This window comes from Bombus pascuorum, chromosome 4, assembly GCF_905332965.1.
Source record: "Bombus pascuorum chromosome 4, iyBomPasc1.1, whole genome shotgun sequence".
Lineage (NCBI taxonomy): Eukaryota > Metazoa > Arthropoda > Insecta > Hymenoptera > Apidae > Bombus > Bombus pascuorum.
This window is the reverse complement of record NC_083491.1, coordinates 1,515,516-1,582,099: the sequence shown is the minus strand read 5'-3', so window position 1 is coordinate 1,582,099 and position 66,584 is coordinate 1,515,516. Positions and strand designations below refer to the sequence as shown.

General features: G+C 36.0%; 4 protein-coding genes across 9 annotated transcripts; all 4 read right to left on the bottom strand.

The window, feature by feature from the left end:
• Positions 1–13,353: 13,353 nt before the first annotated feature.
• LOC132906209 (homeobox protein Nkx-2.2a-like) lies at positions 13,354–37,917 on the bottom strand. Of its 2 annotated transcripts, none has more exons than XM_060958180.1 (4): positions 37,385–37,917; positions 23,019–23,116; positions 22,387–22,590; positions 13,354–17,241 (listed from the first exon to the last, which is right to left on the bottom strand). In XM_060958180.1, exons 1-4 carry the CDS (start codon positions 37,459–37,461, stop codon positions 16,736–16,738), a joined length of 885 nt encoding a protein of 294 aa, XP_060814163.1. In that variant the 5' UTR covers positions 37,462–37,917; the 3' UTR covers positions 13,354–16,735. The 2 variants fall into 2 exon arrangements, with proteins under 2 accessions (XP_060814163.1, XP_060814164.1); XM_060958181.1 differs by lacking the exon at positions 37,385–37,917 and adding an exon at positions 25,190–26,181.
• A 4,421-nt stretch (positions 37,918–42,338) lies between these two features.
• Positions 42,339–55,656, bottom strand: LOC132906208 (paternally-expressed gene 3 protein-like). Of its 2 annotated transcripts, none has more exons than XM_060958178.1 (11): positions 55,331–55,656; positions 49,201–49,240; positions 48,940–49,114; positions 48,617–48,771; positions 48,193–48,279; positions 47,774–47,923; positions 47,226–47,411; positions 46,652–46,810; positions 45,745–45,808; positions 44,971–45,054; positions 42,339–44,761 (listed from the first exon to the last, which is right to left on the bottom strand). In XM_060958178.1, the coding sequence occupies exons 2-11, from the start codon at positions 49,225–49,227 to the stop codon at positions 43,845–43,847; spliced, it is 2,004 nt and encodes a 667-aa protein (XP_060814161.1). In that variant the 5' UTR covers positions 49,228–49,240; positions 55,331–55,656; the 3' UTR covers positions 42,339–43,844. The 2 variants fall into 2 exon arrangements, with proteins under 2 accessions (XP_060814161.1, XP_060814162.1); XM_060958179.1 differs by lacking the exon at positions 55,331–55,656 and adding an exon at positions 54,223–54,848.
• A 1,266-nt stretch (positions 55,657–56,922) lies between these two features.
• LOC132906210 (microtubule-associated protein RP/EB family member 1) lies at positions 56,923–63,111 on the bottom strand. Of its 4 annotated transcripts, none has more exons than XM_060958183.1 (7): positions 62,700–63,111; positions 61,966–62,257; positions 60,239–60,470; positions 59,868–59,912; positions 59,231–59,319; positions 58,963–59,118; positions 56,923–58,866 (listed from the first exon to the last, which is right to left on the bottom strand). In XM_060958183.1, exons 2-7 carry the CDS (start codon positions 62,230–62,232, stop codon positions 58,798–58,800), a joined length of 858 nt encoding a protein of 285 aa, XP_060814166.1. In that variant the 5' UTR covers positions 62,233–62,257; positions 62,700–63,111; the 3' UTR covers positions 56,923–58,797. The 4 variants fall into 4 exon arrangements, with proteins under 4 accessions (XP_060814166.1, XP_060814167.1, XP_060814168.1 ...); XM_060958184.1 differs by lacking the exon at positions 62,700–63,111 and adding an exon at positions 62,532–62,665; XM_060958185.1 differs by lacking the exons at positions 59,868–59,912; positions 60,239–60,470 and adding an exon at positions 61,305–61,569 and having other exon boundaries at positions 62,700–63,106.
• A 312-nt stretch (positions 63,112–63,423) lies between these two features.
• On the bottom strand, positions 63,424–65,864 carry LOC132906211 (spermatogenesis-defective protein 39 homolog). Its single transcript, XM_060958187.1, has 9 exons — positions 65,615–65,864; positions 65,384–65,540; positions 65,071–65,252; positions 64,858–64,994; positions 64,762–64,789; positions 64,554–64,698; positions 64,237–64,478; positions 63,969–64,145; positions 63,424–63,895 (listed from the first exon to the last, which is right to left on the bottom strand). Exons 1-9 carry the CDS (start codon positions 65,687–65,689, stop codon positions 63,770–63,772), a joined length of 1,269 nt encoding a protein of 422 aa, XP_060814170.1. The 5' UTR covers positions 65,690–65,864; the 3' UTR covers positions 63,424–63,769.
• Between the last annotated feature and the right edge of the window lie 720 nt (positions 65,865–66,584).

The following is a 66,584-nucleotide window of genomic DNA, read 5'->3' as shown; positions in this document are numbered from 1 at the left end:
CAGGAACAATGGTATTAAAGAAGGAAGTACCATAAAGGAAGGAGTTAGGTACCATCTTTCCTTCTTTCTTTATTCTTTTTTACGCAATTTATATTATCGAAATAAGTTCAAACACTTCAAATTGATCGAAGTAAATCTTTAAACATGTTCAGGTTATTAGATGCGTGAACAAAGGAACACCTGGGTAAATATATTTTAATACACAAGCGTAATTACAAATAGCAATATAATTAGCACGCTAGCAGTGTTACCCTATGACCGAAAGCTTTGAAGCCTTCGTCGACTGTCTATTGTTTACGGTCTGCCTTTGTCCCAGTCTTTTGTCTATAAGCTGTCGATGGCTTCAATGCTTGGGAAACTAAAAATGTAAAGTTTTCTTAGAGGTGCTGACCACTTCGACGAAACAGATGGAAATAAATTTTAATCGGCTCGAACAATTACTTTCTTTTTTCGGTGATAATCGAGGCGAGGTGGTGGGTTGTTGAGTAAGTTTGTAATTTAAACAAACTACGAAACATCCAACTTAAAGATCTATTTCGAAATATAGAGATTCTTCGACGATATAAATAGTCGATGATTCAGCGAATCGAGTTCCACAGCGGAGAATATTTCAAATTTATCCGATTAATCTATACCGGGTGGTGGAAAAAGTTCGAAATTGCTTGAAGAGAGGAAATGATAGTTTGCACCACCTCCGTTGGTTTCGAGACAATGGATGGATATAGGACGAACTTCCATGTTGGCTATTACGTAGCATCCGGTAACACAAACTAGCACTTTGCCTGGCATAACGCTGACACAGTGTGTTTACGTCGGATCTCCGTGAAAGAACCCGCCCAACCCTCTGTAAGGGCACGCAAGGTATAATTAGCTGGATAATATTTTTGCTGAATATTATCTTTCATATTTTGCAATATAGATATTATGCAAAGAATCGAAGGTTAAATTTGAAATTTTTAAAAAGCTTGACTGGAATCCTTCGAGACGCGGTTGATAAATTTTGCAGTTTCTAATTATGCTACGAATCAATTTACATAAATGAAACGTTTAATTCGCGATAAAGCTAAAACGATTCGAGTGAAATTTCAAAGAACAGGCAACTAATAATTCTAGCCATTTAGAAGATTCGCGTTTAAATAAACACAACTAAAAATTGCAGAGGAGATTGAAAAATCTCACGACTAAGTAACGTTATTTCGACTCGCCTAACTTCGTCAAAGATATCTTTGCTTTTCCTCGATATGGATTTTCTTTGAAACGATGGTTCAACCGTCGCCTATTTTACGTTCGTCGGAAGCTTTCACCGTCGCGTCGGCTCCTCAGCAACATCTTAAATGCTCGAAGAAAGCACCTCCTTAGCGTCTAATTACTTTACAACAGCAGGTTGCATTCATTCTCTGAAATACGCCTGTTGCACTTTAAACGCCTTCGCCACTCTCCACTCACGATTTCACGGAATTTAACATCATCGATACGATGAAACCTCTCGAATAATTCCGTCACTTGGAATCAATCTCTCGATATTTTTTCTCTTTACCCACGAATATCTTCAGCCACGAAAATAGTTTTGAAAACAGGGTGGAAACTGGAACGGAGAGACACGTATCGTTAGGAGAAAATCGAGCCGCGACAGTGAGGTTGTTAACGATATCGCGGTTGGATCGAAGCCAACCGATGGTCACCATCGTAAAAATATATCACGACCGAGGTTTAGTGGATTTCCTATCGTTTCTCCTCTTTATCGTGGCCACAATTCTTCGCATTTTTGCTCGTTCAAATTCTCCACTCTCCCTTCCTAACACATCGTCTCCTTTTGTTTTCAGTTTTCGTGAATCGCCGATTATAAACTCCAACGCGAAGTCGTGTGGAGTGGCCTTTCGCATATATTTCACATTTTGCTTATTTAGAATCTTTCGTATCTCTTCGCTAGATGTAGCATCTTTCTTGCCTCTCGCGTAAGATAATATGTTACTTGCATTTTACTAGCAACGATAACGTATTGCTCGAAATAAGCAAGTAAGAGACGAAGTTAAAGCATTATGTTACAATACAAGGAAATGATTTTAAGGATAGAACGTGCCTCCAGCGATTCTTGTAATTTTCATCAACTTACGGTTGCATAAAAGATATAACTTAGAAAAAACGAAGCTGACACCCCGCTGGGGGTAGCCACCCACGTGCTATATTTATTTTTTTTTATTTTTTTATCGCCAATAAGATATAACACTTTACCAAATGTCCATAAGGACAAATTGTAAAAAAACCAAAATAAAATAAAAAAAAGAAAAGATTTACGGTTGCATAAAAGATATAACTTAGAAAAAACGAAGCTGGCACCCCGCTGGGGGTAGCCACCCACATGCTATATTTATTTTTATTTTATTTTTTTATCGCCAATAAGATATAACACTTTACCAAATGTCCATAAGGACAAATTGTAAAAAAACCAAAATAAAATAAAAAAAGAAAAGACTTACGGTTGCATAAAAGATATAACTTAGAAAAAACGAAGCTGGCACCCCGCTGGGGGTAGCCACCCACATGCTATATTTATTTTTATTTTATTTTTTTATCACCAATAAGATATAACACTTTACCAAATGTCCATAAGGACAAATTGTAAAAAAACCAAAATAAAAAAAAAAAGAAAAGACTTATGGTTGCTTGTTGGAATACAACGATATTACACGCATAGGCACAGATACCCACACAGGCGTTTGAACAGGACCTTACACAGGTCATACTCATTACTTATAGTGGGGTTCAAAATATTTAAGGGATTATGGGTCACTACCTACGTCTAGTCTTCAGTATTCTTGCATACTTTGTTAATTATATCACTCGCTTATATACATTTGGTTCTGCAGTTCTGTTTAATAAATATCACTGAATATTATTTTAACATAAACATCGTGTCTTCCACAGATTATCAATCTTAACTTTAAGATTAAATTCTAACATTACAAATTTTCTAGTCTTCGAGTTTATCGATACATCGTCGTTCTATTCGTTCCTACTCGTGCGTCAAAAAGGTAATAACGTGTAATCATCGTGTTGAAAAGCAGCTGATCAAGCGACGTTTCACGAAAGAATCGTGGCGGAGGCTCTTATCACGGCCTCGATTACCGAGTCCTCGGGTTTCCACCACCTTCTCTCCCTCTCTGAGCCAGCGATTTTCTTTTTTCCTCTAGAAAGTTGGGGAGGGGTGTGCGTCGTAGCAGCACTATCGACCACTGTCGCGAAAGCCACGCCTTTGCCCAGGTGAGCATTCAGGGCTCGTTTCCACCCCTTCGTTGCACGAACCCCCTGTGCACACGCGTACCATAGACGTGCGTGTGCAGTGTGCACATCAGCTTGGAAACACAAGCACACACCATGTTGAAGCGCGCTGAGATTCGCGTAACAAAAGATACAGAGTCTCGTCTCGAGAGCAAATAGATACAGATGATCGTCTTGTAAGATTTACGCGTCGTTCGAAGATAAATTTGAAGATTCAGATGTTTTGTTAGGAAATGTTGTCTTTAATTAATTGAATTTGCGAGATGAGCTCGTGCTTGCAGCGATATCTCGCAGATTTCTACGAAAAATCGTATGGTGCAGCATTAAACGAGCTTAAAGGAACTCTACCAGGGGGTAAAGATTATCCTACGGGATTTCTGTCCATTCGAAGTCCATGAAAACACGGCATTGAAGCGAGGCGTCAGCGCGTGCATTGATTTGCCGCTCGATATCGTTCGAATATTTCTTCACCGAAATCTGGCTACACAGTGAACGCTATTCTCGTTGTAAGCCGACGTTTACTCGAATTAAGATACAATACGCGGTTCGATGTTCCATGAATAAGCCTGTTAAACGTGGACACAAGGTTTCCAAATACGAGCAGACTCGGAGGAACGAAAACTGCCTGTTAGAATAGCACTCGCTTTGCAAATCGATGAAATCGTCTATTTAAATGGGCCGATTTTGTTGCAACAATTAAAAATTATACATAGTAACCTTGGTGATTCTTCGAATCTCGCTGAATTTCAAAGTAACCTCCAGACTTTGGAAATTTATTGTATTTTCTAACGATCCACCAGTCTCGTTACCTCAAATTTTTAAGAATTATCGATCCTAGATTTAAAAGTTCCCGAACATAAAATGCCAATGATCTGGAACACTCGAAAAAAGATACAACTTTGAAAGAAGTCACGAATCATAGCGATGTTGCGAATCAACCAACTTTGTACTGCCATAATTTCTCTCGTCCATAAAATTACTAAAATACTAAGCGAAATACCCTGAACAGAAATTTCTTCGTCTCGAACACCCAAGAAAAGATACAACTTTGAAAGAAGTCACGAATCATAGCAACGTTGCGAATCAACCAACTTTGTACTGCCATAATTTCTCTCGTCCATAAAATTACTAAAATACTCAGCGAAACACCCTGAACAGAAATTTCTTCGTCTCGAACACTCAAGAAAAGATACAACTTTGAAAGAAGTCACGAATCATAGCGACGTTGCGAATCAACCAACTTTGTACTGCCATAATTTCTCTCGTCCATAAAATTACTAAAATACTAAGCGAAAAACCCTGTACAGAAATTTCTTCGTCTCGAACACTCAAGAAAAGATACAACTTTGAAAGAAGTCACGAATCATAGCGACGTTGCGAATCAACCAACTTTGTACTGCCATAATTTCTCTCGTCCATAAAATTACTAAAATACTAAGCGAAAAACCCTGTACAGAAATTTCTTCGTCTCGAACACTCAAGAAAAGATACAACTTTGAAAGAAGTCACGAATCATAGCGACGTTGCGAATCAACCAACTTTGTACTGCCATAATTTCTCTCGTCCATAAAATTACTAAAATACTAAGCGAAAAACCCTGTACAGAAATTTCTTCGTCTCCGATGTAAAACCGACGATGGGCTATAGAAGAAAACGCGATAAGCGATATTGGACCATTACATTTCAAACTTTGAAGAAACGACGTTTCATACACGTACATCGCACAGTCGGCGAAATTTTGAACCATCGTTTGTATTAAAGAAGATGGGAAAGAGGAAAGCGATAAGATCGCGGGAAATATGGTGACAGAGTGACACTCTGTCGTCATAGCCGGTGATTCCCGTGTCCGTGTATCGGCGTAACCATCGGTTAATGGCTGGAACGCGTGTGCGTCCCATTGTCACGGCGCCAAACGACCCTAATGGGGCGTGGGAGGGTCAGTGGACGCACCGCCGCGAAATTAGGGTGTTCCGGCTGGTGGTGGTCGAGCTCGCGTATTCCCCGATACGGCCCTTTAATCGCGATTACAGGCCGACCTTAAATCACACGCGATCCTGATACGCCTATTAACGACGATTTACCGAGGTGTTGACGTTACGTGGACATAGCCGTGAGAAGAGACATCTTCGTTTCGTGAGATTAGAAAATCGCACGAACTTGTTGTACTACTTGTTGTAATACTACTGTATTGTACTACGAACAACGTATATTAGCAGCTAGAACTAAGATATCACTTTTAATTTAAGGAGTTTAAAAATAGGAGTTTAAGGCAAACACGCTTCGGGAATATCTTTCGTTTTAATTGGAAATGATTTCTCTGGAAATGTAGGAATTTTAATCAGCGACGATAATTTGTGAGAAGGGAATTACTCAGATATTTCAGTTTGAAGAAATAGAAAGAGATCGTCGTTATATCAAACGCTACATAAAAGGTCCTAAATAAATGTTGTAACTCAAAGATCTGCAACAGAAAGAAAATAAATAGATCGTTACAATAGAAAAATATATCGATTCCCCTCTTCCAAAATCCCAATACCAAGCTGTACAATAGAGTTCCGTTCAGTAAGGATGGAGAGAAAAATTTGTATCGGCTTTACCGAAGGAGATGTTTTTTTCTTTTTTTGTCCTTTAAACTCGACTACTTTGCACCGAGCTCCCTCGCAAGGGTGTTCACCCTCTTAAACGTTTCCTGGTTTCGCGGCTAAATCTGCTTAAACGGGTGAGAAAGAAGCTGCTACAACTTTTTCCGCTTCTTTTTCCCTTCTCCACCTTGTTTTTCTCTTCTTGTCCACGTTGATTTACGCGAGTTTGCATGTTACAGGGGTGTTGATCGTCCTCCGGAGCCATTCAACAGCCCTATCGCGTTAGCAAATGTTTCCACGGTTAGAAAAATAACAGATCTGCTCTGTCGCAGATTTCTTGCATTTTAACGCGCAATCGTGGCATAAGATCGAAGATAAATTTGATAAAGTAATTTCCACCTTCTAGCTTAATGAAACACAAAGTCCAACGTATAATAATTTACAATTACGGCCTGGAATCTATCAAGGTTCACCTACGCGTCTTCTTAGAACGTTTCCCCGTTTCTGTCTCCATGTTTGCCATGGGACGAACGCGCCTTCCTTTGGGAACGAAAAGTCGAGGTACGTGTTTGTACAAGACGCGTGCACGAAATGGTTAAACACGTGTTAAACAAACAGAAGCTCGCTTAAACGCCGGTTAGCAGGCCGTTAGTCACAGTTAAGTGACCAAACATCGACACTCGATATCTGCGATCACCCTCTCGATTATTAGCGACGGGGTTGAACCCTGTTCACCGATATATAGTTTTCGAAAAGAGACGTCACAGAAATTTTTCAGAAGAAACAAAGAAAGAAAAGGCGTCGCGGAAAATATCGCGGGAAGACATAGGAGTTTACAAAAATTTGTCTACGATACATCAAGTTATTCTTCAAGATGGAAGAGAGAGACAGCTATATAAATGCAACTTCTTTGAAATTTAATTATAAATTTTAATCGAATTTACTTACCACGAAGAGTCTTCGAATACGATGTTCTTCGTAAATTACAATATGAAAGTCGCGTAACTGGACTCTATTTCGCCGTCGCTACGATCACTTTTCGAGACAAAAGGAGAAGGTAAAAAATTGTCCGGCATTTCCGATGGTTGGTAACCATAGAGGAAGAAAGGATAATCGCGTTTGAACGGGCGGTGAAAAACGAATTAGTTTTCCGTGCCTGGTTTTATTGATTAAGTAATCTTAATACATCGCTGAGCCGCAATGTACCATAAAGAGAGCGGAACCGGAAACGATCCATTCTTAGGAGGGAATATGCTTTGTCGGTGGTCGCTCGACGCTCGGAATTTCTGCTTTGATTAATCTACCAAGCCGTAGCAGCGCGACTTTTTCCATCCGCAAAAGACTTATCATCTCGAGCGATGCACACTCTCTGGCAACATTCCAGTACACTCTGCACTCGGCTTCGCTTTTTCAGACTCGTTCGACGATGCCATCTTCTTGCAGAACGAGCGGTAATCATTGTTCCTCATCTTCGTCCAATTCTTTTCCTATTTTCTTCGGTCAATGCTTTCCTCGTTGAAAAATCGAATTTCCTTTTTATCAACAGCTTTTACAAATAGCCAAAGCGTCTTGTCCTATCGGGTGTTTCCTTTAACTGGACGCGAAGAAATGTCTCGACAGTTTATAATATCGTTCGTTATCTGTTATTTAAAATTAACGAATCTCTATCTATCGCGCGAGTAAAAACTACCACAAATTCATCGTAAGGGAAGATACAGTTTCTTCAAGGTTTCTTCGCATCAAGGTTAAAGCCGCGACGATGATCGAAAAGCTGGAAGATCGGCGTATTTGCACGTGCATCCTCGAATTGTTGTTCGACCGTTCATCGTCCGTAGATTTCTTTCAAACTGCTAACAATACAATGAACCGGCGTTCCACGCGCGCCAACCCGAAAACTTCTGGGATTGAAAAACTTTCGGTGGAATTTCTTTTCCCCTACTGGCCAAACACGAACGGACATTCAGATTTCCGTCGGACGCGTACATCAAACTCTGAACGAACGCTAAACGTCCTTCTGAAGCAATCGTTCATGAGCAAAAAATTCTCCTTTTTCTCGATGAGGATATTATACCCGATGATAACGAATATTTATTAATATTAACGATAGTTAACGAATTTTAGGACATTGATAATATTACGAGGAAACGAACGAAAAAGTAAGGAGTTAAAAAAAAAAAAGATTCAAAGAATAGAAGCGCTATATCTTGAAACGGTATTAAAATGTTATTATTTGATATTCTGGATTCGAAGCATTGGCCGATGTAAGGGCCGACTGAGAAGGGCACATCGTCGAATCAATATCAATTAGGATGCTTCTTCCGGTCACGTGTCTTTGCACCCCGATATATTATCGACACGTGTCCTGCTGGAACTTCTAAAAAATTTTGATAAGGAGGGAACGTCGTTTCCGGTTCCGATCCACGAACAATGAAAGCTACTCTGCGTTTCAACTGGATCACACGACCCGAAGGGTTATCAGAAACGGAACGTTGGTCGATCACGAGTCCGTCGAAGAAACTGTCTACTTGCCTTTTCGAATTTTTTACAAATTTGCCTCCCTTTGATTCTCTTACAATTTACCATTTACAGAAAGCTTACAATGAAATGTCCAAGTGCAGGGTACGGAAGATGAGAATATAGAAAAATGCATCTTCTTCTACAAAGATATAGGAAAAGAGTTGTTCTATTTCCCCCGAAAGAAATACCACCAATTTCAACTATAAAATTCTAAAAAGTAGTTTCAAGATTTCCGACCAAGAATATCATCGATTGCAACGATGTTTTTTAATCTTTGCACGAACGTTTATCCGTCGACGTCTGGTCGCAATTCATCTAATACGCTGTTTCAAAGGGATGGTTTAAGCGAAAACGCGCATAGAAGATAGTTAACGTATGCAAGGGTAGAGGGTTAAAAAGAGTCCACGCAAACATCTCATACATTACACGGAATTTCCACCCCACGGAAACCAGCCAATAAAATACCCCCGGAACACGGGTGTCGTCCACTCGCCCTCTCCATCCTGAATCGTAACTGCATTGTCCAACTTTTTTCGTTTTTCTTTTTTCGCCCCCCTTTTCTCTCCTGCCTTGTTCATCCACTCCTCACCCTTTTCACCGATACTTTCTAGTTTTCCTTTTTTTCCTTGCTTCTCGAAGTACGTGTACACCCCCTCGATTACATTCGGAAATATTAGGGGACGTCCCGCCGTTCGACAAACTATCAATTTATTCTCTTCTTTCCATTGATCGAAGACCACGTGACATCGCTAGCCCCTATATTCCTTTTTCTTTTATTCCCAACTTTTTCTAGTTTCGGAGATGCCTAATCTGTTAAGGAGATACGGTTGTTTTGCTTCTTTCTCATCGTCCAAACGTCCAGCTCGAGGTCGTAATGGAAGAAAATTTTACACTGAATTATCCTTTCGCCTTATTTATTGCAGGTATTTTTCGAAATGTTGGGTTAGCAACTAAGTGATTTTGTCATAGGTGGTATTGACCTGTAGCGGCATATGCGTCATAGGACGTTTCGACGTAGTTGTTTTGTCACAGAGGATTAACACTGTACGACGCGCATAAGGGTAATAAACAAACTTTGGACAAAGCAATTTCGCTGCTACGTCAACCTACAACCGGCGACAAGTTTAAACCTTCAGGTATCCCCCTCGACCGGTATAAACAGACGACCATGTTCTCCAACAGTCAGTCAGTTAATCAGTCAGTCAATCAGTCGAGCGAATCACCATAACGATTATTATCAGTACCGCGGTATCGCTCGATCTTATGAGAAATATCATCAAGCGAATAACGCTTGCGATTAACTTTGTATTCTACGTCTGAAAATATCTGTAAATATAGTTAATTGAATTAACTCGTCTCGTTATTAATTTAATCAACAACACGTCTCACCGTCCACCACAACTTAATTGCCAACCGGATAATTTTCCTCCGCTGTGCAATCAATTTATTCTATGCTTTTCGAGAAGAGAATTCGATGAACGAGCACTCTACCGCACCAGGAGATCGAGTAGAGTTTCTAGCTAAAAGTCTGGATGGTGGACTACGTCAGTCAGTCGAGTGAATCACCATAATACCGCAGTATCGCTCGATTTTATGAGAAATATCATCAAGCGAGCAGCGCTTGCGATTAACTTTGTATTCTACGTTTGAAAACATCTGTAAATATAGTTAATTGAATTAACTCGTCTCGTTATTAATTTAACCAACAACGCGTCTCATCGTCCATCACAACTTAGTTGCCAACCGGATAATTTTCCTCCGCTGTGCAATCAATTTATTCTATGCTCTTCGAGAAGAGAATTCGATGAACGAGCACTCTACCGCACCAGGAGATCGAGTAGAGTTTCTAGCTAAAAGTCTGGATGGTGGACTACGTCAGTCAGTCGAGTGAATCACCATAATACCGCAGTATCGCTCGATTTTATGAGAAATATCATCAAGCGAGCAGCGCTTGCGATTAACTTTGTATTCTACGTTTGAAAATATCTGTAAATTTAGTTAATGGAATTAATTTGTCTCTTATTAACTTAACCAACAACGCGTCTCATCGTCCACCACAACTTAGTTGCCAACCGGATAATTTTCCTCCGCTGTGCAATCAATTTATTCTATGCTTTTCGAGAAGAGAATTCGATGAACGAGCACTCTACCGCACCAGGAGATCGAGTAGAGTTTCTAGCTAAAAGTCTGGACGGTGGACTACGTCGAAATCTCTATAGATTACGGCCGGTCGTATAAATCATGGCCGGCGGCTGGTGAATGTTATCTCGCGCTTCCGGTTCAACGCACCGACATTTCGCGCACACCACCGCGAAATATTCCTCCGTGGGGTGGTTTCGTTTTGTAGAAGGACCAGGCACAAAGCATATGCTGCCCGCTGTCCACTCCATTTACTTCGCTACGTCATCTCTCGCGTTGCTCGACCGAGCAAGATAACCAGGGACCAAGAGAAAGGGATCCATGGAACAGGGATACGTTGAATTGCTCGAAAAGTGCAACATATTTTCGATGGTCACTGGTTACTTACTCGGCGGAGGGCACAGACGTTACGTTGAAAATTTGATTTTCATTTTCTTCGAGACGATATCGACGTTGTTCGACGGTGAAGAGGAATTTTAAACGATTCGTTTCGTTTACGTTTCCAGCGTAGTTTATCTCCAATCTTTTGATCCTCCGATTTTTATATTTCCATCTCGCTGTTACTTTTAACGAACAAAAAGAATCGTTCACGATTTAAGACAATTTTTGGCGAAAAATTGGAACGAGTCGTGGATATTAACAACGATTCTTTCAAATGTCCTGTAACTTTACGTATCATAGATACTGATGTTTCATTTTTAGAAATGAAGAGGATCTTTCGAAATCTTTCAAAGTCTTTGTAATTAAAGTCTTCGTGTTTAAAATAAAATGAAATTCCGAAAATAGTAAGAAGCCTTAGTTGAAAAGATTACGTTCCTTATTTGCTCGTGTTTACCCAAAAATTTTGACGATTCGTTTTAGGATATCTATTTTTAAGATATCTTTCGTTTTACAGAATATCAGATTTGGTTATTACAATTCTCAAGTCCAACTTAATTATCCCATATTTAGATTCCGAGAATCGTATGTTTTGCGAATGTACGATACACAGGGGCAAAATACATAGTTCGATTTATAAGAGCGTCTTTATCGGCGAGTTTCCTTTTCCTCGCGATTGAAATTATCGATTATCAATCAGAGAACAACCAATCGGATCGCGTAGCGTTTCTGCACTTCGCTAAAGCCAGTAATCGATCAACCAACACCTGAATTATTTATCGACTTATCTGCGATCGCTAATTCGTTGTAAAGTATAATGGCACGATGTTTTCCTGTTCAAACAAAGTTCATGTTCGTTTCATTTCGATGTATCAAGGGCTAAAACGTGGAACTTGTGAAACAAGTTGTTCCATATTTCTAATTTTCAATTATTTCTAATTCTTCTCAAATATAAATCTCAAATATAATCTAAATATTTATTTAAAAAATTTACTCGTATTAAATATTACTCGACGCTCAACGAATTCGCCATTTCAACGTCCTGCTATCCGAATATTTCACTACGCGTATACTTTCTATGGTACCAAATCATATTTTGCATAAGAGGCAGGAAGATCGTGTACAGACTCGGTCGTGGTGACTTAGTTCAGTTTTACTCAAAAACACTCAGTCGTCGGTTTCTACGCGAACGGTACATGACACAAATTGGAGTGGATCGCGATATCGTTGGCATTGTGATGGAAAAATGGAAAGTTTTGGACAGAGGTCGAAACGTAGTCCCTGTCGAAGTTCGACAGGACGCCCTCAGGAAATCTAAACCGGTAACAAGATGGCTGCTCGGAAACGGAAACCGGAAGCTTGTCACTCAAGCTACACCGGCTTCCGGCGTGTCCCGAGAAAGGGAAATGTTATAGAACGGTCGAGAAGAGAAATAAAAAGGAACGAGGGATGGAATAGGGGAGAGATCTGTCTCGAGTGTATTGTTTTATCGCGTTTCTCTTGTAAATGCTTACTTAAATCATCATACCCGTATATAGGTATCATATAAACATTTATTTTCAGAAAAGGATGAAACAAAATTTCAAGTTGCGGTATTTCGATACTCTAATTATACCCTCGTTGTGTTCAGAAAGCCAATAACTCGATCTAAAATTTGATTAGACGAATCTTTTATCCTTCGATGATTAGAAATGTCGAGACGTATCAATTAAACGATTAAAAATGACGATCATTGTCTGAAAATATACATCGCGGCAATCAGAGCGATTTTCCACGATAAGAAGAATCATTTTTCAATTTACCATTCTTCCTACTTAAAGCATTGCCGATAACTTTCGTTATCGCTTTATTCAGGGCATATAATCATTTTCAATTCGAGGAGACAAATTTCGCAACATCGTATAGTACCAATATCGATAATCGTATGTTCTCGATCAATACGTAGGTAACATATAAAGTCACTTGAATAATTATAAACTACTTATCATCAGATATTATGTCTACACCGTTTCATGCAAAAGATCATACGACTTGACTGATAATTATAATCGTTACATCTGTTTGATGCCAGTAGCAATTACGAAGTTGCTAATCTAGTTTCATTCGATATTCTTGACAACAAAATACGTCAGAGCGATATTAAAAATCCTCTATCGTATTACGAAACGATGAATTTTCACATTTTCTGGATATATTTTATAACTTTATTTTATTTTAATTTTATTTTAATTTTAAAAAGTCAAACGACGATATTAAAATTATTTCTCTCTTTCTTCAGAATACTTCAAACATTCGAAATTTCTGATATTCTATATTTTATAACATCTAAGAAACTCTAATTTATTATTTCAAGAAGAGCGTATATATCGTCATTGTTTTGGTATCGTTGTTTCGCTTCGAAGTATTTTAATATTGCGATATGTTTTTCAACGGGAGAGAAGGAATAAAACACAACCGATTTGCTTAAGATTCGATTTTATTAAATATGTGTCTGATATATCAGACTACTATGTATTATATACAATGTACATATATACAACCTATTCGACGTAATTACTCGCTACTTAATTAAAGGTAATAATCTGGGATCTCTGTATCGACTGGTATCTGTCAAGTCACTTCTCTATAATTACACTATAATACCTGCTTCCCCCCTCGTTCTACGAAACGTTTCTCCGAGAAACGAAACGATCGAGAATCTTCGAAAACTGGCCTGTGTTTATTTTACAACGGACGTTCAAATCGTATAATTAACGACTTACCGTGTAATACTTTCCTCGACGATCACAAGATTCGAATTTCTGCTACGAATCTATATATGGTGATTTTTCTTTTTATTTCTAAAAAAATGGAAAGAAATTATCCCTTAAAGGCTATCGCGCGTGGGATTTCATCCCATACGAATTTTCTTCTACCATCGCGATATTATTATTTCTAATCACTGCAAATAAAACAATTTTCTAACGTCCGTTTAACATCGAACGATAATAAATGGACGTTCGTAAGATGAGCTGCGATTTTACCAGCGACAACCTTTAAGGATTAAATCTCTCGTGTTGCAAGCTTAATTCTTCCGACTAATTACATTTTGTAAGAATGTACACGTAACGACCTTTTCACTCTCTAACTCTTCATGAGAGATTGTTTTTCGCTTTATTTTATCTCGTTATCGCGATTAGATTGATAGAATGTGGTGTGTTCGTATTACATAAGAGCAATCAGGAATCTTTGCAATTTTACTGCACGATATTTTCTTTTACAAGTGTCTTATGAAAAACGACCATATTAACTTTGATACTTCATTTCTTTATCCGTTATTCGTAAGAGGGAATGACGGATCTCTGTTAGCATCTTTAACTATGAACGTGAGAAATACTTTTCTCAAAGTACACTCATATATACACATACATACACGCTACATGGACTAACCACAGCTTTGTACAAAACGAATAATCTGAAAACTGCGAATCTATCTAACGATCGATCCTACGATACTGGCCAAAAATTTGAAATCACGCTCTTAGCTATGCTTAATCGATCTTCTCGACTAACGATAGTTGCTTATAGGAGTATTCGAGGATATTTGGTATTAAAGCTATTTCGGATATCGGTAAAGGTGTGATTGGGGTGATGGATGGTCGTTAAATTATAATAATTACAATAATTTAAATTAAGCTAGTTAATCTTTTAGGATACCCAGCCTTATTGCATATTATTCTTGATTTTACGCGATAAAACCTATTAATACTCTAAAATTAAGTAATCTAATCGAAGTCGTTCTTTATGGTCAAAGTTCTTTCGTTTCTCTAGTTTAGTTCATTTAAATTTATTTGACTAGAAAGTATTACGAATTAGCAAAATTATACATCGACTGGTACTGTGATTCCAAAGTTTTGACTCGACAATGGTATATACATACGTATCTTATCCAATTTTCTATTTATAGTGTCGTAGATCACTCTGTCGTTACGAAGTGTAGGATTTTTCATTTTTGGTTTTAACAGTCCACCGCGAACATCTGATACGATGGAGGAAACACGACGTAGTCGGTATCGGTAGTCGCATAGTATCACTCGAATGACACTTTTATCGATTAAAAGTTTCATCGAATTTGTGTAATTCGCGGCGTGTCTCCATCGCGTAGCGTTCGATCATTTTTTTAACGAATTAAAACGCCTCTGTCTATCGTCAACTTCGACCGGGAGTAATTCATTTATTCTAACAACGAGAACACGAATATCCTCGAAGTTCCGTAGACAACACACTCTTCGTTACTGTTAACGACACCTACGCTAATAACACGTTTCGTTCTTGATAATCTTAGTACGAAGGGTAACGGTAACGTTTGTTTCCCATTGGAATTCACTTTAGAGTTTCAGCATGGTTTTTCTCAAAGTTATCTTTCAGATGCCAACTTGTGTTTTCTTTTTCTTCGATCCAGAACATCTCACTGAATTTTTCTTGGGCAACTTGTATTCTCCGTATCCTGAAATTATTAATAACGTAACAATTTTTAACATCGATGTTTACCGGTATATATTACTTTAAGATTCTTCGATTATCACTTGTCTTTTTCAACAACTGAACTTTTTGAGTTAAGATATTGTTTACGAAGCACTTAATCCGTTGTTGACTGTGGTTTTAAGATACTTTTCCGGTTTTGGATGGGCCTATTTGTTAATGATCGATAAATTATTCGTTACCTCGTGTCCTATTCCACTCAGATTATTCTTCCTTTCAAAAATATCTAACCTTTGTCGTTGGTAATAATCATCGACGAGATTAATCACAAGTTATCTTTCGATCCTCGTTCATCGAAATCTAATAATTATCAATATTAATATTAATATTCGATAGAGAAACTCCGTTTCCTATTCCTCTCAGAAAGATCCACTCTTCTTCGTTGTCCATAAATAATAACCATCGATCGAATTGTTCACAAATCTTCACAGAATCTGGTCGCGAAAACCACCAACAGTTTTATTCACAAGAGAAGACATCATCCATCCGTTTTCTCTTCTTCGTTTCAAAAGAGTGTCCATTATTCGTAGAAGGTAACTGTATCAGTCCAATTGGACGATAACCAAATCTGTCCAATTCGAAACACAGGCAACCGCGTGCTGTTCGTAAAAACCTGTACAGGTAGAAGGTACTCGAAGGAACGACAAATTGATCCTGTTAATGCTTTCCCGAGAGCCGGAAACGTATAATAGACCGGCAGGTTGTATCAGATCGCCTCTACTCAAATCGATCAAATCGATACCACTTAGATTATTCTTCCTTTCCAAAATATCTAACCTTTGTCGTTGGTAATAATCATCGACGAGATTATTCACAAGTTATCTTTCGATCCTCGTTCATCGAAATCTAATAATTATCAATATTAATATTAATATTCGATAGGGAAACTCCGTTTCCTATTCCTCTCAGAAAGATCCACTCTTCTTCGTTGTCCATAAATAATAACCATCGATCGAATTGTTCACAAATCTTCACAGAATCTGGTCATGAAAACCATCAACAGTTTTATTCACAAGAGAAGACATCACCCATCCATTTTCTTTTCTTCGTTTCAGGAAGAGCGTCCATTATTCGTAGACGGTAACCATATTTCATCTTGTGTCACCGGAATCTAATCACTTAACAATAACAATCTTCGACCGTTTTGTCCACAAACCTGCGGATAAACCTACCCTTATAACGATTATCCGATTCCCATTTCCCAACAATCCCTCAGATATCCCAGTACCAACAACGTCCAATATTCTAGCAATAGTCCACGACGAAATTGTTTCGCAATTCATTTGACGATTGCGTTTAACAGTTCACCGTTGCTTCTTTTACCACCAGTATGGCTTTTGCATGTACGGAGGCATAGGAACTTGGCCAGTGCTTGGATACGTGGTAGGTTCCATTAATTTCGACTGACAAGGTTTTCCATCCTTAATCAACAGTGGAACAGCAACTCTTCTGGGTGAACATCCACTTCCACTGGCTTCTACCCTTTCGGTAGCTGCTCGTTTTGTCTTGTACCTGTGATTCTGGAACCAAATTTTCACCTGCGTGGGCGTCAGTCGAATGATCGAGGCCAGATGTTCTCTTTCCGGCGCGCTCAAGTATCTCTGTTGTCGAAAACGCCTCTCGAGCTCGAACGTTTGCGCTTTCGAGAACAACACTCGTCTTTTTCGTTTCTTGTGCTCCGTCTCGTGTGGTTGCGCCTCGTTTGCCTGCTGCTCGTCTTCGAAATCAGCGGACTCCTCCTCCTTACACTCGTGGTTTGTCTCCTGTTTCGGCGGGAACGAAAGATCAGAGATCGTCGGGCTCGTTGAGTCTGGCTGCTGCAACACTGCAATTTTGAACATCGCGATATTACTTTCCAAGTTGAACGTATGTTTCTCGTGGGATTTTTTGTTCGGTCGAATTAGCTGGTAAAGCGAATTTTGATCGATCAATGAACGTTAAGAAATTCTATATTTTAATTGTAAGAAAATTCGACGATCCGCCGAATCTTGTGAGAAGTGTTTGGGAGATCGAGCGATGAGAATGAGTTGAACTTGGACGGAATTTTTAAAACAACCAATTGGAATTTGTGCATTGATCTTGTAGAATTGATCGGATACCAAGTCAAATAAGTATCTATATACCAGGATGAATTATAATTTCTCGTCTCTCGATTGAAAAGCTAGTAGATTAAAGAGCTGTAAATGCTTTGCTACTGGTCTAGTATTTTTCTAACTTCTCTACAGTCATAGTCGTTTAAAAGATGTTTTGACGAAATCGTATAATTTCTATGTCTCTGACAGTTACTCGTATATGTTACTTTTCCGATATTTAATCATTACTACGTCTCTACCCGGAGTTAGAAGTCAATTTCGTTTTAGTTGCTCAAAAATGAATAAATATCGCTTGGAAAGAATCATCGTTAAAATGACTGAAATATTACTACAGCTGCATTTTTACTATCCTTAACTCCTAACGCTGATTGCAGGCAGATGCAAGCCTGTATCGATCTTCTCGAGTCTTGTTAACGAGTGTTTGCTCATCGTTCAGACGATGTACATACGTAGTTTATTTAAATGCATCAGGATAAATTAAGCGAACGAACCGACGATGTCTTGCCGACGGTGACTACTGCGATATTTTATTTGCAAGAAAACAATATAAATCGATCGATCGCTCGTGCAGTGAAATTGCTCCGCCAACTATTAAACATTGCAAACAGCAGGAAATGTTCGAGATACAATAAAAGTACTCTCGGTTGCTATACAAGCGGAAGATTTGACTAATTATTAAGCTGCTGTTAATTGTAAAATTTTAAAAAATAAATATATAATAAGAAACGACGAAACTTGGATTAGGAATAGCAGGAAATGTTCGAGATACAATAAAAGTACTCTCCATTGAAATACAAGCGGAAGATTTGACTAATTATTAAGCTTCTGTTAATTGTAAAATTCTAAAAAACGAATATGTAATAAAAAACGACGAACACTTGTATTAAAAATAGCAGGGAATGTTCGAGATACAATAAAAGTACTCTCGGTTGCTACACAAGCGGAAAATTTGACTAATTATTAGACTGCTATTAATTGTAAAATTCTAAAAAATGAATATGTAATAAAAAAGGACGAAACTTGGATTAGAAATAGCAGGAAATGTTCGAGATACAATAAAAGTACTTTTGATTGATACACAAGCGGAAGATTTGACTAATTATTAAGCTGCTGTTAATTGTAAAATTTTAAAAAATAAATATATAATAAAACACGACGAACACTTGTATTAAAAATAGCAGGGAATGTTCGAGATACAATAAAAGTACTTTTGATTAATACACAAGCGGAAGATTTGACTAATTATTAAGCTGCTGTTAATTGTAAAATTCTAAAAAATAAATATGTAATAAGAAACGACGAAACTTGGATTAGGAATAGCAGGAAATGTTCGAGATACAATAAAAGTACTCTCCATTGAAATACAAGCGGAAAATTTGACTAATTATTAAGCTTCTGTTAATTGTAAAATTCTAAAAAATAAATATGTAATAAGAAACGACGAAACTTGGATTAGAAACAGCAGGAAATGTTCAAGATACAATAAAAGTACTCTCGGTTGATACACAAGCGGAAAATTTGACTAATTATTAGACTGCTGTTAATTGTAAAATTCTAAAAGATGAATATATAATAAAAAACGACGAAACTAAGATTAGAAATAGCAGGAAATGTTCGAGATACAATAAAAGTACTCTCGATTGATACACAAACGGAAGATTTAACTAATTATTCAGCTGCTGTTAATTGTAAAATTCTAAAAAATGAACATATAATAAAAAACGACGAAAATTGAATTAGAAATTAGAAATAAAGGAACCATATAGACCAGAATTTAGTATACTCGGTCTGTTCGCCATTTAATTCAACAATATTTTGATTAATCTTCGGCTAAAGTAGCAAATACCACGGTGGCCTAGAGACACGCTAATTTAATGTACAACTACGAGGTCCCTGGATTCGTGAACATACAATACGCTTTTGTGAAAGACCCGTAAGCCTGGTTGGGGTGAGTGTGAAGCAATATAAAGCCTGTTTGATACCCTATTGCACCCCATGGGACCGACTGTATCATTTTCATGGGAGATTAGGCTGTAGTCGCAGTCGAGTCGTGATTTCAATTAGACATTCCTCGCTACGGAGACGTTAACGTCTTCGAAAAGAACGATTCTGCGATTAATTAAGCCCTAATTTCGAGATACTACCAGCATCAAATTTCCCTTTCACGTTAGAAATTTTCAATCGTTACATACGATCGTCAATTGTGACGAAACTTGCGATTCTTGTCAAATTATTTTACCAAGAGTCAGAACTTTGAGCGTTTTATCGTAATCCTAGCAAGGATAAGGTGCAAGTAAGCGATATTTCTGAAGGAAATTTTTCAATTTATAAAAATCAATCTAAACGATCGTTTTTCGCAAGAGAAATATACACCGCGTAAAAACATCGAGAATTCCAGCAAATTCGCTACCTGATCGAAACCACGTTTCTCGCATTTAAAGGGGTGAAATGCACGATTTCTCGGTTCCACGAATGTTCAACGAAAAAAAAAAGGGATGAGGATATAAAAGGAATAAAACGAAGGGAAGATAAGGAGAAAAGGTGAAAAGAGCCGATAGGCTACCGGTGGATTTTTTGGGCGTGACAATTTCGATTCATCGAGGGCCTACAGGACTACACGCATCTGTCCTCGAAGGGACATCTGTCTTCTTGTATTGGCCAATCGGTGCACAGGACCCACAAAGATCTTTTATAGGACCATTAGATCCTGCTTAGCCGACGCGGGCCAATTGTAGGGTGTTAAATAAATAAGGGTTTCGATACAGCCCCTTCTTCCTAAGTTATACACTGCCTCTTAAAAGTATTCTTTGGTCGATTTGGACAGCAAAAGCACAAGAATATCGGTAAAATGTGTGAGACGTGCGAATCAGTGAGAGCTTCGGACACAAAAATCGACGTAATTTATCAAACTCGCGGATAAAGTTAATTTTTTATTATTCGTAAATAGGGACATTCTCACTGTAAATGAGGCATATACAGGGTGCGCCGTTAGAATCCGGACAAAAGAAGTTTTGTGCAGAAAGTTGTTTATTTAAGTCAATACACAAAAACACATGAAAATGTTGTTATATCTCATTTAAAGGGTCCTTGCTGAGAACTTTTATTCTATGTAACCACCCTCTGCCTCTATGACCTGCTCTATTCTTGCTCTAAAGCGCGAGCACGCTGACTTCAACTGGTCGCGTTTAATTGTCGCGAATTCTGACTCGATAGCAGCTCGTAGGGAGTTGACGTTGGGGTGCCTGCATTTATTAGTTTGTCTCTCGATAACGCCCCACACGTAATAGTCCAATGGGTTTAGGTCGGGACTGTTAGGAGGCCAGAAATCTTTCGACCAAAACATGTCCACATTGTCAGAGAGCCAATTTTGAACAAGATGACTTGTGTGAGCAGGTGCGCCATCTTGTTGAAATAAATACGGCCTTCCAGAAGCCGTAATTTCCATCCACGGCTTTATTACTGTCTTCAGGACCTCCAAATAAACCTCCTTTGTGATTCTTTCGCCTTTTTGGAAGAAGTGCGGAGGCATGACGTCGCCCTCACTTGAGACAACGCTCAAAACGTGAACACTTGCTGGAAATTTGGTTTTGCCCACAACAGGAACATCTTCGAGATTGTGGGCCAGCCAACGGTCGTTCCTCCGATTCACTTTGGCATCCACCCGGCGCGAAGACTTTCTATAATCGCCGCTCTTCTATCGTATTCCGGGTTTTGCTTAACGAGTTCTGTCATTTTGAGGTTATAGAAGACTTATTGACATATTTAACTAACTTCAGAGTCAATCAGCACAAACATCTGAATTCTAATATGGTGGGAACTACAAATTGAATTCTGTCCGAATTCTAACGGCGCACCCTGTAGAAGAATTTGAGAACAAAGTCAGGAAAAATATAGAGGATATCCTAAGGAATGGCGTTATAATCGTGGACGATGAACTACGGATATTTATGCAAATTTCCTGTGAATATAAAAAGAAATATATATAGATCCTAAGTAGAGATTAATTCTCTGAATAATACGACAAATACCTTGAATATTTCGTATTATACGCATCCCGGTACGCAATGTTGGTAAAATGTGTGAGACGTGCGAATCAGTGAGAGCTTCGGACACAAAAATCGACGTAATTTATCAAACTCGCGGATAAAGTTAATTTTTTATTATTCGGAAATAGGGACATTCTCACTGTAAATGAGGCATATAGAAGAATTTGAGAACAAAATCATGAGAAATATAGAGAATATTCTAAGGAATGGCGTTATAATCGTGGACGATGAACTGCGGATATTTATGCAAATTTCCTGTGAATACAAAAAGAAATACATATAGATCCTAAGTAGAGTTCATTCTCTGAATAATACGACAGATACCTTGAACATTTCGTATTATACGCATCCTGGTACGCAATGTTGGTAAAATGTGTGAGACGTGCGAATCAGTGAGAGCTTCAGACACAAAAATCGACGTAATTTATCAAACTCGCGGATAAAGTTAATTTTTTATTGTTCGTAAATAGGGACATTCTCACTGTAAATGAGGCATATAGAAGAATTTGAGAACAAAGTCAGGAAAAATATAGAGGATATCCTAAGGAATGGCGTTATAATCGTGGACGATGAACTGCGGATATTTATGCAAATTTCTTGTGAATACAAAAGGAAATACATATAGATCCTAAGTAGAGATTCATTCTCTGAATACTACGACAGATACCTTGAATATTTCGTATTATACGCATTCTATGCATTTTCGTACGTATTGGTATTTGAATTTTCCATAAATGCATAAACAGCCGCAGTCCACTCATCGCCGATCGCTTTTAATCTCTGTATCGGTGATTTGCAACGATTTATGATACCCTCTTTCTTCTCACTCACCATTAACTTCCTCCAGAGGCTGTGGTAACGTTGTTGGTAACGTTGGACCAGTCGGCCATCCCAATAAACCAGGTGGCGGGGGTGGTAGGGTGCCTCTGTTCAAGTTGGCGTATATCGCGGGCTGTAACATGGCCGTCGTGTGTTCGAAAAACTGTTGATACGCCGACGGAACATCGTTCGTGGTCGGTAGCACCGTGGTACTACCTGTAACGAGAATTTTCAGGATCCAAGTCCTTAACATCGATTGTATCTAACTTTACATTTGCAATTCTATTTTGTTGGAAATTTCAGCCAAGTTAATTTATCAGAGAAATTAATTGACAAAACGATAGACCGATATAATTGAAATTTCCAACATTTTAAAACTAAGAATGAAATTATGCGACATTTGGAAATAAAACAAATCTAATTCATATTTAACGGGTGAAATTTTTAAATTTCCAAACGAGCGTAGAAATTTTTAAGGAAAGAACTAGATCGTATAGCAATCAATGGATCCTATCGCAAAGTCGACTGATCTTAATGGAAACCGATAGCGTAAAATACGAGTATTAATCGATTCTTCCACGATGGAGATTTAACAGAGAAACAACTTGGCTATAGAAGATTAGAAAAATTATACTTGTTCTTACCTTGCACCTCCGTTTCGTCCTGGGATGGTTTAGAATCAAGCTGCAGGATGTCATGAATGTGGAAACTTGTTCTGGGCATTTTGATGCTCTCTAATATTCTGCAACAGCAAAACAACAAAGAAAAATCGTTAGAAAACAGGGAAAATATTCGTCTCAGCCGACAGGATTACACTGATCGAGCATCTACCTATTTGCATATATTTCTCATCTAAACTCTACACGTGCACAACTACAGTTAGTACGTGAATCCTACTGCAAAATAGATGGAAACAATTACCTCGAAAAAATGAAACGAAAGAAAATGTAAGTAGAATTTATAAAATCATAGAAAACTAAATCTATCGGTCGAAATAATAGGATCGAGCCTTAGGGTCGTGGATTTAGTTTAAACGAAAGGCTGTTGCGAGTCGAGAAGTCGGGCACGAAGGTCGGTTTTCAACGGAATCAATCCAATTTTCCAAGTTTTCCTGCGGCGCGAAAAGCATCGAGAAGCCAGCAGGACGCTTAAGACCCGATTAGACGCGTCCTGCGCCGTCAAAAGACTGGATACCTGCAGCTTTGCTGCCAAACAACCTGTCTTCCGGTATAGAAGCGAATTTTTGGCCTTCTAGTTTAAGCCGAACCTACCTATTATCGCAACACGTTCGGCCACGTTCCTGGTTCAAAAAGCCATCAGAAAATTTGTTTAATCGACGCCTGTCCACCACGCTGTTTCTCGATATCGGAGATTTGCCGGTGTTTTAAGAAAAAGGAGATTTAAAAAATCTGATAAGGATAAAGATATCAGAGCGTTTTGATATCGCGCTGTATAGAAATTTCCAGGATTATCGATGTTCGGTGTTGGTAAGTTTCAGGATTAGATCGTTAACTTTCATTCTTACAACTACAAACTTGTACAGTGGCGCAATGCGATCGTTAAAGCGCTCATTAGACAAAGATACGCGGAAAGATACGATTTCTGAAAGGTGAAAACATTTTTGGAAATGGATACAAATTTTCGCTTAAACTAAAGATCGCGCTTTGTAATCAAATTTCATCTTCGCGATAGAAAAACCAGAGTCTCGGATTTACGGTAATATACCGTTTCTTTATGCCTTTCGCTCGAACTCACACCAGAATTCCCAACTGACATAGAAGTTTCCACTTTGGTCGAAGGAAACGAGAAAGTTAAATCCCAAGCGGAAAAATTTCCGTTTCCTCTAAGTAACTAAACTTCCTTCTACTTGCCAGAACGAATACCGAAATCACGAAACTAATGAAAAAAGTTCGTGGAAACTTCGATGGAACTCGCGTTCGAGAATAAAACAGTCGCTGGAAATTTTCAACCAGGAACTTGGTCGAAGAAGAAACTAATTGGCGTTACTTTTCGCTCCTAAAACTGTTCGTTCGCTGGCAATTAAAATGGAAGTTGCAGCATCGAAGTCACCAGCGATTCCGATTAAGCGTCGCAATATTTTTAAAGTTTCTTCCAAAGAATTCTCGAGTTTCTCTTTATTGCTCGTTGTCAACTGTTTTGCAACGAAAAGTCGATCGATGAAACCATTCGCGTTATAGAAGTTAATCAGGGATGTCGATAATCGAACGAGCGCTCGATAAGCTCCGATACATGTCACCGGAGCCACGTGGAAGAATTCGAGGGCCATCAAGATCTCCTTTCGATTACGAGACAATAAATAATTACCGATAATATTATCGAGCGACTTTTTCCTCTATCTCGGGCCATTTTCGAACTCTCTTACGTTTTTCAAAAAATTGTAAACCAACCGTAGATAACGTTTGCTTATTTTTTCATTACATAATATATACTAAATTCCTTCAATCTCCCAAGAAACCCAACATTTACCGCGTTCACGTACTAAAATAAAATTCTACCACAAATCGAACTAAAATTCTACGCGATACTTTGCAAAAAGAAGTCTGTTCAGCCAACTAAAGCAACACTGCTACCTTTTCTTCTCCAAATTATTTCATCGAAATCTCGTCTCACGAGAATCCTCGTTGAAGCATGCGAAATTCTGCAAGGATACTGCGTAAGGGTCTGATCGGACGATCGAATTCTACTCTACTCGGAGCAGGCAGGGTGGGCAGTGTCGGCAAAATAAGCTTCGTATACGTGATATATTCGCTATGTATCTTTTTTTTGTTTCTTCTTTTTCATCCAGTTCGTTTACCTATTATTGAAAGCGATCTGGCTGTACCAGACGTGATTCAAGAGACTGGTCGGATAGGATAGCAGCGGCCAGGGTAGAATCTTATTCTTGTCCGCCATTTTGAAAGGTCGAGGAGATGTTAGTAGTGGCGTCAGTACATGTTAATGTCCTCGTGGTTCTCGCACACTCGTTCACTCTTTTTCTATTACTCCCTTTTTCCCGTTTCTTTTATCTTTTAAAACCCCTCTTCCCGTTCGGTTTTCTTTTCTAAAATTCTCTCCTACCTTCTGCCTACTCTCGTCCCCTTTCTCTACTCCAACTCGTTTAAATATCACTTCCCCAAATCACTCCGAATCGCTCATCGTTCAAACGATCAGTTCACTCGCACACCCGATCATTGTCTTCCTATCGAACGGTTCTTCGCGGTTCATCGTTCGTTTCACCAACACTCGCGAGCTCGATCTTAGTTTAGATTCCAGACGACACACCGCTATGCTTTCAAGCAACGACGTTTGAAAGCTTTAAACGTTCCGCGGCACTGTCACGAGAACCAGGAACCCGTGGAAACATCGCGGCAACTCACGTCACGTTCATTTTGTATCGACGTAGAGATCGAAGGAGATGAAGAAGATCGGAGGAAACGGGTAGACTCGATTCGACTTGGTCTAGGCTGAAGGACTCTCCTTGTACTTTTTGAGTGTCCTCGACGAGCACTTGACGGCTAGTGTTCCCTACCTCCGTACAGTTTCGCTCGTCAAGCACACTCGAAGCCGAGGGCGGATCTTCGCCAGGGGCGGGGATTGGCGAGCTCACCCTCCGGCCCGAGTCGCGCGACAGTCCACCCCTCTCTGTCAGCCAAGAGAATTAGCTGGCTGAATTTTCCAGCCAACGTAGTAGACCGTTCTTTCGAGCGGACAGCATAGAAATCAATCTAGGACAGAGAAACGTTCTAACTGTTCCATTACGGCCATGGGCATTTCAGGTGGAAAGGGGTGGCTCGAAAGGACAAGCTTCTTTGGAGATTGTATCTGCAGCTTCGAGAAATACTTTTCAGAGGAAACTAGTTTTCAATAGTTTCCCAGTTGTTTGAATATCCTTCTTACGTGGTTGCTGACAAACATGCGATTATGAAAATTGTCGTAGAAAATTCGATCTGCCAAACTAATTAAACGAAATTCGATGCAACGTTCCTGAAAATTCTGAAAACCTACGAAATCGCCTTCTATGGTCATCGACCGAGACGTTTACTCGTTTCAAAAACAAATATACTCAGGTCAAAAGCAAATAGGTCAACCTGTCTAAAAATCCACCGCCTAATCGGTGGAAGCGGCATGCAGCCGGCAGTCTACTTTTGAGATCGAAGAGTGCAACGTAACAGAAGCTGGAATGAAAATTTATTGAAATTGCGAAACGCTCGAGCAAACGCTCGTAAACGAGAATAGACTGTCCAGAGGCGCTAGGGGTAAATTTTCATCGAAGGGGTGGAGCCTCGTGTGGACCAATCGGACGCTAGTTTCTAGAGGATCGGCCCTGAGAAGTGTCTAGGGGGTTGATTTTAACCCTCGTTGCGGCTCCACCAATCGGATCGCTCCATCGATCAGGACCTTTTACACCGAGAGCATACTTTGCGTCGAGTGTTAATGTGAAAAGGCATTAGCGGTGCTTTTACCGTGTCATTTCGATTTTTTCTTCCTCTTCGTCTCTCTTTTGTCAATTTTAGGCCTCTTCCTTCACGGTTCGTTTTCTTTCTGTATTTGTACCGCAACGATACTGTGTGTGTCGATAGTCGAAAGTGGGTTAGAAGCGTCCTCGGGCGTAGTCACGATCGTTACGTAGTTTATGCCGTTGAAGGTCTGACACGGCTTCCTGGTGGCTGGTATTACGAAACGTGGAAAAATCGACGCGTCCGAATAACAAATGCAAATACGCAGGCTTTGATCTTTCTCTGTTATCGATTTTTAAAGCTACGCGTGATTTTCGATGCTACGTTGTTGATGTTATGATACTACGTTGTTTGATATTATAGAAACGCGATGAACAGAAGAATTATATCTGTACTTTGTCAATTTCTATGAATAAAAAATATTACGATTGGTTCGTAGATACAGAGAATTAAATATATAAATAATAATGTTTACTACATCGATGGCTATCAAATTCTCGATGTATGAGATTTGGAAATCGATGATCGAACGTTTAACGCGATTATTTCCTAACGTGGATTACTCTGGATAATCAGGTCATACTTTGAGCTGGTTTGGATAGTATACAGTTTTAAGATAACTTAAAGTAGAGTATTTGTTAGATTGATAAAGTCATTGAAGTAGGGATTATACTAATTTCATTGCTCAATGTAAGAACACAAATGGTTTATTGAAGAATATAAAAGAATATTTCTGACGATCTTTCGATCTTCCTAATATCGTAATTTTAGGAAATAACGTTACTATACTTAATGACATTCTATTGTGTACTGTCCTAACGATGTATCTTAATATACTTTAAACAGAATAATTCTTTACGACGTACTAAGAATATATAGAATGAGAATTACGATAATTCTTGGTATACCACCTTTAGCCTTTCTTTTGTCCATCGTTTTATTTGCATTTATCTGTTGGTAAACTCAATAGTTAAACAGCTATAAACAAGTCACAAACTAATTAGTTTCCTAATGTTCACTACTGTCCCGACTCTGTCCCAAATTCTTTAATACCTCAACTTCAAGCTGTACAGGTAGAAGGTACTCAAAGGAGAGCCGGAAACGTATAATAGACCGGCAGGTTGTATCAGATCGCTTCTACTCAAATCGATCAAATCGATTCTACTGGGATTGTTCTTCCTTTCCAAAATATCTAACCTTTTACGAGATTATTCACAAGTTATCTTTCGATCCTCGTTCATCGAAATATTAATATTAATATTGAATAGAGAAACTCCGTTTCCTATTCCTCTCAGAAAGATTCGCTCTTCTTCGTTGTCCATAAATAACAACCATCGATCGAATTGTTCACAAATCTTCGCAGAATCTGGTCGCGAAAACCACCAACAGTTTTATTCACGAGAGAAGACATCATCCATCCGTTTTCTCTTCTTCGTTTCAAAAGAGTGTCCATTATTCGTAGAAGGTAACTGTATCAGTCCAATTGGACGATAACCAAATCTGTCCAATTCGAAACACAGGCGACTGCGTGCTGTTCGTAAAAACCTGTACAGGTAGAAGGTACTCGAAGGAACGACGAATTGATCCTGTTAATGCTTTTCCGAGAGCCGGAAACGTATAATAGACCGGCAGGTTGTATCAGATCGCTTCTACTCAAATCGATCAAATCGATTCTACTGGGATTGTTCTTCCTTTCCAAAATATCTAACCTTTGTTGTTGGTAATGATCATCGACGAAATTATTCACAAGTTATCTTTCGATCCTCGTTCATCGAAATCTAATAATTATTAATATTAATATTAATATTCGATAGAGAAACTCCGTTTCCTATTCCTCTCAGAAAGATTCGCTCTTCTTCGTTGTCCATAAATAACAACCATCGATCGAATTGTTCACAAATCTTCGCAGAATTTAATCGCGAAAACCATCAACAGTTTTGTTCACAAGAGAAGACATCATCCATCCGTTTTCTTTTCTTCGTTTCAGAAGAGTGTCCATTATTCGTAGATGGTAACCATATCAGTCCAATTGGACAGTAACCAAATCTGTCCGGCGACCGCGTGCTGTTCGTAAAAACCTGTACAGGTAGAATGTACTCGCAGGAACGACAAATTGATCCTGTTAATGCTTTTCCGAGAGCCGGAAACGTATAATAGACCGGCAGGTTGTATCAAATCGCGTAGAAACTGACCCGCATAAATACAGGTATATTATGATGCCGCGTACACGCGAAAAGAGAGGGACGAAAAAGCGTGAATCGAAGAGAAGAGAAAAGAAGAGGCAAAGGGACAGAGGCGACGATGGAGCGGGTTTCCGGTTTATTCAGTTCCAGGCTTTGTGCGATCGCGTGGGTCCCTGCTTGGTGAAAAAGTCAAAAAGTACGGAAGAGGGCGGTTCCAACCTTTCTGACTTTTCTCATAAGCTTTCGCCTTTTCGAATTTATCGCCGTTGGAAAATTTTTGCGCCGAACCGCTTCGTTTCCGGCCGATCTTCAAGAATTTTAACGCGTTTATGAAATTTTCCATATACGTAGTTTTTCAATGGTAAAGCAAGTGGTATTCGTAATCGGTATTTAGATTTCTAACAAAAATATCGCTAGTTGTAACGATATTAAGATACTAAGATAGCGTCAATGGGATTGAAAATGTTGTTAACACTGGACAGAATATTGGCGCTGTCGATATTAAGAATATTATCAATGTTAAAAATGTAAATATGCTGGGATTGATAACATGGGGAATGGATATTAACGATACTGGTATGAAGAATGTTATTTAACGTAAAAAATTAATATCAATGGCATCAGAATCGAAAGTACGTGTGTAGGAATATCGTAGGATATTCATTAAGATATCGAAACGTTTAGAAATAAATATCCACGAAACTGTTGATTTTCTGTTTTAGCAAAGCGAAGTTGAGCTGTATATGGTGGCTAAGGCAGTGTTACAAGTGCAGTTATCGATACTCACGAGTGAATAGAAGGGGGTGAATCATTCGCGTTACTAGAACAGAAAATCGTAAATTACTTTGACAGCCTCGATTTACACGTTTCCGTTACTGTACATTTCTATCTAGTGTTTCAAGTTTTTATAAGTACAGACTTCAAGATTCAGCTTATTCTTCGATCCTGTTTCCAGCCTAAAGAGAAAGAGAATCCAGGAACATTGCAATTTACAGTATATTCACGATCGTGTCTCTGTCTTCTTCACGCAGATCGTATCCAATCCAAATTATGCCAAAAAATCTTCTATTGTAGAACAAAAGGTCAAAGGATATTTTCAATTTCAAACCCACGTTATACAACGTTTCTATCAAGTTATTCGAAAGAAGTAATAAGATATAGCTGAGAGAAAGACAAAATCAGAGAAAGGACATAAGGAGAAATAACTAAAAGTTACGAACGATTCAAAGCAAGAGGATACGCGATGCTGATTTTAATTCTGAAACAACGACTCGAAGAATTCTCCAACGTTCGCATAAAAAGCATTTATTACGATTATTACATACAGAGACCGATAAATATCGTATGTAGAGGGAAAGAAATACGAGAAGAACGAAAGAAGAAGATAGGGACGTAAAAAGAGACAGGTAAAAGTCACGAAACGTTAAGAATAAAGATCAATCCGCAGCATGCACGAACAAGGATCGTCGAGTAGAGGCTCTCGCGTGTTCAGCGAAACTCTTTTCCAGAAGACGACGCCGAGCGTGCACGAATCGTCTGCCGTTTCCACGGCTGCGCCGTTCTAACTCGGTTAGAATCGGATTCAACGAGACGCTCTCGTGATTTTTCCAATGATTGTTCGCCCGAGTCCGCTGGAAACTTCAAAGCGTCGGCGTACTTTTGCCGGAGGAAGAGCAACGGAGGAAGAAAATGGTGGAAGGAAAGGGAGCGAGGGAAACAAGAGAGGAAAAAAAAAAGGTAGAAGAATACTGGAGAAGTTCGAGCTGCCGGGCAATCGAGCAACATTTGCCAGGATCCCACGACTGTTTGGCGATAGCTGTGCCAACTTGTTTCGAGCACGCAACCCAATTTGTCTGCGTCTCATTGTTTTACCGGCCTCGCCGCGCGATCCTCCTGCTTTCTTCGCTGAATATTGTCCAAAGGGTATCGTGGCATGGATTATCATGGCCCTTCGATGATCAAGTGTTATTATACCGAGGGTTTTTACCTGCCAATACGGTAGCATCGGGATTATCCGAATTAGTTGGCTACAGAGAAATAGAATAATTCAATTTTTCGAATAGCAGAACGATGACAATAAATTGCTGCTACGTGCCTTTTCTTTTATCATATAAAAATGTATGCATGCAAATAGCTAGCATCTATCTCAATACTTAAAATTCAATAAACATCGTGCCAAATACCTAGGAGCCCAAAAGGAGAAGCAGAAATCGATTAACAGATTAGATTCGAGCGTTTAAATTCTGATAATCTTCTCAATAGCTCTTAGCCTTGCTGATTAACTCGAACTGCTCGGATAAACTGGGTGCTTAAGGTTCTGGTTGGAATTTTAAGGTAAATCAAGGTAGCTCATTCAACTAACTCATGCATGGCCTGCCTTCCAGTTAATCCACTGTTTGAGAAAACCGGTTTCTCTTGCACTTGTTAAGCCGATACTTTTCAATCGACAATGCCAGATTTGCTGATGAGCTAGTGCGATTTGTAAGTGGTTTAAGATTCGAGATTATTTTGGAAATTTTTAAGAAGCGTGGCAAAAGATAAAAATATCGAGAGAAGCGAAGGGAATTTTCTTGGCTACCTGGTAGGCGATTAAACCTAATGTTGGTTGCAATAAATCGCCAGTATCGTTCATTAGGAACTACGTCTTCCCTTGGAAAAATTTTCACTGCTTTTGTTGATTTATGGCTCTGCTGTAGCGATATCTGATGTGGAGACACAATAGATGCAAATTAGATAGGAAAATTGTTAATTCGAAGAACTGTTCTTCGACTTTTGTTTGCTAATACTTAAAAGACAGAAAGGGCAAAGATATTGAAATTCTTTGAATGAGGACGTATAGAATATTTACAATGATATTTGAGAAAACAGAAAACGACATGCGATGTGTCGAAATTTGTATGGTAGAAGCATTATTAGTAATGTATTATTAGTATGCAGAAGGCAGATAAAGATCGCAAACGATTGGAAATCGTAAAAGGATGATGCGCAAGATAATTTTCTATTCGTCTCTATAAAATTGAAGAAAGTCTGTCATTATTTATATTTGTAATATTACAGTAATTGGTAGCCTACAGTGGCTACGTAAAGTATTTGCTATTTGCTATTTGAATAAAATATCGAAAATATAGTACTCGTCGTGACGTTTATAAAACAAATCTCCACGTAGATTCTATTTCATTTGTGTTCCGACATAAAAGATATAACTTAGAAAAAACGAAGCTGGCACCCCGCTGGGGGTAGCCACCCACATGCTATATTTATTTTTATTTTTTTTTTCACCAATAAGATATAACACTTTACCAAATGTCCATAAGGACAAATTGTAAAAAACCAAAATAAAATAAAATAAAAAAAAAAATTTGTGTTCCGTAGGCAGTTGTGAACAATGGTGTTCATAAAAATCAGAGTTTGGATGAACATTTGCGTTCTAATTAATAAGATTCGTACAGAAAATCGTATTACACAAGCGTATTCGTAATATCGAACGAAAAGTTTGTAATACGAAATGAAAATTCATAATATTGGACAACACTCGAGTCGTCAAGTACACGAGTAACGATACTCAAAAATTTTTACGATCCCCATGTAACAGGCACTCAAGCCGGCACTCGAGGGTGACCGTTTCGATAGTCGAGCTGGTAAACTCTAGTACCACTTGAACATTTAGATTTCGCATATATAAACGCAGATCTACGAAATACAAAAGACCAGTTGAACTGCGAAGGAAAAACGGAAATAGCGTTTGAAAGGAAAAAGAGGTCGGCATCGGAAATCGTAGAGGAAAATGTTGCGCTGGCACGTACTGGCAATAAATAAGAACGTGACAGGAGCCTCAGGTGGCCGACAGGTACCGATATTGTCATGTTAATGAAGGATACGGAAAATATCTGCTAAATGGATGGAACATCCATTCACCCTGGCACGTTTCACAACCTCAACACCTGAATCTTTCTGTGAACCGACCAAGTATCAAGTGGTCATTCGAGGATACGCTCAGAAGTCGAATTCGGCTGTTGCAGTCGATTTGCTACTCTTCAAACTTTCGAGTGCCGTTTCTCAACGAGTCATAATTATCTCGATCGAATATTATTCGATGTTATTTTATTAATTATCAAATTCGCAATTTTGCAGGTTTCGATCGCAGATATGTACATACCTGTATAGACGCTTTCGAGATAATTAACGGTGATTTTTATTGACATAATTATTACAACGCTACTACTCCACTATCCATCGCTATAGCATTCGGTATATTTATCTTTCGAAATAATTTAACGCGTCCACTCTACGCTCTTCATCCCTGGAACACTTTGTCAACATCTAAACGTACCCTTGGTGGTATCCTTTTCGAAAAACCCTTGAAAATCCACTTTCTGTTCGCTTGTACCTATACCAGCAGACTCTTCACCCTCGATGACGAACGACGACAAGAAAGAAAAAAAGCAAAGAGGGGAGAATGACGGCGGGAAAACGAACATTCTACGTTCATTCATGAAACCAGTTACAATGGATCAGCGGAGCCTGGAGTCGTGAATGAACGTAGTACGTCTAGTAGTAGGTGGCTCGACGGGTGGCTTTCGAGGAACCCTCTTTCACAAAGCGTTTTTCTTTTTTCAGAAAAACTTCTCCCTATCTTCGACGCGGTGGAATGCCACTGGGCCAAACGTGACCCAAACTGTGCACGGATCGTTAAGGATCAGCTACCGCCGCTATCGTTTAAGAAACGTTTAAGAAGTTATTCGAGGCAGGCACAAGGATAAGTTCCATTCGCTTTTTCGGTCAGTCGAACATCTTATACATAAGAAGAGAAGGTAAGGTTCTGAAAAAGTAATTCTTGTATACTGGTCTTGATCTACACTCGAGAACTTCCGTCCCTCTCGATAACTTTTTCTCCTTCATCCTTTATGTGCTCGTGTATGGAGCTTTATGTACGATGATTAAAGATTCTTTCTTTAGTAATTGTTACTATTAGGTTGTCCGAAAAGTTTCTTTCGTTTTGTGAGGAAATAATAGATGCACAATGATTTTTTGTTTTATATTATTTGCAGAATTACGTACGATCCATTTTGTTCTGTTGAGATAAGGTGCATTGTTGTAAAATACACGTTTGCGAAAGAAAGACACTTTGCGGACAACCTAATACATACAGGGTGTCCCACGCAACTGGAACAGGCTGTATCTTCTAAAGGGTTAGGGATAAAAGAAGATGTCATAAGCGAAGGTTAAATGGTATCAGGCGGTGCATAATACGCAACTAATTTTCTGCATTTTTATGCATCAGAAAAATGCAATTACACCTTTTTTTCAAATAAAATTAAACTAATTCATTAGGAAGTTATCGAAGCTAAAATTTCTCCGAATTATTTTAATAATCAGAACGTGAACGATAACACCTACAAGGTTGATACACGTACGTATATTAAATTTGAAATATTAAATGGCTCTTTATTAAATTAAAAATACTTTATAAATATTAAATACTAAAAAATAAATATAATAACTGTTTATTAAATATTCGTTAAGCATTTAAAGTACGAAGGTTAAATCTTTTACCAGAAAGGATATTGTCAACTGTTTTATTTTCCAACTATTCGTGTTCTGATCTGATCACTCTTTAATTTTCAAACCACAGAGTTACATATTTGTAATCTAAAATTTTTTTTTATTTTATTTTAGTTTTTACAATTTGTCCTGAAGGACATTTGGTAAAGTGTTATATCTCATTGGTAATAAAAAATAAATAAAAATAAATATAGCATGTGGGTGGCTACCCCCAGCGGGATGCCAACTTTGTGTTTTCTAAGTTATATCTTTTATGATCTAAAATTTGAACGTAATTCCTGGAAACATGACTTTCGAGGCTTATAATTTTCTTGCATAAAACAATCGAAGAATTTTCAATCGACATCGAAGAGGAATTTCCCAGTTGGTGAAACAATGCGCGAATAAATATTCCACAGCGTTCTGGCATCGTTTCGCGTTATCTTATGTATCTAATCATTAATCACGTGAGACGTGACGAACAATAAGAGAAAAAAAGAGTGGAATACGTCCGTCAGTAGGATCGCGTGGTCATATCGATCGACCTGCATCGAACTGTGGCAATCGGACGAATGTAGTTCGCGTGTCGACTGAATCTAACATTAAGATCGAAGACTTATCGCTTCTCGATCAAAAGACAAATCTCATTGTACGCTCGTAGATCGTAATTGAGAGATGCAAATGATTTTTAATTCACTTTCCATAGAATGATCCTTAAGAATATTTTTTTAATTTTATAATTTTGATCGTCGTGTCAATTTCTTGTTGCATAGGTATATCAAATATTTATAATCGTGAAAGCGCATTTTTAATAATAATAATCACGTAGTAATCATTACTCTAAAATCTTACAAATCTTTTTCAACTTTTCAACAATTGGTGATATTCGGAACAAATTGCAAAGTAAATTTCTCTAGTAAAGTCTTGTTCAATTTTTCTCTTTGAATTTTTCAACTTTGTTACCAGAACATAACAAATATTCTAATAATATTTTTAAACGCCACCAATGATCTTCATAGTACAAAACAGGAATACAAATCAGAATTAAATATGTATTTTAAAATAAAGTAACCTAGCCCATGTGTTTCTAGTTAATCATCATATTTAATCATCATATATATTTAATTCTAATTTGTATTCCTGTTTTGTACTATGAAGATCATTGGTGGCGTTTAAAAATATTTTTAAAATATTTGTTATGTCCTGGTAACAAAGTTGAAAAATTCAAAGAGAAAAATTGAACAAGACTTTACTAGAGAAATTTACTTTGCAATTTGTTCATCAACCTAACCCCAATCATCGAAGATGATTAACTAGAGACACACGGGCTAGGTTACTTTATTTTAAAATACATATTTAATTCTAATTTGTATTCCTGTTTTGTACTATGAAGATCATTGGTGGCGTTTAAAAATATTTTTAGAATATTTGTTATGTCCTGGTAACAAAGTTGAAAAATTCAAAGAGAAAAATTGAACAAGACTTTACTAAAGAAATTTACTTTGCAATTTGTTCCGAATATCACCAATACGCTATATTTCAAGTAATATACGAAGCTTTTGCAATAAACTTGACAAATCAGTGCCTGGCGAGATACCGATTTTTAATTCGAGATAACGTTGCCAAGAGTCATAATTTTCCATGTGACTTATAAATACGTAATCTAAAGAGATTAAACGGCGCCATGAAAAAATATGTAATACCTTAAAAAAAATTTGTTCTTACACGAGTATTACCTTGATTTCTCGTATAGCTTCGCGGATTTTACTTAAAATATGATAAGGTAGAAACATTTGAGCGCAGACAAATCGTATCGTTTAGTAGCTTCCTCGCGTGACTATAAAAATTTGGAACTATAAAAACGAAACGTAGAATCTGACAGAAAAATCGTTTTATCGAAAAATAAGGATACGTACAAATACTTTGTGTACTTATTGTATATACGTATTTCTATGAATATAATTAGAAGAACAAGAAAAAAAAAAACCAAAATTACGTAGAAAATTGTTCTATATACCAAATATTACGACAAGTATTATACCTTGGATATTTCGTATATTTTTGCATATTATGAGCTTTCTAAGCCCTTTGCACCTCTAAATATCTCTAAATGCATAAAAATCCGCGGTCTCGTTATTATACCAAATCATAATTGTGCACATCATAATTATGCACGGTTCAAGATCGAATCTTAAGATATTGAAGCTCAGGTGACTAAAATAATCCTTACTTACTGTGATAGTTTGATTCGATGGAATACGAGTCACTTTGTAAATAATATCGATGATACTATGTGGTAATATCGTGGCATTGGTACTGAGGGATCGATCGGTACATCTGATTAGGCGGATAACGCCGGAAACCGGAAGCGAACGTTTAAGAGCAGTCACGCATATTGGTTAGGCGAATCCTTCGGTATAGAGTGGTACGCCTTGTTACACGACGGGACACGCGAGAACCGAAAGGGCCCAAGTACCAACACCTGTTGGTTTCCACCATAAATTTCGGATTAATCGTAACGCGGATGGTCGCTCCCCGTGTTTCTAATTGCGAGTCGGCGTTTCGAACTCGAAACTCGTCGATCGTGAAATTGTTCGAGCTTTCTAGAGAATTGGTGTTTGCTGCTGAGGTGATTTTGGAAAAAGAGTATATCGAGGAAGATTATTTTCCTTCGATCTTTTCATCCTCGATTTTCATCAACTACGATTCAATTTTCAAAGGAAATTTCATTTGAAAAAAGAAAGTATCCACTTGATCCTTGCTTCTTACAGGAAGCGAGCAAACCAAGTTCCATCGTTCGATAAATCGATTTTCTCGTAGGATCCTTACCTATAGTCCTCCTCGACGTAATCCGGAGGGAACAGATGCCAGGATGCGTCGTAGCATTCGTCGTATCCGTTTGCCATTTTCCAGCGTTCTCTTCTTTAACTATCTTTTTCTCTCTCTTTGTTTCTCTTCGCCTTTTTGTTTCTAAATCGTGAGCCTGCTTCGTATTCGTACGACAGCTCGCGAGAAAGTCTTGCCCTCTGCTTTACACTCTCGTTCAACCTCGAAAGCGACTGATCTTTGGCGACGAGTTCATTCGAAAGGATATTTTTCATACAAATGTAAACAACAGGCCCGGCACTTCAACGAATCATCGAAATATAACCCAGGCTCGATCCTGGCTCGTCCATTAATTTTTCGATATTTCGAACTACGCACGAACACCTTACGAGACGAAGAACCGTAGCATAATTGTCGACCACGTAAGAATCAATTTTCTGTGAAGCGAGTATCGACTCACAGACGGACACAGACGATCGAAATTGTCCACGATTTCGAAATCAACACCTCGACCAAACCGTGATACCGTGTTCTCAGTTACTGAGAACTATACGTGGATATATCGATCACCTATATATTGTATCGAAAATATGGCTACCAGATAGGAGCTCCGGCAACGTTATCTGTTTGATAACACCCTATATAGATTAGTTTGACTACTGTAACGTCAGACAGGACTGTACACGTTGGGAATATAGACTATAGACCAAAAATTTGGAAACACTTTCTTAATTGTGTCGATCAAATATTTGGAATTTGTAGTGCGTGTTCTATAGAATCTGAGAATTTCGAGTAGAAGTCAACTTGGAACTTTATATATTTTAGTATTTGTTACATTAGGAAACTCTTTGATAAAGAATTATTCATTTTCCTAGTATTAATTCAATAGCTAGTTTATGATTAATTTAACGAATTAATTAACGAAATTAGTGAATCAATACGATATTGGTTCAATTAATGGTATGCTTGTAAAATGTTTGACTAGTAGAGTGTATATTCATTCGTCTGCTAATTTTCTCATTAATTCGAAATTAATACTCTAAATATATAAATGTATGATAGAGTTGTTTGCTGTAATATCATTTTTATCACCAAGAAGTTTTCTACGATAGCGGAATTGGAAATTTGCTTGCGTGGAAAATTGTCTTGCCACGGTCTATCTTTTAATAATTTTTAATAACGTGACTTTGGTGAGAAGGTTGGTCTGTTAAACGTAAAGACAGTTTATCGTTGCCATCGATGCGTCGGGGGAAAAAGTTGTCGCGAAGTAGAAAAGTACGGTATAGAAGAAGTAGAAATAATAGATTGCCATATCTTTCACGTGTGGTTTCATGTTGATATCTCGGACCAATGGTAGTGATCTGTGTTACTGTTTCTATGCTAGCCTGACATAAAAAAGCTCCCAATAGATACGCACGTACAATATTTACTATCACTGTTTTTATTACTTCATAATTACATTACACGATAGACATTCTTCATAATCACCTCGTTTGATATAATTTCAAATGAATTTGGTATAACTTTAACATCATAAAATTTTCATTATTTTAGCACGAGAGAACTCGATAAAAATTAACGTCTATTTATAATAGAATTGTGACTTTAACCGTGGTCTATGTTCGATAACGATATTTTACGTTATATTTTCATACTTTCGTCAAACTTGTTGCTCTCAAATATTTTAATAATAAAAGGGCACGATCTTTTTGCGGATCGTAAATAACGTTGCATCGTGCTTTCGTATATTCCACAAACCGAAGAAACGTGGCTTTACGTAACCTTAACTCAATTACTACGCAACTCGACACAGATCTGACTCTAAATCCATCTAATGCTACAATAATTCGGTCGCAACTTCGAATTCGATCTTCCCCAAAGAATCGTTCGATAATGAAAATTCGACGGTCTTATCGAATTGGCCGTTATCCGTTCGTACGATCGTACGTTCGAGTATAACTATTGCAGAAAATGACGATTTTTCCACGGATCTCGGCATAATGTTGGTAATTATGATGTCTCGTCTCGTCGGCAGATAGCAACACTTTAAATGTCAAGGGCACGACATAGTTCATATTTATTGCTGCAGATAACCAGCTAATTGTTGCTACTCGACTCGTACCTCGGTTCTACCTTACAATTTGTTAATGACAAGTGCCCCTCGAGGTGAAGTATCCAGGCTTAACCGACAAGTGCTACCGAACAGAGGCTGCCACGAGTGCACTGATAAAACAAAATGTTTCCTTCCGTGTTTTGACTTTATGTACACCTCGGTCTTGGTAGATATATCGTTCGCCGTAAATATTAACACACCCATTCGTTGAAAAAGACACGTTATTAAATTATGTATTTAATAGTAGTTAAATATAGGATATTTTTGTTAACTCGGAGCTCAGGATCAAGGAATAGATTTGCTTTGCGATTCCTTAAAACCTTAACCCCCACTCGTACTTTCCTTCTTTTCACGTATCTCGTTTCTTATCCTCCTCTTCAACCACTCCCTTTCTTCCCTCACTTTCCTCAACGCGTTATCAATATATCGAAAGTTCTACCTGCCATTGGTGCACAACCTTCAACTTTCATTCTTCGACGCAATCTTAAGTTTAAGCGAATCTACGAAAAGTTATGCGACTCTTTGCGGTCTATTCGAGAAAAGATCTCAATTATTTCCAGACAAATCGGAAATATACAGTGATTGCAAAAAGTATTGGCACGCCATTGTATCTATTACAGCATTTACGATTACAATTAGTAAATTAATTAGGCCGAAATACATTAAATCCCGTATCGTTTGGTAGTACTCTTACGTCACTACGAGAATTTAATACGAAGAAAATGAAATGTAGAATCTGATAAAAAGCGCTGTAAATAAGGTGTGTGTGACAAACACGATCGACATTCGTCATCGCTACAATTCGTGTTCCTTTATCACATTAAAACGATTAATTCGTGCCGGTTATTTCGGGATTCTTAGTGACCCATAAACACGATTGCCAGAACGATCGCCTCATGAGCTTTCTTCCGTTCATTTTCTAGGACAGTGTAACGCACTTATCTGTCCATCGAGCACATGCACGACATATGGGCCGTAATCTCAACTTATCGTGATTGACGATAAGAGATATTTTTTTTTTCGCAAGAATGAACGCTCGATATCTGTGTTATTAATATTACGAGCAATATAATAATGCGCCAGTCACATAGCAATAACGCTACATTCTTGCACAAAACGAGAAGAAAATAATGCTTTGGAATCGGTAGAATCAAACGTACACTCGCGTTCGATACGTCGCGTATAATTTTTTAAGCTTTTTCGACAACTGTTTGCATTTTATAACGAGACAAATTTTTCTGGTATTTATTGATCTAATTCAAATCAATTTTGCAACGATAGCGTTTTATTTTACGAGAGCGAGAAGTTCGCGCGAAATATACGAAAGATCGATGTTCGAGAAAGTTAAGTTAGAATCGTAGTATACTGGGTGTCTCAAGATACGTGTCGTACAAAATGGTGGCTGAATTCTGATAAGAAACTCAAAGAATCATAGCGTGGGCATTTTTTTAGCAAAAAAGTAAAACTACGAATATTACAAGCACGAAGAATCAAAATCATTTAGAGCATTCAGGAATTAGTTTTTACTGTAAATAAAAACGATTCGCCTAGTTTCTAAAGTCGCGTCTTTGGAATTTCACCTTATGTATCTTTCTTTGTACCTCGATAGATTAAGCTAACCTTAAGTAGCTGTATTATAAATCTACAAAAAAAGCAATACGATTGTGATTTTAATCCTCAACTAGAATTTTATTTGTTTTTAAGAAAGAGTTTCTGTATTATGTTATTGTATCTTATAACTGATTGCAATTTTTCACTTTAATCTAGATTAAATCTAAGGCATTATAGCTGTAATCTAAATTAATATTTCTTATAAATAGCCTGTTCTGTGCCACTGTAATCACGTAATGACAAGATTCGTAATGCAGCGACGAGCGAATAAAATAAAAAACGTTTTAAATTATACCCATGCCATTATGGAGGGTTAATTATCACCGTCTGTTTCACCCCTTGTGCATTTCAGTTTTTTTTTTTTTCCAGCATTTCAATCGTCTGGTATGTATCATTCTAGCATCCTATAATATGAAACAACGTGTAGATGTCCACGCAGTTTACAATCAATAAATATCCATTATCAAAAAATTGAATCTGAAACGCTATCGGTTATTTTCAACTGCGCGCTGCGTCGAGCCAACAACAAAAAAGTTCACTACCAGACAAAACAACTAAAGGTTATATAGTAAACGATTATGTCATCGTAGAATCCGTAATCCTTATATTCGATGGCGATTTCGTAAACACAGAAACGTAAAAATTAAATAATATATTCATATGAAATAAATCGTACGTTCAATGATAACGATACGGTCTCGCTTCGATAATCGCGTATTCACGTAGCGAGATAAAAATATAATTACGAATTGACGTATTAGTGAATTTTCGCGATCGAGATGATAGAAATCGATCGACGATAATAGGACGATGAGTAAATTAGTCGACTAAGGGAATCGTTAAAAAATGTTCCCTCCATAGAAAGTAGAATCTTTTCGAAGTATTTTTTCTTTTCCATTTTTTTAATATAATTAAAAAATAATTTTGATGGATTCGAAGGATATTAGGCATTTGTTGCCTTTTATATATCTTTCTAAAGAGGAAATATTATTTCTCGGGAATAGTAAAAGACAATGCTTTTTAACTTGTTAGGAATAATTTTTTCTTATCTTTTACGATTAAACTGTTTGTTTTACGATTAAAAAATTGAAAAAGAATGGAAATTATCGTTTATCGTATCGCAACGATTATTGTGAATATTTCATAGTCGAATGATATTGGCAAATGCAAAGATACAAGTAAAATGTTAACGTGAAGTTTGTGCGTGTAGGAGGACGATGAAAATGCTTCGAATATATCTGGCTTTCTTTATTAAGAAATGACACTATGTTCGAAAATAGAAATTTCATTTTGCAAAAGTAATATAAAAACATTTTAGATAATTTCACATTCGTGTACACTTTTTAGATTAATTTAATATGATTATTTAGGGAAATTCATATCGGGGTTTTTAATCGCTCCTAAAGGATATCGTAAACGTGATCTAAAATGTTATTCCACCTCTGAGAGATCAAAAGCTTTTCTAAGTAATCATATTCAGTCTTCTTTAATATATAGTGTCTTTATTTTAATTTTTTAAATTGAACGGCAACTAGAAAACAGAATGATCCTCTTGAAGCTTCAACGATGCGAATCTGATTTTTGAAACTTTGAGCGCATCGATATATTCAACGCACTCTAATTATATTTTATATTCTAATTACTACGTGTTAATTTAATTTTCACCAATACCACGGTATTTGATTTTTGTTAATTTACTCTTTGAAATAATTATCAGTACTCGTGGCCTTCCTTTCAACAATAATCTTCGAAGTTTCAAGAACATTCTGCTATATAATTACTATCTCTTAATTTAGTTCTCTATTAATTACTATCGATCGTAAATTTTACAAGAGTAGCTCCAACTTCTCCTCCCGACGTTATTTTTACAGACTGACCGACCGCGCATGAAAAACTGCAACCACGATAAATGGCTACACGAATTATCTCTGAAGCGGGAGGCTGAACACGATAACGTGTCCCATTTTGTACTTTGAGCAACACGAGAATACGTCGTGCAAGTTTAAACCATGCCGAATAGATGAGGCATTTTTTACCAAATATTGCATAAGTGGCTAGAATCCCAGTTGTCCTGTGAATCGTTCAACCATTATCTCCTATTATCTGCCAGAATATTTTTTATCGTTGGTCGTGCTAGCGATACATTGCCATCTCGAACGAAACTTTCGTAACGATCAGACCGCTCTTTCTCGGTATAATTCTTTCCCGAATATCAGAATCCCGAATGTCAGAAAAACGTCCAACACGAATTTAGAAAGTCATTTAGCTCAAAATGGATGCAACGAAGTAAGAAGCGTATATTTACACCGAATTATTAACTTTACAAACGAGAACCGTGGAAACTTAGAATACCAGCATCAATGGTGTCTCAAACGATTACGTAGCGTTAATTAGTAGCTTGAAATTATTAAATGTAGAAATCAGTGTCGTTGAAATTTAGAATATTAACGTTAGTGATGCTCAAAATAAATATATCTCGCTTTTTTAATTTAGACGACGGTCGTGCGCAATTCGATTTTGTCGATTTTATTGGTAACGAACGATCGCTAAAAACTAGGAACATAAAAATAAAAAAAAAAATAGAATCGATTTTCGTAAAATTCCAATTGTGATGTATACTTGTCCTAATATGATCGAGAGATTCTGTTTTCGTCTTTCCTTCTTTTTACGATTCCTATCTAGGGGAACGTTGGAGAGGACAACGTCTCTATTCAGGTTGAATTTTTCAATCAAGAAGGTTTAGTTAGTATCTCGATGACGTTCAAGTTTTTCAGGCTTGTAATCCTTCTTTTCTTGCACAATTGGCAGTTCTTTTGTGTCGAGAGTACGAGCTTCCGCTGATGTACAAGTTTCTGGTGCTGGCGTTAATTCGCAAGATTTCTGAGCTGGAGACAATTCGCAAGATTCTGGTGCTGGCGGTAATTCGCAAGACTCTGGTACTGATGGTAATTCGCATGATCCTGGAGCTGACGGTAATTCGCACAATTTTGGGGTTTGCGATAATTCGCAAGATTCTAGCGTTGCCGGTAATTCGCAAGATCTTGGCGGTAATTCGCAAGATTTTTGCGCTGGCGGCAATTCGCAAGATTCTTGCGTTGAAGGTAATTCGCGAGATTCCGACGCTGGTGCTAATTCGTGAGATTCTGGTACTGGCGGTAATTCGCGAGATTCTAATGCTGGCGGTAATTCGTAAAATTTTGGGGTTTGCGGCAATTTGCGAAATTTTGCCACTGGCGATATTTCGCGAAATTTTGCAACTGGCGACAATTCGCGAAATTTTGGCCCCGGGGGTGAATCGCAAGTTCTTTGCACTGGCGGTAATTCGCAAGATTCTTGCGCTGGCGGTAATTCGCGAGATTCTTGCGCTGGTGGTAATTCGCAAGATTCTTGCGCTGGCGGTAATTCGCGAGATTCTTGCGCTGGCGGTAATTCGCGAGATTCTTGCGCTGGCGGTAATTCGCAAGATTCTGACGCTGGCGATAATTCGCAAGATTCTGACGCTGGCGGTAATTCGCAAGATTCTGACGCTGGCGGTAATTCGCAAGATTCTGACGCTGGTGGTAATTCGCATGATTCTTGCGCTGGCAGTAATTCGCAAGTTACTGGCTCTGTTTCGATGGATATTTCGTCGTTCACATCCGATAATGTGGTCGAGTCTGAAAGAATTATAGTTTTGATATTGGTTAACATTATTGATGTAAAGTAGTTGATAAATAGCAACGGTAATAATTAGTCTTTAAACTATGGATGTGTATGCAAATTTATATTTTTATGAATGAAATCGAAGGAATGGAACGTTAATGGAAATTTGTTTCGCTTTTAAATACTTAAATCACGAAGATATCGAACAAAATTAAATACGTACCTGTTGGCAATTGCTCCGACGTAGACGTTACTTCATGATCGATAAATTCTTTAGACCAAGAGATCATCTTTTGGCATTCGGATTCTACAAAAAACAAAAATTCTTTGATAAATTTTTCATTGAAATTATTGGTCAAATAATTGTCGACATATTTCAATGAGACTGAAAATGACAAAGCAAATGGCACTTAACTTGTTAAATGGGATTTCTTGGAATTTCTTCTTTAAATACGAACAGAGAAATACTCTTAGGAGAAGTTACTTAATATAAGCTGGAACTACTTGTGAATTGATATGCTACGAATACACATATCGAATATATGTTCTTCGCATATACTCTGTATATACGATGTTTTAGGATTTTTTTCCATCGAATTTCAAAGATCGATTCTTTTCTAAAATTTCATAAATACGTAAAGATAAAATAATTGATAAAACGCACGAATAAAAATCTGACCAAAAAATCCGAAAACACTATGTACGTTTGCTATAAAATTGTTAGTAGGATAAGGCTGTCGAAAAATGGTTCACGAGACATTTTTCATTTAACATTGTTTCTATGAAACCATCTTTATTCTAATCAATGATCATTGGTTGAATTAGTCAGATTGGAAATTCCCTGCCTCGTAGCATCGGCTGGAAGAGTGGTTCACCGGAATAATCGGCTCGATGGATAGTGATTGTTTCGGTGAACTACTCGGACAGCCGATGGCCGTGTAAAAGACGGTGTCGCAGTCCTCGTCGAATTCCTTTGCCGACGAATACACGGACTCACCCGAACTGTCCACGCCGTATTTCTCGCCATCCGCGGTGCTCTCCGATTTCTCCAAATTCAATGACTGCAATTTTAAATGGAAATATATTACGTAAAGTGATAGGTTACATAGAATACGAAACGATGCTGATTAAATATTTATAAAGTAATATTCATAGAAAATAAAGGGAAGTCCTATTTTTCTTTTTTATTTTTCTTCATAGCAAATAAAAAATTAATATACCGTCGTTTAAACAAAATTCATATTTTACTAATAGAAAAAAATCAATATTCTTTTGCTTGAAACACTACATAAATCTATCTGTCAACGATAAAAATCATAATCATCGGCAGTCAACGTGTTAACGCGAGTTTACGAGGTTTTCCATTCACTTTTAATCGTTCCCTCTCTATATTTACCGAAAGAATCCCGCGAAAATATGAATCGCGTGCCATAGTTTCATCGTATTCGTCTCGTTTCTTTCTATTTTTATTTAAAATCGTTCAATTATTGATAGGTATAGAGAAAAAAAAAAAATGTATCGTCTCCTTAAGGACTCGATATTCAGACCATTGGAATATATTTTAAATAGATATTTTCATCGAATTATTCTTATATTTCTACCTAGATATTTTAATAGAATTATTCAAATCTTCTTCAAATACGTATTTCAATCGAACTATTTGAAATTTTATTTAATTACGTATATTTCACTCTACTACAACTTTTTTTACTATAACTACCACTACTACTACAGCTATAATTATTATCAGATTACTACATACAACAGACTATATCTTGAAGCGATACGATGAATTCCTAAGTATTCTACTGCGAACTTCCATTGTTTCTACTTCTACTGTTTCACATCCACATTAAACAAAAAATACAGAACGATCACAAGACTACTACATATATTGATTTTACCACTGCCTCGGAAGATGTTGAAAAATTAATTTTTTGGAGGAATTCATTAGCTTCGTTCTGAATGTCCTTCAACTCCGTTAAAGACACTTCTTTGTCCCCTTCGCTGCTGGTCGCCGAACTAGATGCTGTGTTTATCTCTGCGATACCCGAAGGGGAAGGCTAAAAAACCAAACCACAAATTTTCCTACAAAATATTGTAAATTAAAATAATCACGAACGTATATTAATCTTATTCGAATAGGTCTAAATCATCGAACTCGAAAGAAATGTAAACAGTGGACCGTATCAATTTTTAAAAATATCAGGTCACCTTTCTCATAAGCTTGAAAAATTAAAAAAAATTAAAATTCTCAAACATGCGCATTTGCATGAAAATTAGTAATCGCTTTACTAGTACAAAGCTATAAACTTATTATATTACACTTGACTTGAGATATTCTTCTCTAGACTCGACCTCGTCAAACTTGACTACGTTGAACAAGGTATTAAGCTTAAAAGAATATATGTAACCACGAAAAGTTCATTCGTGACGGTCAGCGTGTATAATTTTTAATTACACAGATCGAATACTCACGTTAAAATCTGAATCGTCTGCGCTATCTTCCATGCCGAGTAATGCAAGTTTCGAACCCAGCTCTTCGCTATCCGATTCGTCGGTACTTTCTTCGTCCGAACTGAGCTGGGAAAATTTGCGTTTCGCTTCATGCTGTATCGGACTGTCGACAGATTCTGTGGTTGATTTTTCGTCCGGCGTTGCCACCTACCATCGTTTCGTACATTTATAAATGATAATTACGAATGACATAGGGAACGTATCACTTAAAAATAATTAATATTTCATATTAAGTATACAATTATATAGGTATCCAATCGTATAATTGTACGAGATATAACTGAAAATAAAGGAAAATAAAATCATAAAATAACTATAGACATCGATGACAATGCTCACGAAATAATTACGAACACGAATTAGAATAATAATTAGATGACATTTTAAACAAATACTACACAGACCGTAAAATCTTCATGATATTATCTCAAATTATTTTGTTATACTCATTTGGAATAAAATTTGCTCAAGTCCATGGACAAGTTATTCAAAGAATAAATCTCACTTACCGGTTCAAGATCCGTATGACTTATGCGAATTTTCGTTGGCGGTGGCGAAGGCGATGATTTAGACGTATCCAAGCAAGACAAAGTCGACAAAGTCAATCTAATAGATCTGATTAGGGCCTTCTTGGCCTCGATCATCGTCAATCTCTTGTCCTACATCCATCACCGAGACTATTATCGTACTAATTTTAATTATGTGTCTAAAAACTAACCGAGTTTGAAGAAGGATGTCTACTCCTACAGTAATTAAAGTCGATTACTATCGATAAATCATTCCATAACACAAACCAACTTCCTACAAGCTTTCACAATACACGCACAAACGTTTCTATTTATACTACAAACGTAGGAAAATCGATATTCAAACAGATAAATACCTATACGAGAAAACGTGCAACGAGGTTGACAGTACGTCGATTTACCTTGTTAGCGGGACTACGCCGCACCGATTTCCCTATCTTCGAGTTCAGCGCTCTTAATCGTCTGCGGCTCCTTTGCATCAATTTTACCTGTAGACAAATATTTCGTAGATCTATTAAGAAACATTTTAGCTTTGCGCCATCCTTTATGCGGATTCGGATTTTTTTATCGCAATTAAAAAATTGAAACCTCGACAAATTCCTGTTGCCCGCTAAATATTTAATGCTCTACAATATAAATTAAATAGATAATTAATTAATTAAAATATAAATTAAAATAATTAATACTCTACATTCGATGTTTTATATATTTTCGCACATTACGTGCATTCTGTGTATTTATGAATGTTTAAAAGGCAAACAGTAACGTCGCTAAAGCAATTATAAATTTGACTAAAAATTCTTTGAGAATTATATCGTTACATACCATTCCACTCGGTTGGATTTGTGAATAGCCGAATACATAAGCACCAATGTTAATTGTACATCTGATGATTCGAAGGATCACTAGTCCTGGCAGGAATAGAAACCACGGTAGAGGTCTGATAAGTTTTATCTTCCCGAATAATTTACCGCTGTCCTCTGTTTTAAAATACGAAACGATATAAATTAGTCCATGCAACATCGTCGATACAAATCGTCAAATCGCTTGAAGTTATAGTAATGCATAAGGAAACAGATTTTTAATATCTCTGGTTATAATAGTAAGGTAAATAGATTAGAGTAGTTCGTAAAATAATTCAAACATACCAGCTTCAATTTCTTCAAGTGGTAAGCTCCATTGTGCAGACTTCTCGATGACCCAGAGAAACGAATCAACGAGTCTGAACAATGTCTGGCCTAAAGCAGTCTGTGACGTGGTGATAAACACCGATCCCATCCATCCTTTAATACCTTTAATACCTTCTGGCGTCTTGGGTATTTTCTGAAAAAGATTTCGAAAGAAGTTAGTTTCTTTATTATCCTGTTTAATTGACTTAATCGCTTTTTACATCAACTTTCAATACTCACACAGGTCGTAGTTACTTCATTCTCCATGATTAAATTTGATCTAAAAATGATGGCAAATTCTAGATAATCAATTACTAAACAAACTATAGAACAAGTATTTATAACGTATGTTCGAATAATATAATACATATACAATAATAGAATAGAAGTTAGTTAAATATTTGTTAATTAATTCGAATTTTCCTCTTAAGAAATAATTTTAGATTATTAACAGAACACGCGTTACATGATAGCATAAATTTAAATTAGATATCTTTTATGTAAATCTTCGCGAGCAATCTGAAAGTTGAACTTTTAAATGAAATAATTTTGATATAAATTATTACGAATATAAAGATAGAGAGTTTAATTTATTTTATATTTAAAAATGATTATTTGAATTGTTTCATTACGATGGAAACGACGTTATTCATAAATTTATGTAACAGAATAGAAGTTCATACGTCAGTTCGAGTATTACTATGCATCGATAATTATAACATTTATCGTTAGATAACATTTTTATGCATTAACTTTTAATTCTCAAGAGAAGAAAAATGGAGGCGCTGCGCCAATCCTATTCAGCATCCCGCTGTTTCCTCATTACTTATTAATCTTAACACTTAGCCAACGATTAAATATGCTATTAAGCGATGTTAGCGATAAAAAAAAGTTATCCAGATATAAATTTTCCAATCTTTCACCAAAGTTATCCAGATATAAATTTTCCAATCTTTCACCGACTTATTTTATTGGTTTTAGATAATTTCATTCGGTTGACTAATTCATTAGATATAATAATAATTCATGATTTCAATTAATAAGACGAACCTAGATAACGAATCCACAAAGTTTTACGTAAGATCGAAGATGCAGCTATCTTGTAGCAATCGTTATTCCCGGCGTATTAAAAAAAATAAAAAAAGTACACATTTAATCTGAAAATTGAGCAGCTTAAAAAACACAGTTTTGTTAACATTTAAATTAGAATCGCTTCCTTACAACAAACGAAAATGAAAAATAAATGTCAATATCGAAGCACGATTAATGTGCAAATACTAACTTTACAATTAACAAAATAATAAATAAAAATTGGTACGAGATATCTTCCGTTTTGTATTACGAAAGACATTACATTTACTTAAGTATTCTCGTCTCGCATCTTATTCAAACAACTTCACCCAACTACAAGCGTTTAACAAGACATGTTTTAATTAAACGTTTGCTTCCATCGACGACATACTTATATTAACGAAAGAACGGCAAACGATTTGCGAAAACATTACTTAATCAAACAAATCCACGATATTTTTTTTTTCTCGCCTGATATTTGATATTTGACTCATTCTAAAAGATCATCCTATAATGAATGATCATTTTTGGCGGTGAATAATCAGAAAGTTCGTATAGTGGGGAACACGTGATAGCAATATTATTCGTAATCCAAGTTCTTTTTATACAACCGGTATAAATAGTATGCACGTAATTTGTTCAGATTATCCTACGTAAATTGGCATAAAATCGTAAAACAAGCGCAATAATCATACGACATCGTGTCGATTGGTCCGTTGGCAGGAAATTAGCGAAATAAACGGCGAATATTTCAAAGGATAACGCAAAATCTCGAGGTTATCGTATAAAACGTTCATTCACAGAGCAAAATGTTCCAGAAATGTTGCCACCCACTAGTTTTTTATATTCTATCTGCTACAAAACGATTGAAAATTTTATATCGAAGTCGGTATCTTATATTTTTATTATTCGTTACATTAGATTCGTGACGTTCGAAAGACATATTTTTGTAAGCTATCTTTTCTTTCGGAAATCAGAGAAATAACGTTTAACAAGAGATAGACGTTATTCGTATATCATATTTACAAATTTGACATCTTATACTTGTACAGTTTATCGCATCTTTATTCTATTCGTTTACTATAGTTTACGCACAGCAATAAATCTCTTAGAAGCGATAGAATTCATTACCTCGGTAATTGGCAGGTATAAAACTTGTAAAAAGATATATACACGGTAATAATTTAACTAATAACCCAAGAACCACTGACGAAGAATATTAAAATCTCGATTTTTTAAACCAACAACACACGTATCGTATATAAATATTTATAATGCCAACATTTAAATTAAGGCAACATAATTTAAGCACATTCTATCGACACTTACAGTCGTAAACAAAACAACTTGAAAATATAAAAGAAGCGTAATATTGCTGTGAAATTATCGTCGAATAATCGACACTTAACGAACCGAGTGGCACTAAAAAAATTAGCATAACGTTAACGTGCAGTTGTTCGGGCAATAGACGTTGACTGCATTGTGCTAGCATTGCGGAGCAATAATAGAGCCATTACTCTCGCTGAGTAAAGCTTCCGTGATAGAAACACGTTCGCCTATGACACGAACCTAATAACATTTTCCACTTTGTTCCTAGCGAGAAGGGTTTGTACAGTTCGTTGGTGGGTTCACGTGAATAAAACTCTCTTCCATTAAACCGTAACGAAACGGTAATAAATAAACAATAAGAAATGCAACGGTGATAATTCGCTATCAGCAAGGCATGACCCCGTCCTATCGCTTAGCGAGCGCAGAAACACCCATGATTGTCGAATGTCCCTGATGAAAAACGCGACGATCGTCGGTATCAAATAAAAAGAGAATCTTTTGCTAATTTTTGTTTTTTTTTTTTTCAATTATAGAACAGGTATTTATGTGACTTTTATTTATAGAATAGATTTTTCTTCGATCTCTTTCATATAATTTTTATAGTGGAATGTAGTTTTGCAACGAGTGTAAATCTTAGGGGATTAAACTGAAAGCTAGATATTAATAATTGTTAAAATAAATTGGTAAAACGCAAAACAGATATCGATAAAACACTACAGTACAGTGACATGTAGATAAGATAAGCTTGAAAGTAACTTGGAGACTAGATTTGACGGGATGCAGGTACAAAATCTCATAATGTTATAGGTGTTACAAAGCACGTAACGTTAACTGGTTAAGGACTGATCGATGGCTGGAAATAAAGGTAATTTACGGATCGTCTTGCCAAGGTACGAAAAACAAAGTATCAGGATAATAAATCGAAACACATTAAAGAAATGTTCGTGTTTCCAAGATGATACAATAATTCCATTATAAACACTTGGATTTTTCAAACTCTGTTCTTATTGAAGATTCAGCTTGTATAATTTTACGATGTTAAAATATAGAATTCGATAGTGTAAAGTGATTTAACAAAATTGCCAAAAATAAGTAATAAATCAAAGTAAGTTTGAATTTTATTAATGGAATCCTTTACACATTGTTTTTCGTAATTACAATATTTTAAAAAGGAAATTCAACAAGGTACGTAAATTGATTGGAAAAATTGGAAATAAAATGTTGCGTTACTCTTAGTTCTTAACAAGTCAACGTAATATGACCGTCGTTCGAATTCAAAGCTTTCAAGGAAATTCACATCCGCCTTTTAACCACCATTCAAGGTGATTCGCTTTCTGTTCGAATTTCATGAAATCGATACATTATCACGGACGGTCGCGCGAAATTTTTCTTGTCGAGGGCGTAACAGCAGCAAATAAACAATAAAGGAAAGTAACGATAATTTTGCTATCGAGAAGGCATGACCCGTCGTTATCCATCACTGAACGCTGAAACTCCCATAACGAAACGCGCAAACGTGAAATAAAAATGAACAGAAACGTGGTGAAAAATATAGTATACGTTACACGTTACGAGTATACGTTGGCAAATGTACGTAATTACTTTTTATATTACTGATAAAAAAAGCAGAAAAAGGCGAGCTGCTTCGGAGAAAAAATACGATATCGAGCTTGGATTTATTGTTATTGGATAATTTTTATTATTCAATAGATAATATATAAAATATTATACATTATATATTAAATAACATAAACAATATATAATAATAATAATAATATTTCTCCAGAATTTTAAGTATCGTATAATAATTTGTAATTATTTTTAAAATATTGTACTTATGTATACGTATATTGATTTTGTAGACACAACTACGAGCCAACTTCCTTTTCAGAACAAAAAGGCTAGAAAAAAAGTTATCTATCGATATAATATTAATAACAATAAATATTATGAAATAGTATCTTCCTTGCAAATAAAAATCTTTATTAATAGAGTCTTTCTGCCAAATGATAATCTTCGTTAGTAATAAAACAACGTTAAAGCACCAAAATTATTCATAGTTGCAATACTGAAATTAAAAACGGAATAATAAACTTTGTCAATAAATAATATTTTTTCCTCTGCGAAAAGAAGCTTTTACCAAGAAACACAGACTCTCTGACAAATTATAATTTTTAGTAATTATAATATTAGAAATAATTTAGTAAATAATACGAATTGTACGATAATTATTATTTGCCAAGAAACCTGTGTTTATTAACAACAAATTTTTACTTACAAGAAGCATGTTATTTCTCGGTAAAAATTATTTCATTTTGAATTTTAGTATTGTAGGTATCACAAATAATTTGAACGTTAACATTATCTTAAATCAAACTAAATATTTTCATCTATTCCTGATGCAATACGTTTCTATTTTTTATTGCTTCGTCATTTATTTTATAAGAATTTAATAAGATAAAATAAAATGCAACGTTTGTCAATCAGTTGCTAATTATAATAGTGTAATTAGAAGCAGTCGAGGTCATGTAAACATATACATAAATATAAACATAATTCGATTCCAGATAAATTTTATTCTTCTGACAGTCTTTATGTTTGAAAATTTATCACCATTATTTCTGTAAGCAACCAATAAATAATTCTCAAACAATTGTTCCATTTATATGCATTTAAACACATTCCAAGACCTATATTAAACGATACCTGTATTTATCCTACTTGCGTGTTTAAAATCAAGTTTAACATTATCACTGGCTCCTCAATTAAATTTTGACTATTTTTAAATATACTTCAGAGATTGATTAAATAAATACACTAAAATCAGACATATTATACGCAAAGAATGTTAACGAGACTCACCTAGATACGTCGATACACGTTGCTCACGACCAACTACTACAAAAGAACCTCTGAAGAAGCTCGTTTTTCTGTTGTTTAGGTCGTCGAGGGCAGAATAAATCGAACGGTTAACAAATCTATCCAAACTCTTTGAATTTGAATCGTCCACGAAATATTCCGTAGTCGAGAATCTACCGCTCCATTTTCAAAATGAGATTCAAATTCGTAAAATCTGATTATAATTCAACGCTAAATATTCTCATACAATATATGTTTCGTTGTTAGTGACGATAAACATAAAGGGAGCCCTTTTTGCCTCAAATAAAAGATTTGTTCGTAAGGTTGACATATAAGAGGAAACAACGATATAACGATGTAAATTGAAAAGAGAAAAAAGGTAGTATCATGATATATTTATAAATAATAAAAATGTTAATAATTAAATCTACAGCGAGTAACGTTGAAACTTATAGAACGAAGAAGATCGATATCGAAATCCCCCAAATTCATTCACTCTACATTTCTAGCAAATTCTGACAAATTCTACTAAAAAGAATTATTCCGAAAGCAGCTCGCAGTCTTACTCATAAAACAACGGCTCAAATTAGTTCGTTTCAACGCATGAAAACAAAATACACGATATATCAAACAACAAGCTCAACTAAACTATATAGCTAATCAAACTGATGAAACGAATAAACTGTTCTCGACCAATCGGATGACCAAACCAAAAACGTAAAAAAGAAAAGGTAAGGAAAACGGAGATACGATCAAAAATTACTTCCAAACGGAGCACGAAGGAATACCTCCTCCTTCCAACAAATTAATCAGTCACGTCGAACTCTATATCCTATTCGATGCAAGTCGATCTGATCGAACATCAAACACCGTCAAACGTTCGTGGCAATCTCTTAAACGCGGGTCGAAAGCCGATCGACTCGCGACTGGCGCGAAAACCGTGAACCGCATAAAAATCGAGTTACGTGACCTTGTTTCTCTTCCTGTTCGCGAGCAACCGTGAGAAAAATTCACCAACCGTGAGAGAAACAAACAAAACTTAAAGAACCAAGACGAAGAAGCATCGTATTCGTCGTTTTTGTTTCGTCGCTCTCCTTCGTTCGATTCTCACCTAAGTATAGTTAGAGATGGCGTTGATTGAACGCCGGATACCGGCTGGGTTCCTCTCGAGGAACTTCCTTCGCCTTTCCGCGCCACCAGGCGATTCCCTATGGTCAGTTTTCGTAGTCAGCACGACGTAAAACGCGACACGCGCGACCGAAGTCTATGCAAACGATTCACTGGAACAACTGGTGATGGAGGATCGTCGCTCGGCGAATCTTTGGCCGCTACCGTATCTCTGTAGTTTCTTCGTGATCACGCACGTTCAGCAACGCCAGAGAATCGCTTCTTCTCGATCATTGCTCCGTGGACTTGAGCGGCAGAAACGAGGCAACTTCGTTTCGTTCTTGAGATACTATGATGCAATATGGATGAATGGAAATAAAATTGTCACGTTTCATGCTTATCTAACTGGAAAATATCGACAGATTTGGAATGCGAACATGTCGAAGATCACGCGTGAATTATTGTTTGATGGATTTTGTTGAGCACAGTTTGTGATTCGATGGTGTTGTGCAGTGAGTCACACAAGTATTCGTAGTTTTATAATTATCGAATTCACCATGTTTCGTTTAATCTCTCTTGAAATATTATAAGGAATTGCTATTTTTCAATAAGTGATACGTTGTTAATGAAAACCTTAATTATATTAGTAGATATGTATTCTCATTGAGTATAGGCATTAGTGTATATATCGTTGAAGAATATTAGTCATATGAATTCAATAATTGCCAGGGTACGAATACTTTTGTGACTCGCTGAATAACATGTACCTACTTCTTTTTAAATGATACTTTTCCGTGTAGCGTATGACAAAGGAGTGAAATAAAATATGAATTAGAGAAATATGATTTACAATTTCTTGCGGATCACACAACTTATTCATATCGTTCTGAATAATTCAGAGAAAAAGATAATTGAAGATATTTTTCATTTTATTTATCAGCACAATTGAAACAGTAGTTGCAACTGCAATTTGCTAGCAAAATTGCAATTCTCATTTATTATATGGCATTTTAAAATTTGTACATATAGATTACACATCAATTTATTTCTTCACGATGGATGAATTTAAAAAAAAAAAATCACCATTTCGAACATAGAGATAAAAAGTTATGTCAAAAAACTTATCGACGTATTCGTAATTCGTAATTCTTTTACGCGTAGTTCGTTATCTACCTTATAAAATACTCCCATTTCTCCTGATACACTAAAATTTTAATGGTATAGATATTATTGTTAAAATCAGACTTATAAGAGCACAAGAAAAATTGAAATACTAACAAACCAAGTAGCATGATTAACTGCAATAAATTAAAAACACTTAGATCTACGATGTATATGTATATATACTACAGCAACAATACGACAATGTAGAATTTGAAACATCACAAATTGACCCAAATAAATTCTCAATATATGTGATGTCAAATATTTTTAAAAAAAGCAATATATGACACATATTACATTATAAATGATAAACAATGGAAAATTCTTATCAAGAAATATTTTTTAAATATTTTCTACTCTAATATGAAATCTTAATATTTGAAAATTTCAATCCTCACATTCAAAGATTAAAAAAAAGGAAACCATGCAATGTTGAATCCTATTAAACGTTTATTACCTCACCATTAAAATTTCAAATTTTGAAGCACATTCTCGCAATGTTTCGCTATATACGCACACATAGAGCAATAAACGTAGCGCAAGTTAAAGTGCGTCGTATATCTTTCGTCTTTTTTTATAGTCGTTACACTTAATTAACACGAGCATTATTATCCTAATAGAAACGATAGTAACAATGATCGACGCGTATCTTAAGATTTATATTCGATTAATTCTTAAGAGAAAACTAAAATATGTCGAATACATAATTTGTCGTTTCTGTATGATGGTTTTTGAACCTGATGACTTCAAAAGACATACGTATTACCCCAGCCATACATCATGGCACGTAGCAAATTATTCGCATAGTTTTCGCTTACGTGTTTGATTTTCCCTTTCACTCGTTTCCTCTCACTCAATCCCTTTCTGACCGTATAATTTTACAAATTTTCTTCATTAGCTTTTCTTTTTAATTCCTGTTTTTTTTTTTTTTTTTTTTTTTTTTTACTTGTGTTTCATCTTTTTATTTTTGTCTCAGAAGCTAAGCGTTTCCTCGTGCTTGCAACGTAATTCGTTTATCAATTATGTCGTACTGCTCGGAGATACACTTTGCGTTTGCTCTCTAATAATTCGAGTATTTCCTCTGTAATCTCAAGTTTATCGCTGCTTTTTAAGGCCATTCTCGTTCTGAAAGACGGATCGTGGAGATACGAAGACGATTGTCGTCTTACTCGCGTGAAATAAATATTTCTGCAGAAGCAGGCATTCAATCCAATTTCCAAATCGAACGATCGTTCGCATCTCCAAAATTCAATTAGTTGGAAACAGAAGTGAATATCATCGTCGTTTTTAGTCGTAGTTATACTATTTCTCAAGAAACATGTGTTATTCGTGTTTCGTTCAGTTTTCTTTTTTATTTTTTTTTTTTTTTAGATTTTAGATCGCTATCGTGCCTATGAGTTTATAAATTATACAATGATAGCATAAACTATGATCTTCCATTGATTAAAAAAAAAAAAAAAAAACATAAGAAAGAAAGAAAAGAAAAAACGAAAGGTGTGTATAAAATTTGGGGAATTCAATTTAATGCGTTTCAAGAATCAGTTTCGACATATTATATCATATATCGTATTTCACATCTATGATCGGTGGAAAATTAATGGTTTCAATTGTTAACAAATAATCGATTGTATCATACGCATTGTGTCGCAATTGCACAAGGTAAACAGGTTTGAAACAGTTACACTATAGATTATGCGCTCATAAAATACGGTTTTCAAAGAACTACAACAATGTACGAAAAGGACAAACCGACGAGATTTCACCTATTTATCGATAAAAACAGTAGTGCATTTACAAACAAAAACACTCACACGTTATTGAACATAGTTAACATAAAATCACTGTATAACAAACTGGATTCAGATAGTCGTCGAGTATCTGCATCCAAAAATATTTTTCCCTTATTTTCTTTTTTTTTTTCTCTTCATATTTTGAGATTTATCGATGTTCAAAGCTCTACCGTTATTTTTATTACGATAAAGAACTATGACAATAATATGAACTGCTAATTCTGTTTTTTCTTTTCTTTGACCCTTAATAATTACTTGTCGTAGAGTACAAGTTATTCAAGTGCATTTATTTAATGTACTTTCCTACCCTAATTATACGTGCAAATCTTTTAATGAACTCTCGGTGAAAACGTTTGTAACGAAAATGAAAAGGCGGAAATGCTTAAATAGCTATACAAAGTAGCTTATCAATTATGCGAAGGGTACTGATACTGGCTCACAAATAGATAATAAACTGAAACGCACTTGGACAATTTGCTGTCGTACTTTTTATAATGATTGTACAAAAAAAGTGAAGTTAATATTCTTCTTCGTCATCTGGCGCAAGACCGTCTCCTTCCAATTCTTCTGGTGGTGCAAACCCTTCCTGCATAATCAAAGAAATAGCAACAACTTAATACAATGTAATTTTACAACGTGGTATCAGTTATATGTATATGTGTCATCGAAGCATGAAATATACCTCTGTTGCATAAAGAACTTCTAAGATTTTCTGTACTATTGGGGGAGGATCTCCGTTATCACAATCTTGGCACATAACTTCGATATCACGTAATTTCCCGAAGTAGAAATCTCTTTCTTTCTCCAGCCCATCCAACGACATTTTTAATTCCATCAACTACGAGAAATTATTATAAATAATGATATACAATATATTATATATAATAGAAGTATATTAAATATTATATAATATGTTGAATTATAAGTAATATTTATGGTTTGCCGCATACCTGGGCACTAAGTTCTTCAACTTTTCCAGATTCGACACGATTTCCCACGCCTGTTTTCGCTTGCGGACGATGAGCCGGAGCTTTGTTAACTAGATGCAAAAATTGATACATTAATTTTTAAGTCACTTGTCGTTTTTATTCATAATAATCTCTACAGATGCAACGTGACATTCATCGTATTTACAAAGATATTATGAGTCACAAGAGAATTATATACACTTAATAACAAATCTACTTTAATATTAAAATAATACTGTGTAGATGTCCTTACAACAAGCAGTGTAACTATACTAAATATAAACGATAGAAGCATAATCTATACGGTGAACTGTACAATAGAACAAGATAAAGAGCATGCATTAAGATGATTATTCACAGTATTTATGATTAGCAAATAAATAAAGCATTATCTACATGATCTCTTAAACAGTTAAATGAAGGATGGACAACCAAAATTATAAATCTTCCCTTTTTGTTTTTTATTAAATTTAAACTACTTCTTAAACTACTCCCAAGAAACATCAGAATTTTAAAACAATTTTGTTGGGTAAGATACCCTTTTTTAAACCCTCCAAAACCTAAAGAAACAAAAGAAACGAGCATAAAAATATTGAAGACAAAAAAAAAAAATAATTACTAGACTTGACGTTAGCTGTAGGTACAGGAGGCGAAGGATCCTCACCTGAAGCGAAATATTTTTCTCATGTTATTAGGACACACAAGCCCATTGTCTTTTCATGTTCGCAACTTGAATTATGAAAATATTCGTATACAAAAAAATAAGTAAATATTTGACTATATATCGTATCTTTTGGCAATTATATATATTTTTTAATTGTTATTTTCAATTAAGCAAAACCAGGCCATGTTGATTGTAAATTAGAAGGGAATCAATATGTTAATTTTCTCATTATTCTTAAAAATAAATTATTTTTGGCAAATGTTCGCGTTATTTTTAACAACGCAACTTCAAATGATATAAAAGAAAAAAGTTGTGAAATAATGTACCAATACGAGCAGCTGGTTTAGTCGAATTTACATCACGTGGTGTGGTGCGTTTTGCATTAGTGCCATGCGGTGCATTATTTCCACCACTACCCATGGCTTCTCCTCCTCTCATAGCAAGTGCATCGTATGGCTCTGTTCTGGAGTAGTTTGCATCGAAAAATTTCTTGAACCATTGTAAAAATTCAAAGTTGTCTTGGAACCTGCCTTTCACCAGTTTATCAATTGGAACAATCTGCAAATGATTGCAAAAAGCATGTGGAACAAAATAATAAATTAACAAAAAAATTAACATAAGAAAAATGTTTTGACGATATTAATAATTTCTATATATAAAAAACCTAAAACATGAAATAAAAAAGTTAAAATAAGAGAATATAATAAAATAAATAAAGGGAATACAAGGATTACTAGGACTTTATCTTTAAACTGTAAATTTATCAACAGAAAGGCCTGATATTAAATTATATATAAAATTAAAAATTATATGTTATATTTAACAGATTTTAATCAAATTATAAATCGTGTATCACTTGTTATACATCAACACAGATTGTGTTCCCTAGACACAGTATGAAGATTAAAGAAAGTCCAGTCTATTCTATTCTCCTAAGACAATCTGTTACCCCCCGCTTGAGTGTATTTATAGACTGTTAAAAATAACAGTCATGATACCATTCTACTACTGTAGTAAATAACTGTCTTAGAAATTTTATTCATATGTTGATGATCATGAATAACAAGCTACTCATAATTAAAGCATGTGCAATATTTTACTATTGTAAAACTAAATATAATGGAGAAATAGATATCTGCTTACATATAAAATGGATAAATAATAAAAAGATATTGTGCTACAAAATAATTTCAATCCATGTAACTGTACACTTGCATGTGATTAAAACTGCAAAAGCAAATGGTGCCTTCAACTATACTTTATAAATGCAATTACATATAATCGTAATAAAATTTGATATAGCATTTAATTAGACAATTTTTTAAATAATATAGGTAAAAATATACGACATGCAAAAAGCAATATTATTAAATTGACACCATATTGCTGTACCCTGTTGACGAGGGGCAATGTTACGTTGCTGCGTATGCTTTTGTTGCATTTGCATCTGCTTTGATTGAGGTGGTAAAGGTACCAGTTGAGGATTTGACAAATTATGGGTTCCATCAACACCAGAACCCAATGGTGTACAACCACGAGCTTCATAAGCATCGTAATCACGGCCATCATAATTTGCATCAAAGAACTTCTTGAACCATTGTAGAAATTCAAAATTATCTTGAAAGCGGCCTTTTACCAATTTGTCCACTGGTATTACCTGAACCATTTTCATAACAATTGAATTATAGTTTTATGTTTATTGGCACTTTGTACAACACTTTTCAATGAAGCAACATAATTCCATGTATTGTCAGAATATCTTGTTTCATTACTTCAGCTTACCTTAACACTAGTGTCTTATTTTATTATCTACATTAAACTATTATATTTTCTAAGTTTCCTAACAAGTAAAATCTTACAATTATAAATAATGCTTTTAGTTTTGATAGTATTATTGTCAATCCCACATTTCCTGGTGAAAATTAATGTCACACAGAATACTAAATGTTAAAACATTTCAACTTTTAAATCTTAAAAGAATTCTCAAAAACATTAAAAATCTTTTACCTAGGATTCTCATTGCATAAACTTTATATAAGTTTGTATTACTTACCTTATCTACATTCATCTTTTTGAAACCACCTTGCAAAATTTTGAAATTCTGTATATATTCATGCTCGAGGTTAGTCTTGAACTTGACCCTCTTCAATGGTACGCTTCCAGGGAAAAGCATATCCATGAATTGACAATAAACAGCTCCAGTACATAACTCTTCGATCTTGGTAAACGATGACTGCAGACAATCATTTACCCATGCTAACATATCATGTCGACTTAGGTTTTCAGTTGTCACATTTGTTGCATAAACATTAACAGCCATATTGGTACTCTTCTTTTAACAGTAACTAAAACATAACGATTCAACAGATAGGGGAAGAACATGAAACAGATTGTAAGTTAGCAAAACTGTACATTATCATTATACTGACACAATGCAAAACATATATAATACATAAAGAAAGAATCAAGTTCTAAAGCCCAGTGGCAAACACAGTGATCTAATATAACAAATTCATTAGTCGATCGGAAAACGATCACTGATATTATTTATACGATTGATCTCGAAGCAGACTTAAAAGGAATAACATTCCATTCACTTTTTTGGCTCGAAACACTGACCGTCGACATATTCGGGGCTCTTTCTTCGACATGCCACGACTTTGTGCTACGCATATTTTTGCAAGATGTAACAGTAGCAACCGATTCAAAGCATAGAAATGTAATTAAATTTTGATATCTTTATCCTTTTTTCGACCATTAAAATGCTGGAATGGTACAATAACTTACCAAGTATCGCGGAAACACCGTAACACCAATCGGGAGTGGTTCTCCGCACGTAGATGACAAATGTATACTAGATCGTTCAAACGCGCACACGACTGAAACTTCTAACGGTTCCTTCGGCAACGATTGGATGATGCACGTGTACTGCACTGAATTTCATCCGAAAAATACGCACGATTATCACGATGATCCTTCTTTTGCGCTTTTTACTGTACGTATTTATTTTTACCGCGTATCCGATTCAGCTATTCCGTCGAATCGACCGCGTAGCAACAAAAATTTCATGCGTGTGTCAATGGAAATTAACAAACGAATATAACCGCGATCCAGAGATTTCAGTCGCCGGCAGGCGAGTTCGTTGCTCCGAGATACGTTCAAAATCGAAGAATTCACGATATCCGTTAACAGAGAGTAGATAAAACGTTTAATCCTGACTCACAAGGTGTGTGCCATATCGCGATGCCAATCTTTGCAACTCGCCAATCATAGCGGTCTTCTTGGACAAAAGCGTTGAGCGGGCAATTATCATGAATTTTGCTATCGTTCAATCATACAGAATTGATATTTTTATCTTCAATATTCTTTGAGAATATTTGAAACAACGTAAACGAAATATGCTGGTTATAAAAATTATTTGTAGTCACAGTTTTCTTTTTTTATTTATTGTTTATCATCACATCCACTGATAAGTCAGGTTTTAGTACGTATTAGTGACTACAACTACATGTATTCTATAAATATATAAATATTTAAATAGTATTTATATCCTTAATTTGGTACAGTTATCTTAGTTAGTTTTTTTTATCAGATTCTACATTTTATTTTCGCAGTATTAAATTTTTATAGTCATACGGAAGTATTATCAAATGATATTTAATATACTTGGACTTGATTAATTGGTATATAAACACTGCAATAAATACACTGGTATACAAATATTTTTTGTAGTCGCTGTAATTTATATATAAATATATTTTGTAAGGAAATTAGTAAAAAATTAATTGTGGAAATGTATAGTTACGTTTTTCGTGTAATAAATATTTAAATACAGTATAATATAAATAAAATTAGTTTTAGCTTTTCCACTTAACCGATGGCAATCGTAACGCGCTTTCCGCGTAAAAATATTCTTCGGATTGAGGTTGTAATTTTGTTTTATATTCCATTAATGCCGTACGATCTGCTTGTTGTACAAGTATCTATGAAAAACATAGAAAATTCATAATACATCAGTTTTTCTTAGTGCTAATATTCGAATAATTGTACACTTACATCAATTGCTATTCTAAAACAATGCATATTTTTTGATAATTCCAATCGCCTCTCTATATTATCGACATATTTTAAGTATTTTTCGAGAACCTCGAAAGGTGCACTATTTTTATGCAATATCTTTAGTACATCTTCGATAGGAAGATGAATTTGCAATTTTTTGCTTCCTAGCCATCCCTAGTATTTACAAATTAACAATGGTCTCCATTATCCACTTTTTTATGTCATTAATTATTATTAATTTACAAAATTTTAATATAAAACATGCCTTCGTTACAAGTAATCGATCAATATCATCCCATTCTTTAGCTGCTGCTTTAACTTCTAATGCAACCTTTTGATACTGTCTAGGAGACACATCATGCTGTTGAGATAAAATTGTAGGAGACATTAATTTACCCTCTGGCAAATCCCAGTGACCTTTACACGCGTGCTTTAGACAGTCAAGAACTGATGAATTTAGTTCAATTTCTTCATTTCCATCGATTACTTTTACTACCATTTGCCATTCTAATAGTATTGAAAGATATCTACTTAATATATAATTTATCAAAATTCTTGAAATTATACTAGAAAGATGGTTACCAAGTAACTTTATGTAGGATTGGACAAATAAAGCTTCTTTACACTCAGTTAAAGTTGAAAATTGTGTTTTATAACTATTTCGAAGTTTGTTTAGTAATCTGTCAGGATCTCGAGTATTTTTTATGATAATGTGTAAAGTTTTCATCTAAAATAGGACAAATTTACTGTGATTTTGCAGAGTTAAAAATTTTGTTATATCAAAACTTACAGCTGCATCCATTGGTTGTCCTAGCATTCTGTAAAAATGACAAATTAATTAGAAATGTAGAAAATAATATAGCAATATACATACTGTAATACATACGTTAAAATGTCTATAATTTCATTTATTTGCATTCTTATGGAAAGATATCTTATATAAACATTGACAGCATCTGGCCTCTCTGCTAATATTCTCTGAACTAAAGACCGTTTAAGAGTTTTTGTAAGGAATAAAATAATCTACAACATTTATTTTATTTAGAATGTGTAAAATGCTTTTTGAGGTACTATGGAAATTGTAGAAACCAAAAGTTACTATTAAAATTGCGTTTCCATCACCACTTATTATCGCTGCATCTAATAAGGTAGTTTTACTGACAAGTGATTTATATTGTTCCAAAGAATATGGTTGGCCAAGTAAAATTTTTCTAAGGGTAATATCTGGTTGTAGACCTGTTGTTTCTGGATGAAGATTTTGCAATTTATCCGTAGCTAAAACTATGAAACGTGAAAGATGCTCATATAATATATGTCTTTGTTTTTGGTATCAAACCTATCAGTTAATGGAAATAATGAAAATTCAAGCAACAGCACCAAGAATTGATTTATATATGATTTTACTGACGTACTGCAAGAAAGTGTTTTTTCTGAGATAATAGATAACATAGGCTTAAGTGGCTGATAATCATTAGTAGATTTTAAAGATCCATCCGCAGTCGACGTGTTGGAGATACCAGCCCATAATTTATCTGTATCGGTCTTTGATACTCCAAACAGTTGATCCACCTGTTATTTAATATCATTAATTGTTGGTTAAAGGGACAAAAAATTACTATCAATGGTAATTTTGTGAACTCAACCTCGTTATTTTCAAAACAGAAAGATCGTTTCTCGCTACTGTACCAAAAATCTTCATCATCTTTAGCAGAAGTCATGATTTCAATTCTGTCTAAATAATAATATTTATATATTTATGAATTATTACACTGAAACATCAGATATTAAATCATAGACGACGTATGACACAAGTCTAACATCTTATTATTATTTATGGGACCAGAGAGGTGAGTAGGGAGATCGTCGATGAGCGTGAGAGAAATTCAGCCAAAAGTACATTCCGCAAATTACCGCCTCTAGCGGTCAAATGGTCGTACTATACGCACATTTCTTCCTCCGATGCTTTTGATGGGAGAAATGTCCGTACGCACGGTGAGAGGAAAATGTGCATTCGTATCACACTCGTATATACCATCATATAAGCAAATTTCGACACCGATGTACCGAAACCCAAAGCCTAAGGAAAACTGACCAAAAATTGAGTCGTGACTAGTTGTGAAAAATCAACATGAAAGGCAAGAAGATTCCAGTTCTATGAATATCTCAGACAGAGACAGAGACACTCTGCCTATTTCTGTCTCGCAAGAACGCGAACTATATTGACCTTTCAAGGTTGATATTTTGCGATTAGACACGACTCAATTTTCAGACAGTTTCCCTAGCGAGTGTTGAGACTAGGATTAGAATTTTGTATTTAACGCCACCCTTCGGCGAAAGCATCGAAGGCACGGTCGTATTTGCAGTTTAGGAAGTCTTATGTTGGTGATAGTTCCAGATTTGAGGATGGAAAGTTTCTTTCTTCTATTGTCCAGCATACATAGAGCGCTGATTTTGAATAGTCAAAACAATTTCAACAAAGTAACGCATGCTAAAAGTAATGAAATGAACTTTATATAATTTTTATAACACTTTATAAGAAAGTACACATATATTTATGGTTAAACCTTGCTTTAAAAGATATAAAATTATGGTCTTGTGTCCCCTATTATTTTG

Coding starts and splice junctions, on each gene's coding strand:
- LOC132906209 (XM_060958181.1), bottom strand. CDS start 25,287: ATGGCGGACAAGAATAAGATTCTACCCTGGCCGCTGCTATCCTATCCG. Junction 22,591..23,018: donor GGACGAAACGGAGGTGCAAG/GTAAGAACAAGT, acceptor TTCTCGTTACAG/GTAGTACCACGGTGCTACCG. Junction 17,242..22,386: donor GCCTCTGGAGGAAGTTAATG/GTGAGTGAGAAG, acceptor TCAAAATTGCAG/TGTTGCAGCAGCCAGACTCA.
- LOC132906208 (XM_060958178.1), bottom strand. CDS start 49,227: ATGGAGAATGAAGTAACTACGACCTGT. Junction 49,115..49,200: donor ATGAAGTAACTACGACCTGT/GTGAGTATTGAA, acceptor AATCTTTTTCAG/AAAATACCCAAGACGCCAGA. Junction 44,762..44,970: donor GTCGGAGCAATTGCCAACAG/GTACGTATTTAA, acceptor TAATTCTTTCAG/ACTCGACCACATTATCGGAT.
- LOC132906210 (XM_060958183.1), bottom strand. CDS start 62,232: ATGGCTGTTAATGTTTATGCAACAAATGTGACAACTGAAAACCTAAGT. Junction 60,471..61,965: donor AAAAGATGAATGTAGATAAG/GTAAGTAATACA, acceptor AATCATTTGCAG/ATTGTTCCAATTGATAAACT. Junction 59,913..60,238: donor TAAACCAGCTGCTCGTATTG/GTACATTATTTC, acceptor ATTTCGCTTCAG/GTGAGGATCCTTCGCCTCCT.
- LOC132906211 (XM_060958187.1), bottom strand. CDS start 65,689: ATGACTTCTGCTAAAGATGATGAAGATTTTTGGTACAGTAGCGAGAAA. Junction 64,699..64,761: donor GACAACCAATGGATGCAGCT/GTAAGTTTTGAT, acceptor GTCCTATTTTAG/ATGAAAACTTTACACATTAT. Junction 64,146..64,236: donor ATCGATTACTTGTAACGAAG/GCATGTTTTATA, acceptor TGTAAATACTAG/GGATGGCTAGGAAGCAAAAA.